This window comes from Petaurus breviceps, unplaced genomic scaffold (assembly GCF_028583685.1).
Source record: "Petaurus breviceps papuanus isolate PSGF00001 unplaced genomic scaffold, PetGlider_PUasm1.0 90556, whole genome shotgun sequence".
Lineage (NCBI taxonomy): Eukaryota > Metazoa > Chordata > Mammalia > Diprotodontia > Petauridae > Petaurus > Petaurus breviceps.
The window spans coordinates 3,892,948-3,965,036 of record NW_027187273.1 but is presented as its reverse complement, the minus strand read 5'-3'; positions in this window follow the sequence as shown (position 1 = coordinate 3,965,036).

Sequence of the window (72,089 nt, the reverse complement as noted above, 5' to 3'; positions counted from 1 at the left end):
GTGTGACCCTGGGCAAGTATTTAACCTCTTTCAGCCTCAGTTTCCTAATCTGTAAAATAAGGATAAGGATAGCACAGGGTTGTTGTGAGGATTATGCTGCACTAAGACTTTTGGGACACCCTATAAATGTAGAATACTTTACAAACCTTAAAGCCTCAGTAGATGTTAGCTATTATTGACTTATTTTTTAATCTCCTAAATCTCTCATCAATTTGGCAGTGTTGTTCAGTTATTTTTCAGTTGTATCTGACCCTTCATGACCTTATTTGGGGTTTTCTCGGCAAAAATACTGGAGTGGGGGTGGCTAGGTGGCATAGTGAATAGAGCACTGGCCCTGGAGTCAGGAGGACCTGAGTTCAAATCCAGCCTCAGACACTTAACACAAAAACTAGCCATGTGACCTTGGGCAAGTCACTTAACCCCACTTGACCTCCAAAAAAGCAAAAAAAAAAATATACTGGAGTGGTCTGCCAGTTCCTTCTCCACTTAATTGGTGTTAAGTGACTTGCCCAGGGTCATACAGCTAGTAAATGTCTGAGGCCAAATTTGAACTCAGGAAAAGGAGTTCCTGGTTACAGGCCTGGCACGCTGCAGCCACTGTGCCACCTAGCTGCCCAGTTTGGCAATGTATATAGGAATTGATCAATAAATATTTATTGAACACTTAATGATGTACAAGACACTCTGTTAGGCAATTTAGGAGACACAAAGAAAGTGTAAGGCAGGGTTTCTGTCTTTAAGGAGTTTATAGTTTGTTAAGGCATAAGTGCATGAAAAGTCAATTAATAATATGTTAACTACATAGAAAAGAAAAAAAAGTCAATCGTAGTACATATTTGTAAAATAAGGTGCCTATTTTAGTTTGTGAAAAAGAGAAGGTAGTCTCAGTCCATGATTTTGTCAGAATTGCTGTGGATGCTAAATTACATAAAAGGAGAATTCAATGTGAATTCAATTAATTTGTGAAGGTTTCACAGGGGAGATAACATGGTACAGTGGGAAGTCCACCTAATCAGGAGAGTCAGAGAAGACAGGGATTAAAATCGATCATTTACTACCAGTGTAACATGGACCTCAGTTTCCTTATCTGTAAAATGAGGCAAGAGGACTAGAATGAGTTGCAAGAGCCTCACTGAATTCTAACATTCTAGGATCAAAGCAGAACCTATGTCATTGGGTCAGACTCATGGTCCTTTCAGCCTCATTTCTTAACCCTGTGTGTAGTACAAAGAGACATTTTGTGCCAAGTGTTTTATATACATTATCTCATTTGATCCTTAGAACAGCCCTTTGGGGGTAGGTAGCATCATCCCAATTTTACTAAAGGGGAAGAAACTGATGTGGAGAAAAGTGAAGTCACTTGCCATTGGTTACACAGATAGTAAACGTCAGGGGCAGGATTAAAACCCAAATCTTCCCAGCTGTAGGTCTGGAGCTCTTTCTTTATGCCATGCTGCAATGCAGATAATTATCTCACCATAGGGAGGCTGAGAATTGACTTTATTAGTCAATGATTTCATCAATCTTTTCCCACTGTTCCTCTTCAGTGTTTCTCCCAAAGTTTTCTGGGTCTCTCAGAGTTTAAATCTTCCTGGTTGTCCCTTGCTACAGCTCACCTCTGGGAGAAATGCCACTTTTTCTTCTGCCCGGGCGGGCAATGGGAATTACAGTCTCTGAAAGTGTGGAAGACACCGACGTTATGAATGCCCTCATTTTCTATGCAATCACAAACCATCATCCTCTGCTTTTGCTGAAGGAAGAGCCCTTGTGGTGCCCCATAAAAATGATTTAAGGGCATTTCAGGTGTATGAAATTATCTACAGTGAAAACAGATAAATTAAATGATGTTTACGTTTGTGCTCATTTAGGCTCCGAAGGCTCCTTGCTTAAAAAGCAGTCACATAAATTGCTGGAGAAGGAAGAGTCAAGATTAATTGAAATATTAAATCAATTTTATGGGTGTGAGGGAGAATGCATTTCCAGTATATTTGTCACCAAGTTCACTAAAACAGCGCAGTTTAGGATGTTGATTTACAAATAGTGGGGGGAAATGACTTGAAAACCAGAATACTTCAATGTGTCACCAAATTAAAGGATTTGTATAAAATGGAGTCATTCTTCCATATTTATCTGAATGTAAAATCAAGTGATTTGTGTCAAAGGAAATAATGAAATTGACTCTCTGTCTTCCCTTCTCCCTTTCATTTTCTTCCTCCTCTACCCAAATGTCCCCCCATCCCCCACCCCCAACCAGCCACTTTTGGAAAAGTAAAGCATTCTGCAAAGCCTTGATTATGTACAGGTCCACTCCCAGAAATAACCCTTCATCCAGGACTTTTGCTGTTTGAAACAAGAGGTCACAAAAACCCCATTTTAATATACTAGGCAGGATTTTGGGAAGAAATTTCAAGCTGAAATTCTTAGCAGCAACATGGTACCTAGTTGGATGTTGTGGTCTCTTGTTACTGCATTCTTTTATATCAGCAGTGCTAATACCCTTTGTTATTGGTGAAACATCAATGGAAAATAAGGTGGATTATTTTTAATATAGCAAATTCTCTGTTATCTTTCCTGGTCTGGGAATAGGATACTCTGGCTCTTAATCAAATATTCTGATGAAAGAGAGTTATGAGATATAGCACATATATATGTATATATGCATACACATAACCAATTTTCAATGACTTAGGATATATAATGTCAGAGGTCTAGATCACTTCTCCCAATGATTTAATAAAATATACATAATTGTAAAATTCTACATATGTGAACACTTTGGTATCTCTTATGATCTCCAAGGTAACTTTATGAATGTCAGTTCTTATTGCTTAGGATAGTAGATGGAGATGGAGAAGTTGCTCCAAATGGGTTCAGTATGTAATAATATGTAATATATAGTAATATGTACTATAAATCCCTTGTTTCCCTGTGATGCTAATCAATGAATGAAGTAATTAGAAAGTGTTTATTAATCCATGTGCTTGTCCCTGAAAGGATAGCAATCCAAGACTTCTCGGTGATTGACATTATAAGTCACAGTAGGATTTGTATATCTCCCAACTGTAAGGGCAAGGGGGACTGAAACTAATCAGAGTCCCTACTTCATAGAATTCCTCAGTCTCACCCTATATCTGCGCAGCAGTAAAATCTTCACATTACTTAGCTCTCAGGTTAATTCCTGAGAATTTACAAAACAGAGGACGTTGAAATGAGCTGCCTTATCTCAACTAGGTTTTTACTGAATATTTCTCATGTACCCATCCCTCTAGGGGATAAAGAATAAATATAATGCACAATCTCTGCTGTCAAGAAGCTTGTAGAGGGCAGTTATACATATATGAAACAATTAAAAGCTATGTATTTTGGTACTTCAATGAATCGATTATCTCATCAATGTAGGTACTGCCTCTGATAGTGCAAGTTGCCATGAATCTAGCTCTTTTCATCCTGTGTATCTCTCATGTGTCCTCCCATGAATACTTTGCATGGGACATACTCCACGTGTTGACAGCCTCTCGTTAGAGCTGTTGACATTGTGTGGCTATAGTTCACATGGGTTGTGCATAGGCTTTATTCCACATGCTCTATAACACACTTATTTTCTTGTCATACATCTCTCTAATGATGCTGTTTATTGTATTTCTCCCATTTAGTTTTTTACTACTAATACATTACTCTTGATTCATACGTACTATGTGTCTTTCCATTGTCCTTTGGGAGACTCACTATTTTAATTCTTTGAAGACAGTGATATTTTATGATTTATAGCCATAGAGAGCCTTTGGAAGAATACCAATGTTAAAATGACGAGCCTTTGACATCTCTTGTTGTAGTGGCAAGCACCCCAGGGTGGCTACCAACACAAGTTCTTAGATCTGCTTTTCTAAAGGAAAGCAACTCAAAATGGGTTAACAATCTTGCTTTAGGCAATCAAATATATCATTTACCTAGTTCAGGGGAAAAAGTCAGCACCCTGAACTTCAGAGTATACAGACAGATTATAGAAAGCAGAAAAACATATCAAGCAGACAGGTCTCCAACTGTCTTGACTATTACATCCATACATAGTCAGTTACCAGAGAGGGAAGCATCAACATCTGGGTTTTCAAAGCTGGGGGGCTCTCAACAGCTGCCTAGAGTCTTGTTGGGTCAAATCACACAACACTCCTCAAAGTGAGCCCCAAAAACGAGTCTCACATCAAGGTTTATATAGCCTTCTCCAGGTTCGGAGAATGTAACAACCCTCTTGACCCACTGCCCAATCACAAAATATCTCCTGAAAAACAAGCCTCCCACCACAGGTTCCAGGTCCATTTAACCTAGGGGCAGGGAAGAGCTTAAAAATTTACATTCCTGGGGGCAGAGTCAAGATGGCTGAGTAGAAGCACTACCTCTGAGCAGCTCCAGCTTCAACCTTCCCCAATCAATGTAAAAAGGGGACTCTGAACAAACTTTGGAGCTGCAGAACCCAAAAAATCACAGAGAAGCTAACCTTCAGCTGAGGACAGCCCAGCAGGAATCGGCCAGCATAGCGCTCTGGGAGCCCAGCCCAGGCCCTGTGTGTGCTGGAGATTTTAGCCCCAGGCCAGGCCTGACTAGCTGCCAGCTGGAGGGACTCCAGATCAGCAGCAGCTGTGGTCATTTCCAGATTTATCAACACATAGTTGTGAAGATGAGAGGTCAGTGCAGTTTGGACTTTGGGACCCAGTAAGTGGGAGTGTGTAGGCTTTTGCCCCTGGGTGAGAAGCTGCTGAGACCCAAATGCTGGGGTTTTCTCAGCTGCTGGAGGTATTAGATGGGTGCCCTCTCTGAGGGCATATATGGGCATATGAATATATATATATATATGTATGTATATATATATATATATATATATATATATGTTTATAGGTATACATAGAGGGCACAGGACCAATTTAACAGGAAGGGATGATACTTAAAAGGTGAAATTAAGAGGTGAGAGAGGAATATAATGAGAGAAGTTGGGGGAGACAGAATGGGGTAAACTATCTCATAAAGAAGAGGCAAGGGAAAATGGTTACAATCGAGTGGAAGAATAGGAAGGCAAAAGGGCATGGTTCAACCTTATTCTCATTGAATTTGGTTTGGGGAGGGAATGAAATACACACTAAATAGGGAATCTCACCCTCCAGGAGAGTAGGGGGGAAGGGGATGAGAGGGGGGATGATGGAAGGGAGGGCAGGCTGGGGAGGGGAGGGAAGTTGGAAGCATCCACTTTTGAAAAGGGATGGGATCAAAGTAGAGAATAGAACAAGTGGGAGGTGGGATAGGAGGGAGGGAAATATAGTCAGTCTTTTACAATATATCTACTATGTTATTGTTTTGCATTAGCTACACATGTACAACCTGTACTGAACTGCTTATCTTCCCAGTAAGGGTGGGTGACAAGGGAGGAAAGGAATGAATCTGGAATTCCAAGTTTTAAAATCAAATGTTTAAATATATATATACACACACACACACACACATATATGCTATTATTAATACTATTTTACATGTAATTGGGAAATAAGATATACAGGCACTGGGGCATAGAGATCCACCATGCCCTACTGGAAAAGTCAAAGGGGTAATGGGAGAAGATATGGGAGAGAGCAGATTGGAGGAGGGGATATACTGTGGGATTGCTATTTTGGGGTGGTGGGTAGGGGAAAAACGGGGAGAAAATTTGTAACTCAAAATCTGGCAGAAATGAATGATGTAAACCTGAAGTTAATAAAGCATTTGAAAAACGGAAAAAAAAAGAAATGAGGAAGAGACAGACTTCATAATAACCTTGAGAGACTTATATAGACTTATGCTTAGTGAGGAGAGCAGAGCCAGGATAACTGTACACAATTACTGACACATTGTATGTTTGATGACTAACTTTGATGGACTGGACTCCTCTCAGCAATGCAATGTTATAAGAGAACTCCAAAAGACATATGATGGACAGGGTTATCCACATCCAGAGAAAGAGCTACAGAGTCTGAATGCACATTGAAGCAAACTATTTGCTCTCTTTCTCTTTTGTTTTGTTTTGTTTCTTCTTTCTCATTGTTCATTTCATTGGTTATAATCCTTCTTTACAACTTGATTAATACTTAATGTAAAGGTATTTGCAGATCCTGTATTTGATTACATGCCACCATGGGGGAAGACAGGAGGAGAAGGAGGGGGAGAAAATTTAAAACCCAAGGAATTGTAGAACTGAATGTTGTAAACTAAAAGTAAATAAATACATTTTGAAAAATAAAATAAAATTTAAAAAAAGACAAAAAAAATAAAAATTTACATTCCTATAACACATGTGCCTCCTAAACAATGTTTTACAACATTTTTTATTTCCTTCCCTATGCTCACTTTTGCATTGAGGTCATAGAATATTAAACTTCATATTGACATAATTTGGGAGGTCTTATCAAGTTCTTCATGAATTTCTCCATATCCTCATTCTTTGCAAAATTCACTAGTGTCTCCCTTCTCAAATTGTCTGTGATATTTGCATATTGCTATATATTTGTATCCGTGTTGTCTCCCTTGATATCTAAACTCCATAAGGACAGAGATTGTTTCATCTTTATCTTTGCATCCCTAACATTATGCCTGGTACATATTAGATGCTTAATAAACTCTTGTCAATTGATTGGTTCATTGACAATGGCATAGAGTCTGATATCTTCATGTTGTTCTTCTTGTAAATAATGCTTATACTCAGCCCTTTATTAAGAGATAATGAAGTGTTCCATGATATGATGTCTTGTTCCTTTTGGAAGCATGAAGAAAATCAACTTTTATAACTTTCTCTCTCTTTATCAAATCAAGGATAACTTGTGAAGCCCTTCCATTTAATCGCAATTTTCTTCTGGTTTCATTTATGGTAACAGTATGAAAAAACATAATTCAGCCTCTGCAGCAAAATGTCCAAAGCAAAATTGATTGTCTTTTCCATCAAACCCTCACCTCTTCCAAACTTCTCTATATCTGTCAAAGGCACCACTGCTTGTTGGCATGACCATTCTTCCAGTCTCCTAGGTTCATAACCTTGACAATATCCTTGACTCCTTATTCTTCATCCTAACATACTTTGCTTTTTCTACCTTCACAATATCTTTCCAATCCAAATTTCTGTCTTTATTCATACCATTACCACTTTAATTTAGGCCCTTATCATTTCTTGTCGAGACTTTTAGTTAGAATAGTGTTCTTTTAAAACAGCATATAATAAATCCTTTACATTACTTTGTTTTTTTTTTGCTTTTTGGAGGAGGGAAGGCAGGGTAATTGGGGTTAAGTGACTTGCCCAAGGTCACACAGCTAGTAAGTGTTAAGTGTCTGATGCCAGATTTGAACTCAGGTCCTCCTGACTCCAGGACAGGTGCTCTATTCACTGTGCCACCTAGTCTTCCCCTTTACATTACTTTCAAAACTGTCCTGTTTTTCTATCCTCCCTTCTTCCTCTTGTGCATTTAAAAAAAGGTTATAATGCCCTCCCCCTCCTTTTTTTTTGGTATCACTATTGCTCATACCCCTCTCCATCAATTTACTGAGAAAAAAAAGTCTTGCAACAAATAAATGTAGTCAAACAAAATGAATCCATACAATGGCCATTCCTAAAAAGGTCTGTGTCCCCCTTTATGCTGATCATCTCTCTGTCAGGAGGTGGGTAGAATGCTTCAACAATGGGCCTCTGGAGAAATGGTTGGTTATTGCATTGGTCAGAGTTCTAAAGTCTTTTAAGATTGTTTTTCTTTACAATGTTGTTGTCTTTGTGTAAGTTATCTTAGTTTTTGCTTCACTCTGAATCAATTCATATTACCTAGGGTTTTCTGAAATAAATCTCTTTCATACTTTCTTACAAAGTAATATTTTTATTACATTTATATACCACAATTTGTTCAGACATTTCCCAATTATCTAAGAGGCAATATTATAGCTTAAATTTCAGTTCTTTTATTCTCTCTTTCACTTTTAATTCACTCTTCAGGATCAGAAAGTTAGTTTTGCTTGTGACTCTTACTTCCCAGATACTATCTTCTTTCTTAACCACCTGCTTTTTCTCCCTGCTTGTTAATTTGATGTATTACTGTCACAGTACAAAATCAATCTAACTCCCAGGACCTCTGTTTTCCTTATTTAACTCCCTCTATCTATACTGTCTGAAGATAGCAAAGTTCTGAAAGTACTTCTTCCCCCCCCCCCCGTTATAATGTTAGCATGACATCATTATACAGTTCCATCCAATTGCCACGATAAATTTAACTTTCTGGATTTCTCTGGAATCTTGTATTTGTATTTTAAGTTCCTACTCAGCTCTAGTCTTTTCATTAGAAATGCTCGAAAGCCTCTAGCCCATTAAAGGATAAATTATTCTTGGTTATAAGCCTGAATCTTTTGCCTTTGGAATATTATATTTCAAGATCTCCTATAATTTTTTTTGTAGAAACTTCCAGGTCTTACATGATGGTGATTGCCATTGATTTGTACTTGAATTGTTTGTTAGAATGTCCAAATTAGGAGCATGATAAGAACTATAAGAAAGCAGAAGACATGGTATGGAGATAGATGGGAAGTTGTGTTGAGGCTTGGTCCCTGAGAAAATAAGATACACTGAATTTGGAGTGAATCCCAGCTCTGCCGTTAAAGAGTCATGTGACCTTTTGTGCACTATTTCCTCCCTCCCTGGGTCTGAATTTCCTTATTGGTAAAATCAGAGAGTTAGACATGGATAGCTAAGGGTCCTTCTCTCCATATCATTTCATGATTCTATGATTCTGTTCCTGCCTACCTGTCTCTGAACTAAAACACTTACAACTAGTATCACACAATTTAGAATTTAATAATTCTCTGCTTGATAAGCACAGCCAGAATGATATAGTGAACCTGACCATGAAACTAAAATGACCTGGGTTCAAGTCCATCCTCTGACATATCCTAGTGATGTGATCTTCTGTCAGTAACCTAAAACTTTCAGTGCTCTAGGACAGGGATGGCCAACTCAGGTAGGAAGAAGGTCACTAAATAATACATAAAGATCCCTGTAGCCCACCATACATTGACTTAGAAAATCACATAATGGGGGTGGCTAGGTGGCGCAGTGAATAGAGCACCAGCACCGGAGTCAGGAAGGACCTGAGTTCAAATTTGGCCTCAGACACTTAACACAAAAACTAGCCGTGTGACCTTGGGCAAATCACTTAAACCCAATCGCCCTCCAAAAAGCAGAAAGAAAAAAAAAAGAAAATCACATATTAATATTATCTATGTTCTATTGAATTTTTATTTATTTTATTAAATATTTCCCTATTACATTTTAATTTGACTCTTCTTAGAGTTTTGCAGCCTTGAGTTTGATACCTGTGCTCTAGGCAAGACCAAAAGTTTCTGAGAAAATGATGACATACATTAGTAGAGGGAGTTTCCTCATGGAGAAGTACCCTATGCCAATGAACCTGTGACTCAGAAAGGTGAAGTGATACAGCAAGGAAAGTCATACAGTAAGTAAATATAAGCTCTTAGAAGGCAAGGACTATTTCCTCCTTCCTTCCTTCCTTCCTTCCTTCCTTCCTTCCTTCCTTCCTTCCTTCCTCAAAGGATACTATTAACCACCCTTATTCTCCCTTGGTCTTCATGCTTGTACTACAGTATTATGAGTCTCCTCCTACCTCTCTGATTACTTTTTCTCTAGCTTCTTTGTTGGCCAATCTCTCTTTGTTCTCTTAATTGTTAATGTGTCATATAGATCTATATATTTTTATTTTCCATTCTTTCCATTGGTGATGTTAAATGAAGCTGCTGACTTTGATTCTAGAGCTATGAATTGCCTGAGGGCAATTGAAACCAGTTAAGAAAGAGATTAGAGAAACCAGTTAAAAAAAAACAACAACAACCCATAACAAGTATGCCTCTCTCAGAATGGCTATCTGACTTTGAGCCAGTTGACCCCATGATTGGATTTTGCCCCTTCTCGCTCTCTTGTCCTCATATATCAATACTAAATTAAAAAACCTTTACTGGTTCTTCATTGTCTTTGGAATCAAGTGTAAACTCTTGATCTAAACAATGAATTTAGATTTAAGGGTTCAAATTCTGATTTATTTACTACTTATCATACCTATATTTTCAGCAAGTCACAACTTCTCTGGATCTTGATTTTTTCCATCTGTAAAATTAGAGTATTAGTTGACCTCTCAGGTCCTTTCTAGTCCTTAATCCTGTGATATATGATCTACAAGGCTCCAATTTCCCTCTTCATCCAAGCTTCTTATTTCTTTCCTTCATATTCTGTGTTCTCTTCCCACACATTTAGCATTTTCTGTTTTCCTTCTATCCTTTTTTGTCTCTGTCTTTGCTTGTGCCCCTCCATTTTCTTGTAATTCAAGCTCCTTATCATGTTTAATGGCTAAAGTCCTATCCTTTTTTTCAGCTTCCAAATTGAGTACCACTTTCTCCATGAAACCTTTTTTTTTCAATGTTAAATTTTATAAGATTTTGAGCTCCAAATTTCTCTCCCTTCCTCCACTCTTTCTTCCCCAAGACAGGAAGCAATCTGATATAGGTTATACATGTACAATCGTGTTAAACATATTTCCTCATTAGTCATGTTGCTAGAGAACAATCAGGACAAAAGGGGAAAACTATAAGAAAGAAAAAAACAAAAAACAAAATAAGTGAAAATGTTATGTATCGATCTGCACTCAGACTCCGTAGTTTTTTCTCTGGATGTGGATAGCCTTTTCCATCATGAGTCTTTTGGAATTGTCTTGGATCATTATATTGCTGAAAAGAGTTAAATCTATCACAGTTGATCATTGCCCAATGTTGCTGTTACTTGTACAATGTTCTCCTGGTTCTGCTCACTTCACTCAGCATCAGTTCATGTTAAGTCTTCATGAAGCCTTTCTTACCTTTCTGCACCCTCACTGTCAACTGAAAGTGATCTTAAAATCTTCTCAAATTCTCATAGCATTTCGTCTGAACTCTTTTGTGTTTTTAACTCTCTTTTTTGTATGATATTATCTGTCTAATTGTCATTTGCCCTATAATATGGTAGAAAGCTCCTTGATAGTGGGCCTTCTGTTTTATTTGTTTGTCACCCCCAGTCCCCTAGCACAGTACCTTACACATAGTAGGTGTTTCTTTAATTGAATTTAATCAATGCATAATATAGCAAAATAAAGTTAGCCTTTTAAAAATCTTCTTTCTTCCTTCTACCTGTAGCTTTTCCAGTCTTGTAGAACTCAAAAACATTTTCAGAAGATAGATAATAAGATGGTTGGCATATGAATAACTACTTAGTCTGTATGTATGGTAGCATCCCTGCTATAGAGGTAGCTATATAAACAAAAACAATATGCAGAGTTTGATCTTCCTTCTCCCTGGGTTTTATATCTTAGGAACATAATTACTTTGGCTTCAGGGGTGTAATGAAATATTACTCACTTTTAATGGAGTTTGCCTTAGCCTGGGTGACCCATGCTTTGATTAAACTTTGTGACATAAAGAAATGGTGGAGAACAGGCTTCCAAGGAACACCCTTATTAACTTTATTCTCTAGATTATATGTAGGCCAAATTTGGTTGCAAAGGAGGATGGACCCAGTTGGAGGCAGAGGGCTGGATTAGATGACCTCTAGGCCTAGGAGTTTGTTGTTTAATTAAGAGATATTCAACACTGGCCATGTATTTGAAGTAGGTTTGGGGGGGAGGAAGGGAGCAGTACAATAAGGGCAGGACTTCTTTGAGATTGGGTACTTGGGGCAGGGGAGAAGGGAGAAGAAGACCAAGTTGGGAGTTAATATAGTGGTTTTTATGCCTTTTGTTCACTTTAGTGTTTTAACCCTTTGAGTTCCTTCCAGTTTAGTGGTGTCAAACTCAAATAGAAAGGAACCCCTACAGCTTCATATTGAATTAGAGAACTCATATTAACATTATCTTTGTAATACTGTAGTTTTATTTATTTTGTCAAACATTTCTCAGTTACTTTTTAACCTAGTTTGACACCTCTGCTCTAGTTGAATAATGGCCTTTAGTACTTGAGTGGTTTTGCAACAGTAAAGATGTCATGTTGAAGCTATCCTTTCGGTTTTCTGTGATACCTAAAGAGGAAAGTGGCAACATTAATGTTGACTCCAAATGAGGCTTCCTAAGGCCAACAGAAAAGAAGGACCAATTGTAGGAAGTATTAGCCCATGGAGACTTCAAGGCCAAGTAGAAAACTAGGAAGAGAGAAAACCAAGCTGGGAAATAAGTTTTCTAACCCTGGGAATGACAGATGTTGAAAACGTTCTGTTAAATCTGAGACTTCAAGATGTACCCTTAGGATAATGGGACAGATGGAGCAGGAGCTATATCATAAAAGGAGCAGATGTCTCTGAAAGGCCTTCTGATTTCAAACAGAACTCTCCCTGGAACATCAACCCATTGACATAGGAGGAAAGTACCAAGGGCTGCCACATGACACCAAAAACTTGAGGGAGGGACACACATACTTTTGAGTTCTTCCTCATTATTTGCTTATTGAAGAACAGACACAGAGAACACGTAGATCAGATAAATTTATCCTTGAGAAATTCAGGCAATGCGAGGCCTGGAAGTTTACTTGGGTCCTACTATTACTCTGTGAACAATCCTAATTTTGTAATAGTGTATGGCACCATTAACTAGGCTAGCCTAGTTAAATTTACTGGTATTGGCAGTAAACTTCCTTCCTTCCTTCCTTTCTGCAGGGGGGAAGGCAGGGCAATTGTGGTTAAGTGACTTGCCCAAGGTCATATGGCCAGGTTTTTTTTTGTGTTAAGTGTCTGAGGCTGGATTTGAACTCAGGTCCTCGTGACTCCAGGGCTGGTGTGCCACCTAACTGCCCCAACACTGTTAATTTCTTCTTAAATCCCTAATACTTTTTTTCTGCATCATCAGAGGAGCAACATAACTCAGCTGTGACAGCTCCCCTTCTTTCTCCCAGTTTCAGTAATAATGATAGGAATTGGGATGTCCAGCTGTGGTACTGATTTCTTCTGTAGCAACAGTGCTAAATAGTGAAGAGTATGTCTTGTAAAATATCGTTCTTGGGCATATCTGGACACTTTAATAACCTACTTTGTCTTGATATGCCACATGCATAGTCTATACTTATGGTGAATATACATCCTAGAGTTTCTAGGATAGTCCTGATTTTAGATATTCTGTCCTGTTGTGCCCATAAACCATTGACATATGTAAGAAATTCTAAGATTTCAGCAAATAGCAATAGAATTAATCAAGTCAGTAAGCATTATGGTAAAAATAAATATAAAGCACCAAAGATTGAGAACCAAAAAAGAGGGAGAATGATAGTCTGAAAAAAAACATAGCTATTACTCACGAAAAGTATATAGTACAACACTGGAGAGTTTACAGGGAGGAGAAATTACCATCAGTTGGTGGTATCAGGGGTCGGGAAAGACTTTATGGGGGAATCTAAAATAAAAGTTGGGCCTTTAAGGATGAGTGGGGGGGGTACAAGCATTTATTAAACACTTACTATGTGCCAGGAAGTGTGCTAAGTGCTTCACAAATATAACCTCATTTGATCTACGTAACAACCCTGTGAGGTAGGTTTAATTTTTAAAGGGTAGGACTTGACAAAGCAGGTGTGGGAAAGGGGAGAGTACTCTAGGTATAAGAAATGATGTGGACAAAGGCAGGACAATATAGGAGATGTTTAGGGAACTGTTTGTTAGTTTATTGCATGGGGTACTTGAAGAGGAGTATATGAGATAGATTGGAAAAAGGTAGCTTGGAGCCAAGTTGTGAAAGGCCTTGAATACTAGGTTAAGGATTTTGAATTTTGTTGCTGGGTAATAGTAACTATTTTTTTTTTTAAAGCAATTGGGGTTAAGTAACTTGCTCAAGGTTACATGGCTAGTTTTTTTGTGTGTGTGGGTGTGAAGTATCTGAAGCCGGAGTCAATCCCAGGTCTCCCGACTCTGGGGCCGGCGCTCTTACTCACTGTGCCACCTGGTTGCCCCGGTAATAGTAACTATTGAAGATTATTAATGAGGGGTAGTAAAATGATAAGAGTATTAGGAAGACTAATATGGTAATAGTGTGTAGAATGTACTGGAATGGAGAGAGACTAGAAGTGAAGAATCTGATTTGAAAACCCTAGCAATTATTTAGAAAAAAGGTGAAGTCATTCAATCAGGATTTATTGAGTACCTACTGTATGCCAGGCAAAAAAGAATGCAGGCAAAAATAAAGTTGTCTTTGCCTTTCGAGAAATTTACATTCTTTTGGTAGATAACAAAATTAGGTGATTGTTGTTACTATCTGGGTTACTGGGAAAATGGTGCTGCCGTTGACAGAAATAGGGAGGTTATGAAAAGGAACAGTTTTTTTGGGGTCCTTGTTGAGTTTAGCTTTCCATGTGTTTGGTCTGAGTTTGATGCGTTGTTGGGAAATGTCTACAGCTGTGGCTTAATTATGGTATTCTCATATCTCCTGTGAGAAGTACCATCTCTGACTAACTGTGATTCAGATAATAGCTTGTAATCCAACCCTCAATATATACTACCACTACCAAGACTGCTTCCTAATGACCACTCACCCTTCCACGAAAATATAGACTAGAATGATTGGGGAATAAAATTCATCTGATCAGAGAATGTGAACAATTATCTAGTGACTGAAAATTCTGACTCTGGACAGGACCAGATCCATAACTAAGAATTCTGACACCTGGCTAAGGAGTGATAAGGGTCTATAATGCAGCTCTTCAGAATGTGCCTGGGGCAAGTAGCATGAAACTGGTCAGTTTTAAAATAAAAGTTCAAAATATTATGAATACAAAGAAGCATGGGAAGGTATATAAAAACTGGATGCAGAGTGAAGTAAGCCAGAACCAGGGAAACAATATACTCAGTGACCACAAAAACATAAATAGAAACAACATTGAGAACAAAAAACTGGCAAATACTTGGTCTCAAGGTCGAGGAAAGGCACCCCTTGTCCCCTTTCTTTAATGAGGTGTGACTGTGAGTGTGAGAATACTGCACACAATGTCAAACTTTTTTTTTTTTTTGGAGGGGGGAAAGTAGGGCTATTGGGGTTAAGTGACTTGCCCAAGATCACAAGGCTAACTTTGTGTTAAGTGTCTGTGGCTGGTTTTGAACTCAGGTCCTCCTGACTCCAGGGCCAGTGCTCTATTCACTATGCCACCTAGCTGCCCCAATGTCAGACTTTTTTAATGGGTTGGTTATTGGAATTGTGGTATAGAGTATAGAGTCTGAACTTAGAGTCAAGAAGTCTCTGGGTTTAAATCCTGTCTCAGACACTTGGGAGCTGTGTGACCCAAAGCAAGTCACATAACCACTCTGGGCCTTAGTTTCTTCTTCTACAAAATGAGAAAGTTGAACTTCATGACCTTTAAGGACACTTCTAGTTCTAAATCTATGATCTTAGTTTTGTTGTTTTTTTTCCTTCTTTTTTATTTGTGTAAGGGATGCCTCTGAAAGAAGGCATATTGAGTAATGTTTGTCACTATTCAGTAGTTTTAGTTGTGTCCTACTCTTTGTGACCCCATTTGGGTTTTTCTTGGCAGATACTGAGTGGTTTGCCATTTCCTTCTCTGGTTCATTTTATAGATGAAGAGATTTAGGCAAATAGGGTTAAGTGACTTGCCCAGGGTCACATAGCTAGTAGTGTCTGAGGTCAGATTAGAACTCAGGTCTTCCTGACTCCTGTCCCAGTGCTTTATCATACACTGTACCACCTAGCTGGAGTGTAGGTGATGTAAAAACAAAAGATATTGATAAATTTATATTAAAAATAAAAGAAGTATAAATTAGTTTTTTTGGGGAAGAGACTTTAGGACACATAAGGAATGTGATAAGGAAACAAAGACTTGACTCTGTAGCACTATTAAAATTCTTGTAGGGGAGCAATCACTACTGGGGGGAAAAGGGAAAAGGCTGGGAATGGGAGATGGAGGAGATCACCTAGAGTATAGCTTTCTGGGTGAATGTGCTGTCACCTGGAAGCTTTTTATTTTAACTCATATTTCTTATTTTAAATTACATTTTGTTTTTAATTAACAAGAATTTATTTGACTTGTTTTCTCTCCTTTCTCATTCTCAGAAAAAAAAAAGAAAACCCATGTAACATATATGCAGAGTCAAACAAACTAAATTCCTGTCTTGGCTATGTCTAAAAATATGTGTCCAATTCTGCATATTTAGTCCATCACTTCTCTGTTAGAAGGTAGGTAACATCATGGGTCCTCTGGATGCATGGTTGATCATTGCATTGATTAGAATTGTTAAAGTCTTTCATAATTGTTAATTTTTACAAAGTTTTTGTTTTGGTATAAACTGTTCTTCTGGACCTGCTCACTTCACTTTGCATCAGTTCTGACAAGTCTTCCCAGATTTCTCTGAAATCATTCCCTTTGTCTTTTCTGGGCTGGGAAGGGGGTAGAGCTGAAACAGGAGCAGGAAGTTTGGAGCTGGAAGTTGAAGAGAGAGAGGCAAGAGCTTCTGAAGTGAGAGGGTAGAGTAGAAGCAGGAACCAGAGGAAGGTAACACTCCCTGTACTGCCACTGTGAATAGGCAGTGTCTGTTTGGGAAAAGTGGCCAGTGTCCCATGGAGGACTAGCTGAAATTCTCATGGTGGAAGAGAAAGGAGAAAGTGTTTTTTGCTTTTACTTTTCACCTTAACTTCTAAACTTTGCCAAATAGTGCTACCTAAGGAATACACTACCTTTATTTGAGACTCTCTGTAAAAAACCTTCCTGGGGTTACAAGAAATAGTGTTTATAATATGGGAATCTATACAGGAGCCTTTAACAAACTTTAATTAGAGCCCTGCAGGTTACCCTTATCTTTCTCCTTAATCCAAAGCTGTATTTTTTGGAAAGGTAGTTTTTGTGGGCAAATAGTTACACATTTTTCTCTAGGTATACAGAAAATATAGATGTAGTGTGTGTGTGTGTGTGTGTGTGTGTGTGTGTGTGTGTGTGTACTTTTGTGCATGTATGTGTATGTGTAGAGGGAGGTAATTGTATTACTTTTAGGCAGGGTGCTAAAAATTATCAACAAGGACAAATACAAAGACCTTTTGGTGATTATAATACATCCTATTTCATACAGATGCTCCCTTTAGCTCTTAATTCTAGTAAGGAAACAATAAGGTTAGACAGAGTAAGAACAACTGGCACTGTCAACTGGGCCAGTGGTTTTTAAACAGATTCTTCAACATAACAAACATACAGCAGAGGGCCACCTGTTAAGGTGAGAGACTATCTAAGGTGAGAGACAATCAATAGTAAGCAATTTTCATTTTACATTAATGATGGTATTTATTTCTGCACAATGTCAACAGCAGGGCCTATTACATGCTCTTTGGAATGGGGGAAGCAGTCATAAGCTTGCTAGTCAAATGACCCCCAACAATAGGGTGGTAATTGGAGATGTCAGAAATGAGGGAAGTAATTTAGAGGTATATATTAGGTAAGATTTTAGTTGCTGAAGGAGTTTATAGGATTTACAAGCTACTAGGTTTCAGTTTGAGTGTTAATAAGGATGAAGGCCTTTCTGAATTGAAGGTTTCAGTGGGCATGGTCGTGGGTACCTGGGGGGGCTGGTCAGGGGTGGATAAAGGCTCTGAAAAACTTTCTTTCTCAGGTATGAGCACAAGGCCTGAGAATTGAATTTAAGAATTAAGATTAAGGAGAATTATGATTAAGAAATTATTGGTGAATTTCTTTTTTTTTTTTTTTTAAGCAATTGGGGTTAAGTAACTTGCTCAAGGTTACATGGCCAGTAATTTCTGGGTGTGGTGCTAAGTATCTGAGCCCAGATTTGATCCCCAGGTCATCCTGACACTGGAGCCGGTGCTCTTACTCTCTGAGCCACCTGGCCTCCCCTTATTGGTGAATTTCTAATGAATATTTTTAGTAGAGTGACTGGGACATAAGCCATTTTGTGGTTGGTTAAAATAGATAAAACATTTCTTATGTGCTTGCTATGTGTCAGACACTGTTATAAGTTCTGGGAACACAAAGAAAAAACACAAGATGGACCGTACTTTGGAGGAGTTGATATTCTAATAGGGGAAGACAACATATAAGGGAGAGGTAGAAAGTGGGGAGTAGGGGGGAGTGGGAGTGGGAGGCAAGGCAGCTAAAGCAGAGTGAATTTGGAGGAAAGTGAGCAGAATGGCTAGTGTTTCTAAAAATATGGTATTCTGGGCAAGGACTCATTAAGTACCCAGTTAGAGTCTGAGTGGAGTTATCTTTAGTCTGGAGAGAGGCAGCTGGGAAGAAGAATGAAGTAGGAGGAAAGTGAGAATCATGGCTTAGACTTCTGATGATGGTGGAGGAGTGATGGAGGGGTGAGAAAGCAGAAAAAGTGATTTTAGATGACATTTTTTTTAAAGGAGGGAAGGCAGGGCAATTGGGGTTAAGCGACTTGCCCAAGGTCACACAGCTAGTAAGTGTCAAGTGTCTGAGGCCAAATTTGAACTCAGATCCTCCTGACTCCAGGGCTGGTGCTCTATTCATTGTGCTACCTTGCTGCCCCCAGAAGACTTTTTCAAGAAGTTTAGAAGTGAAAGGGAAGAGAGAGATAGGATGAAAGCTTGAGAGTGTATCAGGCTGATGGGAAAATCAAAAGAGCTGTTGTATATCTTACTTTCTTCATGTGTTTTAATTCCCATAGTGAGGAGAATCTCCAAATCTCAGTTTCTTGTAGAAATATTAAGTGTTCTTGAACTCAGACTTATGAAGAGAAAAGAGTTCCTGAGTTGGGCACATGTTTTAGAGCAAAAGCATGCCTCCCATATTGAAAGAGCAGCAGAGGAGTAATAACATGAGGAATAAAAGATCACACTTTGCCCCCCACTATTATAATAAATTACTTGGGCAATACAGATCTTAGGTGAATGATGTTACCTTACTAGCAACCCAAAGTTCATTTCCTTTCAGGAGGATCCTAAGACACTTATGGTAGTACCATAAAGATAGATGCCTGTTTGGATCTCTAGAGTGAAAGATATGGGGGTGAGGTAACCTCCCTGCTAAACTCAAGATCATTGTTTTTCCTGTTAAGTGGTGCTATAAGTCTAGATAACTTTAGGATCCTGGGGAAATGTAGGTCTCATTAGAGAGTGAAGAGAGTTGTATCAATTGTTTTTAAGTTACTGTGAGTCTTTTGTGGGTTCTCTGCATTTTCTGTAATGTGGAATAAAGGTTGTCCTATACTCAATATATCCATTATTACCTTGATTGTATTTAGGGTTTTCTTGGCAAAGACACTGGAATGGTTTGCCATTTCCTTCTCCAACTCATTTTACAGATGAGGCAACTGAGGTAAACAGGTTTAAGTGATTTGACCAAGGTCACATAGCTAATAAGCTTAAGCAAGATTTGGACTCAGAAAGATGAGTCTTCCTGACTCCAGGCCAGGTGCTCTCTCCTCTGTGCTACTTAGCTGCCCATTCTACACTATAATTTCTAGAGAAGGGAGGACAGGGATTGCACTTTATTTAAACTTTATAGTTTACTCAGTCCTGTTGTTATGTTTTACGTATAATGGGCAATTCATAAGTGACTTTTGGTTCTAATCTGTGGCATTTGATTTCTAGGGGCCCCATGATATCCCCTCCAACCACCTTGTCAATGATGTCTCAAATTCTTCTAACAGAAAAAACCTTTCATTCCAAACTAGAATGTCCAGCTATCTCTCTGAGAGAAAGAAGCCAGGGACTTCTGTTCACACAAAAGTACAAAGGAATGGGGTCAGATTCTTTCTTGAGGACAAGTTGTGATAGCTGTACAAGGGCACTGGGTGTCAGAGAGAGGATGTGGGAAGGGAAGAGAATGGGACACCACCTCCCTGGAGGGAGGAAGAAAGCAGGTCAGGAGATAACTTTACAGTTGTGCCAAGGGCTGGACCTCTAGATTGTCTCTTCCAATGTGGAAATACAGGCTTGGTGTGGGCACAGCCCAATGCACAGCAAAGCCTTTCTTTCCTTTGGTCTAAACCCAAGACTCTGGAGAGAGGCTGTATTTCATCAGATCATAGGGTTATAAGAGACGGGTGGTTGTGAGGTGCTAAGTGCTAGCAGGCACTGTGAGCTCATTTTTCTAACAGCTGTCTAGTCACCTGTAAAAACTGCTTCAGCCTCAGGGAGCCTGCCAGCACATGGCCATTAGATCATGTGGCCAAGCAGCGAGAACCCAGAGTCCCAATGACCCAATGGTCGTTTATTTTTGGCCAGCTCCTGTGTTTCCAGCTTGTATGGTGTCTTGTGATAAACCCTTTCATCCAGTGGTCATAGTTTAAATTCTGAAATCCCAAGAGTGTGGTATAACCACCCAACCAATCAATCAACCAAGAAACATTTATTAAGCATCTTTCTTGTGCCAGTAAAAATAACAGGAGACTAGGAGTCAGGAGACCTGGGTTTTTCTGTTCTTGGGCTTACCACTAACTAGCTGTGTGGCTTTAGGCAAGTTATAGGATCATAGATCTAGACTGGGAAGGAAACTCAAAGGTCATCCAATTCAACTTCCTAGGGAGGTTAACTGACTTACTCAAAGTCATTCAGGTAGAAATCATCAGAGGAGGTATTTGAATGCAGGTTCTTTGACTCTAGAGCTAATAACTTTTTTTTTCTTACAACCATTTTTTAAAATTAAAAATTTTTTTCTTTGTTATCAGAGCTTTTTCCATATACCACGCTGGTCATCTTAGTTTCCTCATCTATAAAATGGACATACTAATCTTTGCATTATCTTTTATAATATGTGGTAAAGATCAAATAAAATAGTTTATTGAAAGTTTCTTCAAGATGATACAGAGGTATATAAGCATTAGTACTTGCTTGTCAAGTGGGTCTTTTGAACCTTGCTTAACTACAATAAGAAAATGCCTTTTAATTTCCAAAGTATAAACTAAACAGATACAAACCATATATGTATTCTTTTTGCTATTTAAATCATAAATAGTGTGGCATTATTTTTTATATGTAACCAAAAGTGTTATATAGCTATGTTCTTTACAAATGAAAATTTCTATAGGATAGTCCCTCCTTTCCTCTTTGTTATTTTAGTAGACCAGTAGAATCACAGGGCTGTTAGAAGTAGTCTAGCTCAATCCTCTCTTTTTAAAAATATAAAAAAACCAAGGCACAAAGGTTAAGTGATTTATCCCTGGACACACTGGGATGTAATATGTAAAGGATTTAATTTTCAAAAGCAGGTCCTATCACAGATTCACAAATATTATTAGATACTGATGACTTTGACTTTGAAAATATCATTTCTACCATAATCAGTGATCTAGCTAGTATCTAAGTATATGACATCATATGATTGGGTTCTAGGAAAAGCCATCAGGTTTGGAATCAGAGTGCTTCTGTCCCAGTTCTTTCTATGAGACCATGGCCAAGTCACTCAATCTCTCTGGGATAATCTGTAAAAGGAGCCAGGACAGGGTTAGGGAGAGTGAACTAGGTTTCCTCGAACGTCACTTTTGGCTCTAAATCTATGTTTCTAGTATAAGTTCAGAGGAAGGAACCATCACTGTGGGTGGAGGAGGCCATGAAGTCTTCATGGAGGATACTGGATTTGATCTGGGTTAAATTTTCACAGGATCTGGACAGACTAGATGACCTACTAATTGGGTGGTTTTGGAATCGACTAGCCCATCATATTCAAAGAAAGCTATTGATTAATGACCCTATTAGAACCTGAAATGTCATCTCTAATGGGATGTCACAGGATTTATCCTTGGACATGTTCTATTCAATGTTTTTTTTTTTTTAAATCAGAGACTTGAAGATATAGAGGGTATGTTTACCGAATTTTCAGGTTTGGGCAGCTAGGTGGCACAGTGGATAGAGTGCAGAAAGACTAATTTTCTTGAGTTCAAATCCAGCCTCAGATGCTTACTAGCTGTGTGACCATGGGTAAGTCACCTCACTCTTTTTGCCTGAGTTCCTCACCTGTAAAATGAGCTGGAGAAGGAACTGACAAACGTCTCTAGTATCTTTGTCAAAAAAACCCCAAATGGGGTCACAAAGAATCGGACATAAGACTGAATGACAACAAAAGAACTAGGAAGGATTGCTAACACACTGTGGTGGCAAGCACCCCAGCGTCCCCAGGGTGGCTGCTCACACAGGTTCTTGGATATGCTTTGATAAAGGAAAGCAACTCAAAATGGGTTGACAAGCTTACTTTAATCAGTCAAACATGTATCATTTACCTAGTTCAGGGGGAAAAAGGTCAGCACCCCGAACTTCAGAATATACAGACAGAATTATCAAGACAGAAACAGATCAAGTAGACAGATTTCCAAACTGTCCAACCATTACATCCATACCCAATCAACATCTGGGTTTCAACATCTGGGTTTTTCAAAGCCGGGGGGTATTTTTATCAAATCACAGAACACTTCTCAAAGTGAGCCCCAAAACAAAGCTACACATCAGGGCTTATATAGCCTTCTCCTGGCTCAGAGAATGTAACAACCTTATTGACTCACTGGCCAATCAAGAAGTATCTACTGAAAAACAAGCCTCCCACCCCAGGATCCAGGTGCACTTTAGCCTAGGGGCAGGGAAGATCTTCAAATTTACATTCCCATTACACAAACTTCATGACAGAATCAGTATCTGACCACTTTAATAAAATGGCACTTTGATTAAAAAATCAACTACACAAATAGAGGTGAATAGATACATGGGTAGGAAGCAATTTATATAAAAAAGATTTCAAGTTTTAGTGAACTGCAAATTCAATGAGTCAGTCATGTGCCATAGCATTCAAAAGAAATAACTGTGATTTTAGGTTAGATTAGTAGAGGTATATTGTCTGGACCGAGGGAAGTAGTCCTACTGTATTATTCCAGGATCAGGCTACATCTGAAGTGCTATATTTAGTTCTGGGCAATACTTTCCAGGGGAGGATTGTGATAAGATGGAGAGCCACTGGAGATGACCCATTTGGCAAAGGGTCTTGAGATCATGTCATATGAGTTGCTGAAGGAACTGGGGATGTTTACGCTAAGGATATGGTAGCTGTCTTTGAGTATTTGAAAGACCACCTGGAACTAGGAGTAGTTGTAAGTTAAAGAGTCTAAGATTTAGGCTTGCTGTAAGAACATTCCTTTTCTCTTGAGTGTTTCTGATTATGGGACTTTGACCACCAGATGTAGGACACTGAGACTTAGGAGATGCTGGAAGAGGCAGGTGAGAGGCACTGGGAACTCAAGGAGAACTACCGAAAGCAAGAAGAACTGTTGGAAACCACTCCAGTCAGAAACTTCCATGAGAGCAGCAGAGAGTATCATGACCGGGAAAACCTTACTCTGCTTCACCTGTGGGTGTCTACTTTAAATCCTGGGTGACTGGAGATTGTTAATCTTTCATTATATATTTCATTTTTGTTGTTCAATTGTTTAGGTCGTGTCCGATTCTTCTTGACCTCACTGGGGATTCAAAGATAATGGAGTGGTTTACCATTTCCTTTTCCAGCTAATTTTGTAAATGAGGAAACTGAGGCAAGCAGGGTTTAGTGACTTGTCCAGAGTCACATAGCTATTAAGTGTCTGAAGTCGGATTTAAACTCGGGTCTTCTTAGCTCTGGGTCCCACCTTTTAGCCACTGTACCACTTAGCTGCCCTATACACTTCTATAAGGAAAGAGAATGATAATTTCTTTCCAGGAAGCCTGAAGGAATTGGAGGCCCAGGATTTGGTTGGTGACTTAAGTTAGCAATCTTAAATTGTAATCCTGACCTCAAATTTCAGTTGGAGACTATGGCTATGAAATAAAGGAGAAGATTACACTAAACTATGTTAAGAAAAGAATATAGGCATACCAGTATAAGGAACCAGCCCTGACATCTGAAAAAGGCATTGCCAAAATAGCTGTAAATAGAAAGGCCCCTTTCATGAGCTTTTGCTGTTGGGTGTTTTTAATTTCTTCAAGATTTAAAATAATTAGTAAAATTCCACAGAGAGAAGCATAAATAGGGCTACTGGGTCTTCAACATCTCTGCCACCATAGGATTAGAGATCAAAAGGGCACTGGAATGTTTTATAAGGAGATTTTGGAGTCTTCTTCCATGAAAAATAGAATGGTGGTTTGAAAATAAGGTAAACAAGAGTTAGATTACTGGTTGAGGTCCCTCCACACTAGGATTAGAAAATACTTTTTGAGCCTATCATATATATGCAATAATCCAAAAAACCTTTGCTTTTTTCCCTTGATGTCTCTGAGACCCATAGGGCTAATTTGCAGCAGGCTGTCTCTGTTTTAGACATGTCTTTTTTTGACTTGTTCTGTATAATGGGTGACTGGACAAGCCCAACTCTTATTAGCATGAAAGTGCTGTTCTCATAATGCAATACTCATATGGTGTTCAGAGACTGCCCAGTTCTTGTTTTGGTCTTCTTTACTTGTGAAGATAAGCCTTTTGATCTGTGGCTGATCTGGAACTCAGATATCTACAAAAAATACTAACTAGATAATTCAGCACTTCTTTCTGGTATAGCTGGTTTGAGAGAAAAAGACATGTTGTAAGCCTCTAGTTGGGGAGAAACTAGCTGGGTTAAGAATTCCTAGTCTATTAAGGTTATATCTTGAAATTCCCAAGGCTCATTCTTTGATATCAAAGGCTTCTCCTTGCCAATGTCTAGCGTTTCTTTGCCTGTGACATCATCAAGAAAGTCAACTTAGGGGTGGCTAGGTGGAGAAGTGAATAGAATACCAGTCCTGGAGTCAGGAGGATCTGAGTTCAAATCCAGCCTCAGACACTTAACACTTACTAGCCGTGTGACCTTGGGTAAGTCACTTAACCCCAACTGCCCTTCAATAAAAGCAAAAAATAAAAATAAAAAAAGAAAGTCAACTTAATATCCCTGAATGAAAACCTGCATTTTGCTTATCAAACATTATGGAGAGCAAGCCTACCAGCTTCTCTTACCCCTCCATCTACTCAAGTATTTCCGTGCTTAGCTCCAGTCCCACAATCTCCAGGAAACCTTCCCTGATAACTTCAGCCAATACTGAATTCCCTCCTTCCAGACTGCCTCAACTGACAGGGGTAGGGAACCTGTGGCCTCGAGGCCACATGTGGCCCTCTTAGGTCCTCAAATATGACTCTTTCAAAACCTAGAGGGCTGTGAAGTTTGGCTTCAAAGGGCCTCTAAAACTTGTTTTCATTTTGGTTTAGGGCTGATGTAAGGAAAGACTTCCACCAGTTAAAGCTAGAAGTCAAATCAGCTGTCTCTGGAAGTTGTAGGTTCTCTCCCCCAACCTAAGTAGTGTGCTGGTAAATGTTTAACAACTGGCTCTCAAAAAACAATGCAGCAGGGCACACTTGTAAATTTAATCTGCATTACTAATACTTTTCCCACTACTTTTTTTTTTGAGGGGGGAAGGCAAGGCAATTTAGGTTAATTGACTCACCCAAGGTCACATAGCTAGTAAGTGTTAAGTGTCTGAGGTCAGATTTAAACTCAGGTCCTCCTGACTCCAGGGCCAATGCTCTCTTCACTGCACCACCTAGCTGCCCCTTCCACTACTTTCTTAAGATTAGAAATTAACAAAAGAGTAAACCAAGCCCTGATTTATAGCAAACTGCAGATTTTTGAGGTGCAAATTCTTACACTGAAAATTTAAAAATTAGCTCTTAGGGAAGGGCCTGTTAGAGTTGGCTCCACCACACCCCTGGTTCCCTCTTACAGAAAATCTTTAAGCAAAAGTTATATATTGTAGAGGGGATGCATGTTCAATTATAGGTCAGACTAAATAGTCCCTGAGGTTCCTAACAACTCTATGATTTGGTGATATTTGATTATATTCAGTTAATTTAACTTACTATGTTACTTGTCTGAATTTTGAAATATGTAATAATGACTATGGATCAATAACTCAAATTACCCTATTAAGCAATATCTTGGAAGTCCACACATAATTAATATAGTTTTTGAGATATCATAATTGAGATTTTTTTTCAAGAGCATTGAATCCAATGCATCATTTGTCCCATATTATTCGTGGAGGAATGGACCTAAAGTCAGTTATACTTCTCTTCCTGAGTTCAAATCTGGCTTCAGACACTTTAGCAACTGTGTGACCCTAGGCAAGTCACTTAACCCTGTTTGCCTCAGTTTTCTTGTCTGTAAAATGAGCTAGAGAAGGAAATGGCAAACCACTCCATTATCTTTGCCAAGAAAACCTCGTGGTGTTATGAAGAACTGGATACAACTAAAAAGACTGAACAACAACAAAATCAGTATGTGGCAGTTGCTACAATTCAGTGCTGCTCAGCATCACTTCTAGAGTGCAACTTATGGTGAGATCTCTTCTTTGGCCTCTACTACCTCCCCTGGGGCTTCACAGATCTTTCAAAGAATGGTTATTTTTAGGAGTTTATTCAAAGCCTTCCAAAGCTGCATTAGGAAAGAGGAGAGTATAATTCAGATTGTCACTTTCCTGTCTTCCCCCTTTTGCTGTGCTTTGAAGGAGGGCACAACTCCATTGATTCTCCTTTGGCTCACACCGAAATCTTTTTCTTGCAAAAGGAACTTGCCTAGGGAATTACAGTGGAAAGCCTGGAACTCCCTGCTGGCAGGGTACAAATCCCATTATCCAGGGAACTTTTCAATAGCCCTAACTCTTCTTTTTGTATTCTAATCCCTTCTCCTGTAAAGTAAAGGGGTAGGTATAAAAATTAAGTCCCAACATCATCTCTGAGTAGCTCATGGTAATTCCAAAATAAATTCTAAAAATGACTGTGGACTTCACTGGGATAATCTACCTTGTGGATGGCCCATACCCTTCTCTTGTCCTTGGTCTTCTCCCTCTTCTTGAAGTCAGCCTTGTGGCTATTTCATAGTTCATTAGCACTTTCACCAGAGGGTGACCAGGCAAGAGAAAGGAGAAGAAACTCAAATCAGTCAATTTGGCCACATTGTACAAGTTTTGATAGTGAGTGTGGTGGGTGAAATGAAGCTGTGGGGTTTTTTTGGTGAGTTTCATTTTCTAATGTGTTTCTGTCACCCATAATCAGAGCTGGTCCCGGTAAAAAATTGGGAAGCAGGCAAATTCATCACACTTCTCTCCCTCCCCCCTTGGTTCCTATTGCATTCATGTGGTGACTTACAAGGCTCCTTTCACATCGAATATTCTTGACTTCTGTGTTTCCCTGAATACAACTTCAATCTAACTGGCCTACTGTGTTCCTGACTTCCCCACTTAAAATTCATTAGTTTTCTGTTCCACTCCCTTAGGGCTCTGGAGATATGTTCATTACTCAAATAAAGTTCTCTTTGCTAATGTATTCTTTCTTTTAAGCTAACTCATAAGGGATTATAAACTGATTTGTGGAATTCTGTATACTGTAGAGAGATACTTTTGAGGATATTCCAGTAGCAAGTAAACAAGCAACAAGTATTTGCTAAGCACTTACTTTGTGTGAGACATTGTGAGAAGTGTTGGGGATACAAATGTAAACCAAAATAAGGTTGTCTCTGCTTTCAAAGAGTTTACACTTTAAAGGGTGGAGGGAGGAAGACAGGCAGGAGAAAAAAAGGGAGATGAAAAGACCTGAGAGAGGAAAGGAAGAAGGAAAGTATGTCTGAAGGGGCTTGGTGCTGAAGTCAGGAGCTGAGACTTTGTTTAGAAAGGCCAAGGTCACCCTCTGTATCCAAGACCATTGCCAGTGGTCTTGACTTTTGTCTTGTCGCTGGACTTTAGTGATGCTGGAGGAAAGAGTGAGGTGGACAATTCTGCTTCACCTAAAGCCAATCCATGCACAAGTTAAGACATCTCCCTCTTGAAATCATCGGTTTTCTTCCAAAACTAAGGATGAATAATGACAATAACAAAGGTTTCTTCATGAGGTCACTACACAGGGAGAAGGATTTCCAGAGCAGATGTTGGGAGTGAAACCTTTGGCACACATATTTCTTACCTGTGTGCCTCACTACTATTATGGTCTAAGTTTAAGCTGTGTGTGGGAAGGAGTGAACCAGGATTTTTAGGAGAATGTTTTGTATTAACTGTCTTTACCATGTTATCTGAGCTATCTTTACCTTTGGTAAAAACTAATCAAGACTATTGGATGACAGTCAGTGGGGACCACTGCACTTGGCACTCAGGACCTACAGTAGGAGAAGCAGAGTCTCTGAGAATTATCTTTAGAACGCTGCCCTCTGGGGTACCAGCCTACTGATTCAAGCAGAAGTTGGGGAATGCTATTTCTCCTTCTCCTTCTTCTTTTCTCCTTCCTTCTTCCTCCTCCTCCTCCTTCTCTTCTTCTTCTTCTTTCTCTTACCACATGTGGTCCCTCTCTCCAGTTAGGGTACCATATTTTACATGTGGGTGCTCTGTTCATAGGAATATAATTTTTGGTTGCTTTTATTTTGTAAGATATTTTGGGGTTTGGGGTCTAAATCTTTAAAGTTTTAAAATTTATTTATTAAAAGAGTGGGGGCAATTTACTTTTTGTCCTGTGAAGTTTTCATTTGTGATTTCCTGAAATATAGCTTTGGGAAAATAGGCTTTTAAAAAGCCTGCTGTGTTTCAAATGGAGTTACTTGACTATGCCTTTAAAACCAAATCACTCTGGCTTTCATTGAATGGCCAATAAAAGCTCCCAGCCCAAGCCTAGATGACTCATCATTTAGGTTTTAATAGCTTAAATGAGTGTAAGTAACAATTTTTTTTGTTGTTCTGGCCAGAAACTCTGAGGGTCTTCCTCTCCCAGACTGATATTTTTGTGATGGTAAATTAGGACATCTTTTGTCTTAATTCTTACCTAACCCTTAGTCATTGAATGGATGTTGCTTCAGATAAAATGAAAGGGGGTGGGGAAGGTTAATTTAGAAAGGCCAAGGTCATCCACTGCATTCTGGGCCATCACTTATCATCTTGACATTTGTCTCACCGCTGAACTCTGATGATTCTGGAGAAGAGAATGAATTGATAACTTTTCTCAGTTCTCTCTATTTAAATCTAATTCACGAGCAAGTCAAGACATCATCCTTGTGTTCTTTGAGAATGAAGGATGAACAAAATAACCCCAGCAGCAACAGCAAAAGAAGTAGAACCAGGAAGTAAAGAAATGTTGGATTGCCCAAGCCCCTCCCCCAAACGGAGACTTTAGGGAGAATTCATCAGTGGGGGAAGGGAACCAGCTTTCTGGCAATTATAGAGGGCTATTCTAGGGTGGGGGCTGAAGAGGCTGATGAGGGTTTCAGGGTGAGGAAGAAAGTGCCAGAGTGTGATGGTAACTGAGGCATGGAGTTGAAGGCCTGAAAGACATAAACAGAGCCAGGTGCTCTTTCTCAAATTATATCATATAGACAAGTATTTTCTGGTTCACATATAGGAACAATGATCATTAATAAATAAGACAATAATGTACAAAAGCCTCTAGAATTTCTGTACTGATCGGGACTCAGAAATACTTATGGGAAATTAAACAGACATGCCTCTATTACATGTCCAAATATGAAATGTCTTTAATTAAAAACAGTTCCTGATAAATTGGTTCCTGTAACATCTCTGATTGGCCTGATACTGAGAAAATTCAGTCAGTCCTCCTGTGACAAATGTGTATTACTTCTGGAGGAATCTAAGTACATCTTCCCTCCCCTTTCACTCATTCGAAACAAGACAGTGACCTCAGATGGTGGGGTGAGGATGTGAAGTGTTTGCTGCTGCTCTGTAAACATTAGGGCAATTGTCTCACCCTGTGGAACCCTTCTCCTGCAGCTGAAAGTCTCCTTCAGCATCTCAGATGTTATAGAGTGCTAGAGGGGCAATAGCGCCCCTTCAGCTGCTGGAAATCTCCAAGTGGGCAATGACTTCAAGTGTCTCCAGGTTGTTATAGCTCTAATTGACTTTATCATGCCCCCTTAATCCAATAGGTTCCCCTTTTGCCCAGCTTTGTGCAATGGCATTGTGTACATGTGGATGTGCTTTCAGAATTTTCCTTGATGATGATGATGTAAGTTACTGGTGAATTGTTGTCTGATAGAGACAACTTTTACATTCTCCTAAATCTAGTTCAGATTGAATAGCAAATGATTAGTGTTTTTTGGACATTAGATAAAATAAATTTTCTTTTGAGTTCTTTTTGGGATTCTTTGGGGTCCCTCAGGAATAGCTCCTTCTTTAACTGCTCTGATTTCTTTCTTAGAAGCATCTTCTTTAAAATTGGTCAGGATCCACTAGATGGCAAAAATAGCAAAAGAAAGAAAATCATCATTGGCAGTAGCGTAGGGAAATAAACACTCTCATTCATTGCTGGTGGGATTGTAGATTGGTGTAAACATTTTGAACAATATGTCTGTGGTCACAAAACTGACCATATCTTTTGACTTTTGATATCTACTATCAGGATGATCCCTGAATAGTCAATAAACATTTATCAAGCATGTACATGTACTGGGCACTCTGCTAAATATTAAGGATACAAATACAAAAAAAGAAAGACCATCCTTTTTCCAGAGGAGTTTGCAATCTAATGGGGGAAGATATATACAAAAAAGTGGAAAAGTAGACGGTGAAGTGGGGGATGGGAAGGTACATGATGGTGTACAGTTCAAAGAAGTGAAGCTGGGTGGGAAATGAAGAGATGGCTGACCTAGGAGCCGTCTTTAAAAAAGGGAAGCTTTGGGAAGAGTTCTTTGTTCTTCCTACTAGCCTGCTAATTAGAACGGCAGAGGCTTTTGAGGTTACTGATAGAGTTTTGAATACCAAGGCTGATGTAATCTTGAAGGATGGTGAGTTTTCTGATGATGAAGTTCTGGGGGTAAAGATGCAGTTCAGTTCGAGGAGGGCAGTTTCATGGGAAATGACTTTACCTTAAAATATCATTAAAAAAAGAAAAAAAGTACTGATAGTAACTAACATTTGTATGGCTCTTACTATGTACCTGGCACTATGCTAAGTGTTTTACAATTATTATTGCATTTGATCCTCATGACAACCCTCCAAGGTAGGCACTATTATTATCCCCATTTTACAGACAAAGAAACTTAGGCAAACAAAAGTTATGTAATTTGACTAGGTCCACACAGCTATGAAGTGTCTGAGATTATATTTGAATTCAGCTCTTAAAGCCTCTAGGCCTGGGGCTCTATCTAAGGTACCACTTAACTGCCCTTCCTTATATGTTCAAAAATTGAAAAAATAACAGAACACTGTGGAATAGTAAGGTAATGGAATATCGTTAGACCATACAATTAATATATATGAATCATATAAGAAAATATAGAAAGACAGAAATGAAGTTATTCAAAAAGAGAGCAGCAGAACCAGAATTGCACACATTTTTACAATAGCTATATATATTTTTTTGCTTTTTTATTTTTGGAAGACAATTGGGGTTAAGTGACTTGCCCAAGGTCACACGGCTAGTTTTTTGTGTTATGTGTCTGAGATCAGATCTTGAACCCAGGTCCTCCTGACTCCAGGGCCCGTGCTCTATTCACTGCACCACCTAGCTGCCCCTGGCAATAGCTATATTTTTGAAAAGAAAGAAAACAAATTTTCATATAGCCTTGGGAACATAGACCAAAAGCAATGCATTGTTTGTTTGTTATTTTTTTGATTCTTTTGTTTCTAGCTTAATGAATGATGAGTTTTTTTGGTAACATTTTCTTCATTATTTTGTCTGTTTGATTGCTTTGTTAATGATTAAGTTAATTTTTCTGAAGGTGATATTTTTATTAAAAAAATTTATTTTCAGTTCTGAATTCTTTTCCTCCCTACAACCCCTCCTCCACCCATTGAGAAGGCAAGAAATAGGATACCCATCATACATTTGAAGCTATGCAAAGCATATTAATAATTAAGTTAATAATAATAAAAATATAATAAAAGTTGGACCATTCAGGGAAATTTCCTTGACTTAGCTGTCTGAAGACATTTGAATTCAGTATAATAAGACTCAAAAGACAAAAGCAAGTTCAGAACTTTAAAGGATAGCCCAATTACTGGCCCTACAGTCAGCAGAAGTGCCAAATAAGCAGCCAAAGTCTTAACTGGTGAACAGCCACTGTTAGCATCTCATTTCCTCTAAATGCAATGGAAATATCAGCTTAAGAGCAATGAATGGATTTGTCGAGACATACGCAGTGGAGACAAACAATGGAGAGACCTGATAATAGCCAAAACCCTGAGGTGTTTTAAAAGAAATAATAATAGGGTGAGTAATTAGAAAATCCACCAAAAGAATGATGAAGCCTTAAATTTCCTTCAGCACAGTCACTCTTCAGAAACTCCCTGAAAGCAAGATGGGGACATTTGGTTATAATTCTCAAGTTAAAGGGAATGGAACTCTTAAGAAGTCTAATTCAGTTCCATCAATCCATCACTGAGTACTTTCTGAGCTGAGAATGCATTCTTAACCTGTGCTTAATGCAAAAGTGGAAGAAGACACAATGTCTGAACATAAGGAACTCACATCTAGCAAAGGAGGCAAGACGAACACCTGTGAAGCAATTAAGATTATAGGTGCTTTAGGAATTCTGAGGAGAGTTCACTTGGTATCAGAGTAGTAACCAAAAGTTCTAACAAGTTAATGAATTCCATTCCGTTCCAATCTTGATACAATTCCCACAAAAAACTTGTGTGTCTCTGGTCACTGACTGTAAAGTTGGAATGTGGTTAAGGGTTGTTCTCTGTTCCCCTATCATATGGGGCTGGGGAGTGTTGGGGGATGTAGAGCTGGGTGGCTCCAGAATACCTACTCTGTTCAGGTGATCAATAGGGCATCCCTCTTTTCTCGCCATGCCCCTCACATTTAGAGATTTACCCAATAGAAGCACAGCAGGACCAAAGTTATAAGCCTAAACCTCTCCCATGGAACAGAGCATAGGTTTAGAATGGAGTGGTAGGATATTAGTGCAGGGAAGGAGAAAGTGCCCCCTTGTATTGTAACACAAATATACACACCTCCAAGTCTTTGCTCAGTACATTTCCTCCTGCCTATAGGTGTGTATGTATATACACACATATACACACATGTGTATATAATATATATGTATATATTATATCTTTAAAGAGAGTGCACAGGGTGAGTTGAATATGAAGGGATGATATCTAAAAAATAAAATTAAGGGGTGAGAGAGGTATGTACTGGGAGAAGGAAAAAGGGAGAGATAGAATGGGATAAATTATCTCACATGAAGGAGGCAAGAAAAAGCTTTTGCAATGGAGAGGAAGAGGGGGGAGGTAAGAGGGAATGAATGAACCTTACTCTCATTGGATTTGGCTTAAGGAGGGAATAATTACACAGTCATTTGAGTATGGAAATCTATCTTACCCTACAGGAAGGTAGGGGGGAATGGTATAAGAGAGTGAGATATGATAGAAGTGAGGTTGGGGTGATATGATAGATTGGGGGTGGGGGTAGTCAGAAGCAAATACTTTTGAGGAGGAACAGGGTCAAAGGAGAGAATAGAATAAATCAAAGGCAGATAGGATACAGGGAAATAGTCTTTCACAACATGACTGTTATGGCAGTGTTTTGTATAACACATGTATAACACACATGTATAACCTATATCAAATTGCTTGCCTTCTCAATGAGGGTGGGAGGGGAGGGAAGAAGGGAGAGAATGTGGAACTCAAAGTTTAAAAATAAATGTTTAAAATTGTTTTTACATGCAACTGGAAATAAGATATTCAGGCAATGGGGTATAGAAATCTGTCTTGCCCTACAGGAAAATAGAAGGGAATGGGATAATAGAAGGGGAGGGCTGATAGAAGAGAGGGGAAATTAGGGAAAGGGATAATTGTATTGGGGTGGAGGAAGAGGAGACATGGGGAGGAAATTTGGAACTCAAAATCTTGTGGAAGTGAATGTTGAAAAATAAATAAATTAATAAAAATTTTGAAAAAAAAAACATTCCCTCCTGCCCAGTCCCACCATCATATGAAATACCTTTTCTCCTATTCAAATTTTACCCATCCTTTAAGACCTAGCTCAACTGTATTTCTGTTATAACAAAAAAATTAGTACATTAGATGTAAAGGAATTAGCAGATAGGCCATGTCTTATAGTGTATAGCTCATTCATCACCTAGAGGTTACCACCTCCCTCCTATGACACATGATTCACTGTCAGTCCTCTGAATGCACAATTAGTTACTATATTGATTGCTGTTTTGAAATCTTTCAATGTGATTTTCCTTCACATTTTTATGGTCACTGTAAAATTGTTCTTTCAGTTTTGCTTAATTTTTTTAAAATTATGAACTTAAAAAAATTAACATTTTCTGAAGAACAGAAAAGAGGATTTTATATGAAACTAAACATCTGTTATTAAAACTGCTTTGGTTATCTGTGTCTCCTTGTGAACTTCCTTCTGCTTTCTTCAATATATTAAAAAATGTTTTATTGATATTTTTAAAAGTCACCATTCACATCTTAGATTCCCCAGTAGACATTCTCTCTTATAATAAATATAGCAAAGCAAAACAAATCCACTCCTTACCCATGTCTGAAAATGCATGTCTCATTCTGTATCTAAAGGACTTTGCCTCTCTATCAAGAAGGGGGAAGCAAGCTTCATCTTAAGTCTTTGGGAGTCCCAGTGGTCATTGCATTGATCAGAGTTCTAAAATTTTGCAAAGCTGTTTTTCTTTTTGTTGTTATAAACTGTTATTGTTTTACTCATTTCTCTCAGCATCAGCTCGTATGAGTCTTCCATTTTCCTCATCATTTCTTATGTTTCTCTTATATTCACATACCATAATTTGTTCAGCTATTCCCCATTTGATGGACATCTCCTTAGTTTTCAGTCTTTTGCTACTATAACAACGACAAAAAGCTGCCATAAGTATTTCCATACATATGTGTATTTTTTGTCTTTTATCACTTTGTAGCTGGCAACTAGGTGGTACACTGGGTTGAGTGTTGGGTCTGGTGTGAGGAAGAGCTGAGTTGAAATCCAGCCTCAGACACTTAATGGCTGTGTGACCTTGGGCAAGTCACTTAACCCCTGGTTGCCTCACCTGTAAATGGAGATAATAACAGCGTCTATCTCCCAGGTTTGATGTGAGGATCAAATGAGATAACATTTGTAAAAATACTTAGCACAGTGCCTGGCATATAATAGGCACTAGATAAATACTTATTCCTTTCCCTTTTCCTGCCTCTCCTCCACCCCTACTCCCCTCACATGGAATACACAGTTTTGTATCTACTTACTTTTCTTAATTATATTTAACCTGGAGACTTTTCAGTTTGGCAGCATCTGTCAACATTTGCATACACTTTCATGAACCCTGGGTCACCTCTAGTCCATGAAGAGGCATCTGAGTTGGATTTTGGGGATATACTTTAGTACCTACATCTTAAATTCTATAATTAGAGATTAGGCTAAACATTTCGTACCCTTGGATCCCCTTTTACAGTGTCAATACTGTTGGAAGGAGGATTACATTAAATCTCTAAAAGTTGACCTTAGGGCAGCAGGAGGACCCTGGGGACCAGACCTTGGGGGTGGGGGTAGGGGTAGGGAAGGAGCTGAAGATCGAAGGAAAGGACACAGAAAAGGGTAGGAGCAGCAAGGCAAATCTGGGCAACGTTTCAATTTTGCTCGAGGCTGATAATGAAAACTGTCAAGTTCACAGGATTTAGAGCTGGAAGTGACCACAGGATTGGGAAGATGCCCAGTGTTTGTTCCTAGGGTTTCTCCCTGCTCCCCCCACCATAGGCCTGCACAGAAATCATCTCTCAAAGATGAGGAGGGAAGTCCTCCCCTTCGTTTCCAACAAATCCAAGAAGGAAAATCCTCTGACTCCCTTGACAGCCTGCTCATCCCACAGATAAACAGCCCTGACAGTCAGGAAGCTTGGCTGCTGAGCTAACTTACCTTCCCCTGCCACAGTCGAAACTCATCTCAGTGGACGATTAATATTAAACTTGGCATTGAACTTTTCTCCTTAATGGTAAAACAGACTGCTCTTTGGGACTTAATGAAAACCCATTTGTTTCATGCAGGTGAAACTTTTTTTTTTTAAGCTTTGCAAAGCTTTCCTCCTCATCCAGCATCCAACATTACTTGCATTGTTTTCAAATAAGTGGAGATTTGCTGATGATGGCTATGTCACTGCTCTACAGGTATGAGCGTGTTTGCCAAGTCCAGAATAAAACAGCTGGAAAGTGAGCTCCTTCCTTCTACATCCAGAGACATGTAAAGCAAGGTGATGGATGAGGCTGGGAAGGATGATTTGCAGTCTTCTTGCCTTTGGGCACAGGCAGGTCCTAGTATACAAATTAAAATCCCCTTTAAAATGCCTAGATATTTTTCAGGGCAACTTCACCAAGTCTATCCTGCTGTGCCCTTGTGTCAGAAATCACCATGTTCCAAGCTCAGCTTTGTAATAACAACAACAAAATACCTTATATTTGTGTTATGTTTCACAGTTTGTAAAGAACATTTACATACATTTTCTCATTTGATTTTCACAACTGCCAGTGGTGGCCACTACCTTGGAAGAATATTGAATAGGCCAGCTATTTAGGCTTTCCTCAGGTATGAACACTTGGCAGTGTGAGCCTGACCTTGAAGCCTCCCTGCCAGGAGAGTAATACCACAGAGAGAGATGTCAGATTCTGTAAAGTGAAAAGAGCCAGTATCCCAGATTACACTAGTTTGGTGACATCTTTTTGACTTTGACTTTGGAAGCTTCTGGGAAAGAGAAATCTGGAAAAATTCATCCTCCTTCATGTGAGCCCTATAGGAGGGAGGAAGGTGGGTGGAGTCTAGCTGTGAGTATGATCTCTGGATGCTGTTTCCCTTGTTCCTTTCCCTTGGATACTGGCAGGCTGCACCTGTAGGATGGGGCTCCTGGAACTGATGGTATACCTCACATGTAGCAATGTGATGAACAAATGAATTGGTGCAGTGAATAGAGGGCCAGGCTCAAAATCAGGAAGACTCATCTTCCAGAATTAGAATCTGGCCTCAGATACTTGCTAGTTGGGTGACCCTGGACAAGTCACCTAAGTCTTTTTGTCTCAGTTTCCTCATCTGTAAAATGAACTGGAGAAGGAAATGGCAAACAATTCCAGTATTCTTCCCAAAAAGGGTCACAGAGAATCGGACACGATTGAAATGACTGAACACATATGTGCAAAGCACAGTACTAAATCCCAGGGTACAACTGGAAAAGTAATGAAGTCGCCACTCCCAAGGAGCTCACATAATAAAGAAGGTGACGACACATATAGAAGGTCTTAGCTGCAAGTCAGATGGAAAGGTCCCACGCACCTTAGGAGCAACTCATCCATCAGCTTTTCCTTCTCAGAAATGAACTCTATGGGATAAAAGTTGAGTAGTCTTCATTCTAAGTTTGAATCCAATCTACCAAGGGAAAGCATGGGTTTGTATTTGAGTCTTGCTATACCTATTCAGTAAATATCCATTTTTTGAAAAAACAACTAATTGATGTTAAGGAGAGATCAACTTGTCACAATGATATTGGGGCAATAATCATTGATGATTGAGATTAGAGAGAACACATTGGATATGGGCTCGTGAACATATTACCAGAGAAACACCTTAATCTGCCAAAGTTACCTTTAGGATCCTGAGGGGAATAGCTAGTCACATTCTGTGAACTCATTCTACCAGTGAAGTAGGAATGTTTTTCCCATTTTTGGAAAGAGATTAAAATTTCTTTCCAAATATCGATTCATTTCCATCATCGATCTTGTCAGACAAAGATTGGGCGGCCACCTGATCTTTTGGTTTCTAGTTAGAAACAGGTCACACGTACAATTTGAGGTGAAGAGAAAAATCTGAAGGTAAGCACATGAATGAGTACTAGCTGCTTTTGACTGAATCAAGCCCTTTGCCTTTTCTTTCATCTCTTCTCTTAATCAACAGGAAGTTGGATAGTGCGGGTAGTGAGAATCCTTTCAGTTAGAGAAACACAGTCCTCCAGTACTCTAGAGCCAGTATCCAGCCATTAGATTCTTTTCTTGCCACTACTCACTTTTCTTTTTCCCACCTGGTGTGGGAGGCATAACTAGAAGAAGAATAACTCTTCTCTTTGGGCTTTCCTCCCAGAAGCCTCCAAATTCAAGTTAAAAAAAATAGCACTAAATTTTTAACTCTAGGAAAGAGCCTACTCTCCAGTTCTAAAGTCTAGCATCCATAGCAATGTTTCCTGGGTAGGGAGCTTGTGAGACCAGGGTTACAGCAGAATGGATAGCACTCAGCCCTTAGCATATCTTGAATGCATTGTCATTTACCTCTTTATGTGAATGTTCCCCCTCCCAAATTAGACCATAATTTCCATGAGGACAATTGCTAGATGGAGGTGGCTTTTTTCCTTGTTAAAAAGTAAACCTGTAGGGGTGGCCAGGTGGCTCAGCGAGTAAGAGCACTGGCTCCAGTGTCGGGATGACCTGGAGATCAAATCCCGGCTCAGACACTTAGCACCCACCCAGAAACACCTGGCTGTGTAACCTTGAGCAAGTTACTTAACCCCAATTGCTTAGGGGCGGCCAGGTGGCTGAGTGAGTAAGAGGACTGGCTCTAGTGTGTCAGGATGACCTGGATCAAATCCGGGCTCAGATACTCAGCACCACACCCAGAAATAACTGGCCATGTAACCTTGAGCAAGTTACTTAACCCCGATTGCTTTAAAAAAAAATAAAACTGTGCATTTGATCCTGAAGAGTGCTGATCTTTGAGTCAGGAATAGGGGTGCAACCTTCCCTCTGATACCTACTAGCTGTGCAATTTTGGGTGAGTCACAGTCTTTTGAAGATCTGACTTCATCTATGAAACAGGAACACCAATACTTTCACTACTTACCTAATAGGATCATTGTGAGGAAAGTGCTTTGCAAATATTAAAGCACAATCTAAATGTTAGCTGTTCTTATTGTTGCTGTCATTATCATTATTGTTAGAATATATGATATTATGATTATTATCTGTTTTGGGGTTTTGCCTTATTCATTCTTCTCTACTCCTTTCCCTCTATACAAAAACACACTCAGACTTCCCCATCCAAAAACCAAACAAAATTGTCTCAGATATCATCCTATTTCTTCCCTCCCCTTCATTGCTAACCTCTTAGCAAGGACAATCTATGTTTGTTGTCTCCAGGTCCTTATTGCTCTTTTACTCAGCAACTTGCTAAAATCTGGCTTTGATCCCAACCACTTTGAAACTAGGTCACCAATGACCTCCTAATTGACAAATCTAATGGTCTTTTCTTTTCTCAGTCCTCATCCTTTTTGACCTTCCTGCAGCAATTGATACTACTAAGTATTCTTCATTGACTCCTTGGCTTTCTGTTTTCTGCTATGTAAGGGTGTCTCCCAAGTCTCTCATCTCAGCCTCCTTTTCTTCTCATCCTTTGAGACCTTATTCAGTTCCATGGCTTCAACTACCACCTCTAATCATATGATTTCCAGATTTCCAGTTCCAGCCCTTTAAGCTTCAGTTTCACATTTCCAAATACCCCCTGGACATCTCTGCTTGGACATCCCGCTGGTGCTTCAAACAACGTATCCAAAACCACTTCCTTACTTTCCCTCCAAAACACGCCTCTCTTTTTCATTTACTTATTTCTATTGATGGCAGAAACATCTCCCAGTCACCTGGGCTTGACATTTCACTTTCTTTCGGATCTTCTCTCTCTTACCTTTGGCATCCAATCAATTGCTAAGTCCTGTGGATTCTCATTTCATAATATTTCTCAAGTCTGTCTCCCCCTTTCTACTTCTACTGCCACCCTTTAGTCTAGGACTTCATTACTTCTCCTCTAGATGACTGTAATTATTTTCCTCACTGATCTTCCTGTCCCCAGTCTTGTTCTTTTCTAATCCATCTTTCACACTGCTGCCAAAGAAATCTTTCTAGTGCCCCAGTCTGATCATATTAGTCCTCTCCTTTAAAGTCTTCAGTGACTCCTCTTGAATACCAAATAAAATATAAATTCCTTCTCTGGGCATTGAAGACTCTCTACAATAAGGCTTTAAATTACCTTTGTAGCCTTATTTCACAATATTCTCTTTAGCAAACTGAATTCTGGGTAAACTCATGGCTCATTGTGCCCTGACCTCATTCTGCCTTCCTCTGTAAATATGAATGTTCAGTTCCTGTCTGGAATAGAAGCCTCCTAAGTCCTCCCTTCTCTGCCCATTGGAGTACTTTCCTTCCTTAAAGACCTCCCTCTAGGACCACCTCTTTCATTAGACCCTACCCATAAGAAGTAATCCCTGACTCCTCAGATCTTTTATATCACCTTATTTGATTTTGCTGGGGGCATTTCATTATTTTTCAACTTGTATTATAATCATTTGCATACATGTCTCAAACTTCTCACTCAGTGGCATGCTGGTAAATGTTTACAATGGACTCTCCAGGAAAAAAATGAACCTAGTTTTAAACTTTAATCTACTGTTATTAACATGTTCTCCTTCACTCTCTATCACTTGAGTTTATAAAATAAAAAAACACCAAAATTAATCCCTGTTTGCTTTCGCAGATAACCAGGATGTAAATTCTCACACTGAAAATTAGCTATCTTGTTTTTCAACCAGTTCAAGATAATTACAGCACATGCCAGTACTAGACCAGAGGTGCCAAATACAAAAATTGCTGGCCTCTTTGTGACCAGCAACACTAGAGTGAGAGCTGAAGCAGATTAATATATAATTGGGAAATATTTAACAAAATAAATAAGAATATAATAAAACATAGATACTGCTATTGTGTGGTTTTCCAGCTCCATAGGGATCCTTGTGTATAGTTTAGTGACCCTTCATTTCTATCTGAGTTTGACATTTCTGGACTAGAAATTATCAAAACTAATAAATAGAAAGGTAGATCAATGGAACAGAGTAGACATATCATTTACAGCAGCAAATGAATATAGTAACCTTGTATTTGATAAGTGTAAAGACTTAAAATTTTGAGATAAGTATTTATTTTTTGGTAAAAAATTGCTAGGCAAACTGGAAAGCAGTCTGGCAGAAATTGGGCATAGCCCAGTTTCTTATACCATTTACCAAGATAAGGTCAAAATGAATACATGACTTAGATATAAAGAGAGCTATTAGAAGAAAATTTGAAGAATATGGAATATATTACCTACCAGACTTATGGATTTATGAACAATTTATAATAAGCAAGAGACAGAGAGCAGAGTGAGGTGATATTGCAACTGTATTAAATTCAAAAAGTTTTGTACAAACAAAACAAATGGAGCCAAAATCAGAAGGAAAGCAGAAAATTGGGGGAAAATTTATAGACAGTTCCTCAGATAAAGATCTTATATCTCAAATATATAAAGAAATGTGTCAAATCTATAAGTATATAAGTCATTCTCCAATTGATAAACAAAGGATATGAACAGGTAGTTTTCTGATGAAAAAATCAAAACAATTTATAGTCATATGAAAATGCTCTAAATCATTATTGGTTAGAGAAATGCAAATTAGAACATCCTTCAGATATCATTTTACACCTATCAGATTGGCTAAAGTGATTGATAAATGTTGGAGGAGATAAAATTGAGAAACTAATTCACTGTTGGTAGAATTGTAAACTAATTCAACCATTTTGGAGAGCAATCTGGAATTATGCCCAAAGAGTTATTAAACTTCCTATGCCATTTGATGTGGCAATGCCATTATTAGTTCTATTTCCAAAGATGATTAGGGAAAAAGGAAAAGAACCTATATGTTCTGAAATAAATTTAGGAGCCCTCTTTGTGGTGGCAAAGAACTAGAAATTATGGGGATGCCCATCAGTTGGGGAATGGTTGAGCAAATTGTGGTATGTGATCATGATGCTACTGTGCTATAAGAAATGATTAACTCATTGATTTTAGAAAAAACATGGATAGACTTCCATGAAATAATGAAGAGCAAAATGAACAGAACCAAGAGAACATTGTACCTGGTAACAGCAAGAATTTTTAAAGAACTTTGAGCAACTAAGTCATTTTGACTACTATAAATACCCAAATTAACTTCAAAGGACCTATGGACCTATCTGCTTCCAGAGAAAGAACTGATAAATAGCTGTATAGAATGATTTTACACATACACACATATGTATTTATAAATAGACACACACATTTGTGTCTAATAGTAGTCACCTGTAGGATGAGGGAGGGAAGTGGAAAAAAATGTTGCATGATAACTTTATTAAATATTCTTAAAATATTAAGTTTTATGTAATAAATTTGCAGTTTCATGTAAAATAATCTCTTTTTTTTCCAAAAAATTTCTACTGTTATGGAAATGCTTGTTTATTTCATAAATTAAAAAGAAAAAAAGAAAAGTCAGGTAAAAGTTGACATCATAAATGGCAGGGAATAAAAGATGGGCACAATGGATAGGAGGCTGGGACCAGACTCATGAAGTCTCATCTTCTCCAGCTCAATATTGCCTTAGACACTTACTAGCTATGTTGTGTGACCATGAGCAAGTCACTTAACCCTGTTTGCCTCAGTTTCCTCATTTGTAAAATGAGTTGGAGAAGGAAATAGCAAACCACTTCAGGATCTTTGCCAAGAAAAACCCAAAATGGAGTCACAAAGAGTTGGACATGACTGAACTGAAGATGGATTGGTCATGCATGAAGAGTGACAGATAACCAAGACACAGATACATGCTCCGTTGCTATCTAGCACAATATTAAGAGAATTAGAGTAAGGCCCCCAGAATGCTGGGGCACGGAAATCTTCTTTGGTGAGTTTAAGGGAAGACATGGCCAAGAGTCACACAGGATGGACAGGTCTATATGGATTCTGATCTTCATCATTGGAGTTAAGATGTATATTAATGAGACCAGAGATCCATTATACTATGTTTATAGAACATTACATATTTCAAAAAATTTCCATCTGCATTATTTTTTGATCCTCATAATAGCCCAACCCTGAGGTAGGTAAAAAAAATGTTATTGTACATCTTTTATAACTGTGGAGGCTGAAGTTCGATTAATTTGAATATCTTGCCCAAAGGTCACCCAGACAAAAGGGGATGGGGCAGAGCTGGGAATAAAACTAGGGCTTAAGAATTATGAAGGAGAAGGGATGGCAGATTTGGAGTCAGACTTTTTACAAATTGTATTAGAATGCTGGTTCTACTACTTACTACCTATGTGACTTTGAATAAGTCACTTTCCTCTTTTGGTCCTAGTTTCATTTCTAAAATTAAGGGATTAGAATAAATGATCTCTAAGACCCATCAGCAGGGCATCTGGGTGGCACAGTGGATAGAATGACAGGCCCGGAGTCAGGAAGACCTGAGTTCAAATCCGGCCTCAAATGCTTACTAGCTGTGTGACACTGGGCAAGTTACTTAACCCTGTTTGCCTCAGTTTTCCTCATCTGCAAAATGAGCTGGAGAAGGAAATGGCAAACCACTCCAGTATCTCTGCCAAGAAAACCACAAATGGGGTCATGAAGAGTTGGAAGTTTAGTTGGAACAACTGAAATGTCTGAACGACAACAAGATTCCATCAAGCCCTAAATGTTTATGATTCCATATACAGTGCTTTCTCCATTAAACTACAGTTATCCCTTCTACATTACAGGTTAGGGGCATGGCACACCCATGATCTGGAAAATCTGCATAACATTTTTTGGCCCTCCCTTTGTACCACAGAAGAAATCTGATTTTTTTCTTTTATGGGGTATTTACAGAATCTTATTGTAAAATTTGGATTAAGTATTTGGTCATAGGCTCTGTGTCATCTTCTGAACTTAGCATGTCATCTGCAACTTCTGTAAAACTCAACAAAAATTCACATTTAATTTCTTATGCTGACCTGTGATATACTGAAACTATGATATTGTTGTTTGTCTGTCATTCTCAAAAAGAACCATGATATCAGGGAGGTGATGCCATGACATGCAAGTGAATTAGATTTAAGTGAAGGAGGGCTGTGCAAAGTCACCAGCCTCACTTTTTCCTTCAGAGTCATCTCAGTCTAGTGACTAGAGGGGGAAAATTGGATGTGGAAGGGATAACTGTATATTGCTGAGTTGTAACTTTGACTTACTAATTTCAAAAAAATAAAATACATGATATAGAGCAAAATTCAAAGGAAGGTACAATGTAGTGTATTTGTAATTAAATCATAGTTTCATGTATTTTATTTTAAACCTTCCTTTAGTGTGCTAGGTCAAGAAGGACACGTAGGTGCTTTCACTCATCCTTTGACCCATTCAGTAACAAGACAGACCTTTTATTTACCTGCTTTAAGGGCCAAAATACATCATGGCTTTTCCACAACTCATCCTGCTCTATTCGCTAAGGAAATTTCATTCCTATCTTTAACTATTTATCACTCCTATGAGAAAAAGTGATAAGTACTTCCTGAACACTCCAATTAGCTCTCAGGGCACTTCCTTCTTATGCAGCCTTCCCAGCACCTCCTTTTGCACTCTTAAAAATTTCTTTCCTTCTTTCATATAGGTTGCCTAGAAAAAAAAAAGCAGTTACAGAAGCATGAGTGTATAATGCATAAATACCTTCTCCACTCCCCTTCCACCCCCAAACAGGAGGTTATTCTGGCTCCCTGCCTGTAGTTTTCTCTCAATAATACAGCATCCATATTGTGAGCTCTTTAAAGAAACTATAATATCTGGGTAATGCACACAGGCAGAACCCATTTTCATTTCATCCTGCCTGGCACACGTTAAGAAGTTCAGTATGATACTGTTAGTTCAGTGTCTTGTCTTTCTTTGGGAGTTTGTGGAAAACACATAAATAATTTCAGGTTTTGGAGACATTTTCAAGATATGGGGATATGAATCCTGAGTGGAATTGCCAATAGATAGACCTGAATTCTATAGAAACATTTGGAAGCCTTAAGAAGGGAGGTGGAATACATGGAGACACTACGCTGGTCTGTTTAAGAACTACATCTGGACAGTTAAAGCTCAGAATGGGATGAATGAGGCCTGTGAAATGTGAGAACAATAACAAAAAGGGCTGTTGGGAGTAAGAAGAAAAACACGGAAAGGATAATCTTTCTGCTCAGAGAAGATGATGTAAAATTAACAGATGTCAGAAAAATGACTATCCCCCCGTCTAGTAAGGAGAATGATCTTCAAATTGTAAAGGGTAGAACAAATGAAGATAAACGGGAATTGAAATCTCAGCTAGGTGATGAGACAGTCAGTTAGTGCCTAGGCACTTTCACTGAGTCCATATCTGCAGGTCCAGGTGAATTATATCCCAGGGCACTGAAACCATTTATAGATGGGATCATAGAGCTGCTGCTGTGGGTAATCTCTGAGGCATGATTAAACAAGGTCTGCTAGACAGGGGCTGTGTTTAATATATGTGCATTTTTAACCAGTTTGCCTTTCAAGACCCTGAAAAATCATAAATGTTTGTTAATGTTGATGTTAATGATGAATATGGCTGGTATGCATTGTCCATTCCATTCATTTGGTAGCTATGTATTGCCTTTTGTCTTATGTAAACAATTATTTATTGAATGCTATTAAAATTTTCACATGTTTATCTTTTTTCCCCATTGAGGCTGCAAGCTCCTTAAGGGTAAGGACCAAACTTTCTGCCTTGTATCCCTTAGAATACTTGCATGACATCTTCCACGTAATAATCATGTGTTGATTGCACGAGCCTTTGATGTTTAATGAAACTTAGCTTAAGTTCTAAAGGAACTCTCACCCTCTCTACCTTCCTTTATAAAAACCAACCTTAGTGGGCTCTCAGAACTCTCAGTTGATATGATGTATAGATAAATACATAGTTGCATACACAGTGTAATTTAAAGAGTGCTAGATAGGGTCCTCTTCCCCAAAATACATGAAATTTCAGTGCCTGAAATTCTCCTATTGAAAAGTCATTCTTTAAGATTAACAATTTTTTTTCTTTTTGATGCAAAGAATGCTGATACACAACTATGATCCCTGTTACTGGAGAGGCTGAGGTTGGTGGATCTCTTAAGCTTGGGATCTCTAAATTGCGGTAGGGCTAAAGCTGATATGATATCCTGGCTAAAGCTGGCACCAGGATGGTGAGGGCCCAAGAGTGAGGGCACCACCAGACTGCTCAAGGAGTGGTAGAGTGGCCTACTTTAGAAACAGAGCAGGACAAAGCATGATCAGCAGTAGGTTTGGGCCTGTGAGTAACCACTGAGCTTTCCTCTTGGGTGAGATAGAATGAACTAGTCTAAAAAAATTATATCCTTGTAAGATGCAGATGACCCTGGGAGGACTAGCACATTAAATAATTATTAGTCATTAATCCCTTTGTCTGAATTGGGTTAAACTGATGACGATAGATTTTGAGAAAAACAAAGATTTAAGGCTAGGTCCAGAACATAGAACACTCCCCATAAAAGGGGCATGTTGTGGTAGTAATTGAGCATCCTGGGGTCAGCAGAAGGGTATTGGGAGTATGGGGGGAAAGGATGCTGCAGCCGGGATAGGAGGAGACCAAAGATAAGCTTCGTCTACTTAACAGTTTTGCCAAGGGCTGCCCCTGCTTGGGGCACCTTGTTAGGGAATATGTTCTCACCTTCAACAAGCAGCATTGCGGAAAATCAGTCTAACAATCCATTGTTATGAATTTCATACTTTCTCTGGGGACTTAAATGCAATCCTTAGTGTGGGAGAATACTGTAATGGAATCTTGGTAAGAACATTACAGGACAATGTCTTAGGTGTATTTAGGCAGAGGCAGAATCCAAATAAAAAGCAGCAAGCATTTAAAACCTCCTCCTGCCTTTAATGTTCTCGCTAATGATACCAATGAAAATGAATTTGTTTGGTATTGATATGCACGTCATATGCATGCTCTACAGAAACCCTATAATTTGGCATTAGTTAAATGTACCATTAAAATGAAGTGTTCGCTAAAAAGCGGCACTGTCGTTTACCAACCTTGAAGGCACTTGCTGAAACTATATTAAGCTTCTGAAACTATATTAAGCCACCCCCATTCGAGGTTCCTCGGTGTTCTGTGCATTGCCGATTGAAATCCGTTTTGGGGAGGAAAAAGAGCCTAAAGGACTCTAGATTTTCGTGTGCATTGTAACTTTAGGGATCTGGCTGATATTTCTAGGAGAGGATGAAAAAAGTGAGGTCCAAGGAGGGTCTGCCTGTTGTAAATAGCCTGACCTTGGGCAAAATATTGGGTCTGGGAAGTTTATATGCCTGACTCTATCACTTTCTTTCCTCTGCTAGGCACCCAAAGCTTTTGGGCCACCTCAAATTCTCTTCTATCAAGGAGGAAAGGAATCTGAGAAGCAAAAATATGAGACGCAGCAAACTTTGTTTTGGCACCCTCCCACTTCTAACTCCCGCTTCATAGTTCTTTTCCTCTTTGTGCATTACTATTGACCGCTACCTTTTGCCCCATAAGAATTTGGTATTATCGCCCCTTGAACACCCAAGACACCAACTACAGGTCACCATTGAGTTTATATTCCCTGCATGGTGCTGTAGCTCTGGGGTTCTATGGGAAGTGGTGGGGTTGTGTCTGGGATTTCAGGGATTAGTAGATCTCCTGTGATAGGGTGAAGAGTTGGAGGAAGACTCCGAAGAAGGCCATAGGAGAAAATCTGGGCATGTGACTCGGGTACCGAGGGAGCCATGGCACCAGGTAACCAACATGATACAGTGTGGGCAGTAAGGGATATTATGGTAAGCAAGGGGTGAGGGGCACCTGGATAATTGGGTGGAAAGTTGTGGGGAAAATAGAGATCCCACAAGAGAGGGTGGTTTGAATATTAATCAGAGTTTCAGTCCTTGAGAGCTAAGTATGGCCCCAGTCACATAGGAACTGAGGTATGGAGAGTAGTCGTCAGTGAGAGAGAGACTTTGACATGGGGAATGTCAGGTGCCAAGTCATACAAGTTGTAGGGTCTGTTATAATGGATTCCTAAAGCCCATTTGCTAGAACCAGGGTGCAAGGTTAGTCAGAGAGGGATCAGCAAAAAAAAGTGATCTGGGCCTAATTTGTCTGAGTGATGGACCCAGAAGTTCTTTTTTACTTGCCTAAGACCTAATTGGTCTCAGAGCTGGAGAAGGACTGCGACTATAAGTAGGGAATAAGGGGCCTGAGCTGGAAGGCTTCAGGGACAGGGAGCCAGGTCTATCATTAAAATTTTGAGCTCTGGACTTTTCTCCCCACATTTGCTCCTCAAAATTTGCTTGTTCTGCATCCTATTCTTGTAGGACCATGGGATTCATCTCCTATGAAAGCAAAGGGCAAGGTCTCTGAGACAGTGGAACATAATGAGAATAAGCATTTTTGGGAGGGGTGTGTGGGAAGTGAAATAAAAAATCTAGGCACTTTCTGGACAGCCCAGGCTCTGTGTGTGTGTGTGTGTGTGTGTGTGTGTGTGTGTGTGTGTAGGTGGGGTGGGCAGCGGAGGAGCAGCAGGGCATTAGGTACCTGGAACAGTGCTAGAGTGAGTCTATGACAGCTCATAGGCATCAGAATATACACAATAAAAGAATGCTATAACTCAGATACATAAGTTCAGAACTGGAAAAGACCTTATAGATTATTTTGCCCAATCCTTTTGTTTTACAGGTGCAGAAATTGAGATTCAGTGAGAGTGACTTGTCCAAGGCCAAATGCCAGTTGAAGGTTAGAACAGGAAGCCTGACTTCTTGACTTCGTCCCTCCCTCCCTCCCTCCCTCCCTCCCTCCCTCCCTTCCTTCCTTCCTTCCTTCCTTCCTTCCTTCCTTCCTTCCTTCCTTCCTTCCTTCCTTCCTTCCTTCCTTCCTTCCTTCCTTCCTTCCTTCCTGCTTTCCTTTCTTTCTCTTTTCTTCATTTTTTCCTTTCTTATCAAATGAGATAATATTTGTAGAATGTGTCCTGAGATGTAACGTTTTAAAGGTTTGAGGAGACAGGATAGTGTCTACTTTTGACTGAATGGAATGACTTAATCAAGCATTTCTGGTTTCCCATTTTTATGAAGTCCTGGGAGGCCAGAGTAAAGGGAATTCACCTGCTGCTGCATATGCCCTTTATGGAACTGGTATAACTAGATTGACTGAACTCTTTAGGAGATCTGGAGAAAATTAGCTCAGGGTTATACATTAAACATCATCCCTTTCTTCCTGGAATCTCCCCAGACCCAACTAGATATGATTCTGTTTCTCTAGTCTTTTTTATTCATTTGTCTTTGGTTTGAGTGGTGACAAAGAGACAGAGCCTACAACCCTTTAGTTTCCTCTCTTACCACCCCTGGGAACTCCTTCCCCTCTTTTCTGCTCAATGCTATGTCCTCTCTTTCATCTGGGCTATTTTCTGCAAATCTCTCTGAACAATTTCCACACCTCTTCCCAGGTGTCTGATGTAATAGCATTCATCAAGAGTCAGTCTAATCCACTAAAAAGCCTCTCTTGAATGGACATAGGATAAAGGTGGAAAAGAACTTGATAAAAAGAATGAATTTGCAGTGAGCCAAAGGCAGGAAAAATTGACTTGATAAAAGAACAGAGCTGTCAAATACTTAGATTTTCCTTTGTTCCAGAACCCTTTGAAACCCTATTTCATACAACAGAGCCAACTTAAATAAATATCTGCTAAAGGAAGGGGGTGTCACTAAAAGGCTACAATGTCACTGCAACAAGGTTATCCATCTAAGGTTTCAGAGGTGGGAGACGTATATTATGGTGTTTCTGAAGCATTTAATCTTGAGCAATGGAGGCCCAGTTATTTCTAACTTTATAACAGAATGAAATTGCACAAAGAAGTTACATTTCAAAGGACCAGTTGTTAGATAGGAAATTGAATTCACAGAGGGAAAAAAAAATGTGTCCCAGAAACTGTGACGTGATTATCTGGAAAACATAGGATTATAGATAGTATATTTATTCAGAGGCAAAAAGGATTGCCCCCTTTGGGAATGGCTGTTGTCATTGTTGGGGAGGCTTTTTGTCCAACTTTTTAGTAATCTAAGTCTGAGTTGATTTTCTGAGTGAATTTGAGTTTTGTTGAAGAAGTATGTGTATGTGTGCATGCATGTGTGTGTGTGTTATGTGCAGCACTGTCGGAATATTTCTACAACTCTCTTTGAGATACATAAGTCAGTTTGGAATTTATTTCTCTCAAATCCTTTCTCCAATTCAATTTCACATGCCAAAGTTTTTTTTCCCTTCTAGTTTCAGTTAATTTATAAAATAACACAGGTTTAGAGAATCTAGGGGAATATGTTTAATGGTCATAAAAACCATGACTACACCCAGTTATATTTTAAGAATATATGCTTAGGCTGAGCATTATGGCATACATCTGTAACCTTGGCTACTGGGAAGGTTGAAACTGATGGATCTCTTGAGCTCAGTTGTTCTGAGCTACCCTCTGTCACCAGTACTGAGCCCTAGGAGTGGGGTGGGGTCATCAGGTGATCTAAGGAGGGGTGAACAGACATGGGCTCCTTGGGCAGCCTGCTAACTCCCTAATCTTGGGAGCCCACCATATTGTTGTAAAACTTCATGTGGGCATCCATTCTACTTTAGCCCAGTACAACTTAGAACTTTTATGCTCAAGTAATCCACCAACTTTATGCATAATTCATGGAACTATGTCCTTTGTTCAGCGACTAACCCTTATTTTCTTATTTTATAAGTATAATGGTTTTCTGGAGACAGATTTCTGTAGGCAAAGCCAGACTCCAGGGACTAGTTGCAAGGATCCCTGGGAAATGTAGCACGTTATTTCAAAGAGACAACGTAACCTTCCCTAACTGGGAAGAGATTGGATCTTTTTTTGTAGTGGGGAATGGACTGATCAGGGTCCTGCAAACTCTAGAAGTTTTTTTAACTGCTCTAAGAAGGGGATGAAGAGGAGTGGCCTCAGCATTAGCAACAGAAGCAACAATGAAAGACTGTGCATGAGAACTGACCATCAGCTTTAAGTGTATGGAACCTTTGTTCATTTGCTGCTCTGCTCGGTTTGAAAGAAGCCATCTGGGAAATGATCAAACTGTGCTTCCGATGAGATACTACTGGGACATAGTGAATGGATCCACTCAACTTTTTCCCCTCTGTTTTATCAGCACCTGGCTAACACTGTTTGCTTCTAAATGTTTCCTGTTCTATTTAAGATGCTTCCATGCTATTTCAATAGCATTTAAATTTTTTTTTTGCTTTACATAGAAATCATACCTGATCTCAATTGTTTTCTGAATATGCATCTTTGTAAATAAGAAGTGTAAATGTGGGGGAGCCAGTGGATATCTGAATATAGAGAATTACAGGTCTCAGATCCTTGTTTCCTGCCTGATGATCAGAGATCACTCTGATCTCGAGGCTCAGAATGCTTAGAATGTTTTATAAATAAACTATTTTTAAAAGTTAACTTTGGAGAGAAACAGAAACATATGGAGTGGGGCTAACTTGCTTCTGGGCTACTGTCAAGGATCAATAAACAGCTTAAGAAAATGTACTTTCTAAAGATTTTTTAAAAAATTAAAATGTTTAACTAAATTTTTGTGTTAAATGTATAAATATTTTTTGTGTTAAAATGTATAATTTTTCATGTTAAAATGTATAAATGAATTTACTAAAACCCCCCAAAACAAAAATAGTCCTTAAAAAAGGTCATTCTGTCATTGCTTTTACTTGGGTATTTTAAGGGATATTTGTTCTCACTAATAAAGCATTTCTTTTTGCCAGCGAAGGTATTCAATACTTAACCAATAATCTTTTCTCATTCTGTGCTTCTCTTGTCCATGTCCTCTTCTATGAACACAGCTAGACCTGGAGGGCCTTAGAGGTCATCTAGTCCAACTCCCTTATTTCAATATGATGAAGGTAAGACTCAGGGAGGTTAAGTGATTTGCCAAAAGTTATACATGTAAGCTCTCTATAGGAAATCTACATGATTCTTGGGTGAGCTGGGTGCCAATATCTGTATCTTTTGACATTTCACGGATACCAGTGGAATATATGGACTGCCAGTCTTTTGTTTCATACTCCTGCAATGTGGCCACCCCAATTCCCTTTCAATCATATATCTGTCTAATGATATAGTTTATATTTCTTTGTGTGTGTGTGTGTGTGTGTGTGTGTGTGTGTGTGTGTATTTTTTGCTGGTAATATGCTATAACCCATTTTTACTCTCTATATACCTCTCCATTGCTTTTTATATAACCTACAAATTTGATCCTCTATAAATTATTATATTCTGTGATTTGCAACCACATAGTACAGCTGAAGGAATATTTGGAACTTTAAAGAAAATACTGCTTTTTGTTTCTGGGAGAGGCTGAAGACCATTAAAAACACTGCCCGATTTCCCCAAAATAACACAACTCACTCTCTTCCATTTAAATTCTGGAATCAGTTGATTATCCATTTGTAATATTTTCATAGGATGCATGTAGTGCTTTATGAGCTATCCATCTAATTGCATATCAATGTTTGGGCACAAATAGGAACATCTAGAGGACTTTACCATATACAGGAGGTCTCTTTCATTTAAAATCTGTGTTGGGCATCCTTTATGATGGTGTAAAGCCTACATCTCCAATCAGGGGTTTTTAATTCCATTTAACAAAAATTTATTGAGCACTTCAGCATTGAGCTAAGTACTTAGACTATAACAACAAAAATGAGTCATTGGCTTTAGGGAATTTACATTCTAGTGAGTGAAAACAATATGAACACAGATAAGTATTTATAAAATGTATTGTGCAAACAGACAAAGCTCTCCTGTTTCCCTCTCTTAGATATTAAGAAAACATTTAAAAGTCACTACTCTGAAGTCTTTGGATTATTCTGAAAGAGAAAATTTAGCAGTCTTTCTCTGAGTTCTACAACAATATTCTGGTGCTTCCCTTTCTCTCTGATGATCCAGGAAGTATTCCTCTGTTCAGTTAATTAGGGGAGTAACTGGACAAGGGCAGGGGACCCTTAAATGATACACCTAAGATTTGGAGTCCTTTCCCAAAACCCCAAAGGGATTATGATAATGACTGACCTAAGAGAATATAATAACGATTCACCTAAGAGAAGGAAGCAGTCTCCTGGGTAAGGGAGAGCCCCTGTAGGAAGGGGTCATAGAAAAAATATTATTGTTTTCCTACTTCTGCTCACTTCACTCTGTGTCAATTCATAAGTCTTCTCAGTTTGCTCTGATACTGTCTATTTCATAATTTCTTATGGTACAATAATATTCCTCTACATTCATAAAACTCAATTTGTTTAGCAATCTCCCAATAGAAGTATACCTTTTTAGTTCCATTTTTTTTGGCTACCATGAAAAGAGCTGCTATAAAATATTTCTGTCCATATAAATCCTTTCCCTCTTGCTTTGATATCTTTTGGGGGGGATGGGCCAAGGAGTGCTATTGCTGGGTCAAAACTTTGGCAACTTTCTTGACAAAGTTCCAAATTGCTCTCCAGAGAGACTGGACTAAAAGCACAGCTCCATCAACAATGTACCTGTTTTCCCACAAAAGCAACATTTCTCATTTTCTTTTGTTCTCATTGACAGTCTGATGGGTGTGAGGTAGAAACTCAGAATTTAATTTGCATTTCCCTAATTATTAGGATGATAGTATTCTTAATAAATATAGTCAAAATAAAATGGAAACTGATGAAAGCTCCAAAACCTTGTAATCAGTACTATTTACATTTAAACATAATAGATACATATTTTGACTATATAGCAATAAACAGTTTGCTTGCTATGTTTCCTTTTGGTCTACCTGGTAGGGTTTTCTTCCAACATTTGGGAACATTTTATTAGTAGAAGAGGAATCTGAAAAACTAGAATCATAAGAGATGCAAATCTAGAATACAGGATGGATTTCAATCTTTATTTACCTCTGGTTCAACTAAAATGGTGACTTGAAGTACAGACTCATGATGGGTTGTGCTGAAGCATGAGAAAGCATGTGGTTCTGTAGAAGAGACTGTAGCAATTAACTACTATTATTTGGAGGTGGCCTCAAAGTAATTACACATATATTAAGGAAAAATCTATAGATTGATTATTATAGAATTACATATCATAGAGTCTATAGATCTATTATTATACAATTATCCTAAAACACATTTTATTGGGAAACTAAAGGTGAGAATTAGTTAAGCTCTAAGCTCTCCCTCTTACTCAACTTTAACATTAGTTTCTAGGGTTCAGTTTTATATGAACTCTTCTTTGGATCAGGCTATTTTTTTCTCTGCCCCTTGCCCATGCCATGTTCATTATTTTTCACTTATTTTTACTCAGTTCTATTAAAAACTTATTATGCATGTGTATAGAAATGAGTTTTGTAATGCTGGGCAAGCTACTTAAACTTTCACATGACTCAGTTTCCTCATCTGTAAAATGAGGAGGTTGAACTTGATGGCCTCTAATATCATTTTTTTTAGCTCTAAGTTAATGATTCTTCACAATTTTTCTTCCTGAATTGCCAGAGTCTTTATGTTCTCTCTAGGCTTCCAAGATATAATAACTGTGATGCTGTTCTCAAGGGACTCACATTTTCAGAATATATTGTTTCCCATGTGGAATTTTCTCTCTTCCTCTTTCTACCTATCCAAATACCACTCCAACCTTCATGTCTCTATTTCTGTCTTGCCTCCTCCAATAAGCTTTCCTTCATTGCCTTAACCCCTACCCAATTCTACCCTTCTTATACTCTCACTGTATTTATGCTCTGTACTATACATTTTGGCTTTTATATTGAAAAATGTACTCCAAGATAGATATATTATATATGTATGTATATATTGATATCTATCCGAATATTCCCCAAATACACTGTAAACACCCATGAGGACAGAAAATGCATTTTATATTTTGTATCCACTATAGGGATGTCAAATAAAAATGGACCAACTAAACTGTATGCAAGGATCCCTTGGCCTTGTATTGATTTAGAAAACCACATATTATTATTATTATCTATTTCTGTTTTTTTAATTTTAATTTTTTAAAGCAATCAGGGTTAAGTAATATTTCTATTTAAAAAATTTATTTTGTCAAATATTTCCCAATTACATTTTCATCTGGTTCTGCCCCACTTGGTCCCACCAAAATATGGCCAGCTGGCCCACGTTTGTCACCTCTGTGTTATAGCACCTGGCTCAGGGCCTTATACAAAGTAGGTACTTAGTAGCTGTGGAATTAGATTGAAGTCATCTCTGACTTGGATCTTGCCAGTTTTTAGATTACATAGCTCTTAAGACCCTGATGGAGAACAGGGAAGGGAAGTGTTATTCAAAATGTTAGAAATATATTAGAGTTAGGATCCTAAAATAGGCAAATTTGCTGAACAGGAAAATGTTGAGGGACTGTAATGATAGGGCTCTGTGTTGGGAACATTGGTTCTGTGCACTAATTGTATTTTAAAGTATTTAACAAAAGCAATTTAAAATGTTGAAAAGGATAAATTGCTCACCCTATCCTAGAGTCTCCAAATGTATGTTTCTCATTCTCAGATTTAAGATTCTACAGGGAATGCTGACAGAGCTAATTAGTAAAAGGCCAGATTTCTCAGTGGTTGAAAGTTTTGCTTGAGCAGACACTTCTGAATAGAGCCTAAGGAAGGGACCTGGGAAAAGTTAGTTGAGCAAAGAGTTTAAATCAGTTTGAGAATAAACCTGGATCTACCTCTCAGAAAGAAGAAAATTCAACTAACAGAAGAATCTGGGGGAATCCCAAATAAATAATAAGACCATTTGGGGGACAGAGAGAAAAAATACAAGACAACTTTAAGAAGTCTGGGAAGTTAAGGAAATTTATTTTAGGCATTATCAGTCTTTCCATTTCTACGTCCTCTCCTGCCCTTTCTTACTGAAGCAGCCTGGTCTACTGCAGAGGGCACTGGACTTGGAAGCAGGAAGGCATGGGTTCAAATCCCACCTTAGATACTTCCTAGTTTTATAATGCTGTGCAAGCCACTTAAACTTTCACATGCCTCAGTTTCCTCATCTGTAAAACGAGGAGGTTGAACTTGATGGACTCTAATATAATTTTTTAGCTCTAAGTTGATGATTCTATGATTCTTCACAATTTTTCTTCCTGAATTTCCAGAGTCTTTATGTTCTCTCCAGGCTTCCAAGATATAACAGCCGTGATGCTTGACCAGGCCTTTCCTTATCAGATATTACCCAAACTCTGGATCTCTTGCTTTACCCACTTTCCACAAGAAAGGCTTTCCTGATGCTTCTTACTTCTCATGCTTTCCCTCTGTTGATTATGTCCAATTTATCTTGTATAAAGCTTGTTTTAACATGATTTTTTTTTCTAGTATGTGGTCTCCCAAATTAAACTGAGTTTCATGGGAGCAATTTTTGCTTTCTTTATATTCTTAGAACTTAGCATGATGCCTGGAACATACTTGGTGCTTAATACATATTTGCTGACTGACTGCGTTATCCTACTGTGTACTTTATTCTACAGTGAGTTTTTAGTTCAATTCTATTGAAAAGATATTTATTAAGCACCTGAACGGTACCTGATGAAGTATTTAGTGTTTACTTTGTATTGAGCACTTTATGAAGTTCTTGGGATACAAATGCAAATAAGTATCCCCTACTCTCAGGAAGCTTATATTCTAAAGAGAAACGATAACACACAGTAGGGAGCTGGAAACTGGGAAGCTAGAGATGTTGGAGGTACAGATGGGTTGGAGTAAGATGACTGGTGAGAAGAAGAAAAGTCTGGAGCATTGAGTCACAATTGAAGTGTGACTGGGGACCCTCCTGAAAGAGTGGTTTGGGTAGGCAGTCAGTCACCCATCAGGAGAGCAGGGCTTTTCAAGGCAGAGGCTGCTCCAGGGTGAGAAGGCAGTGGTGAAGAGGAGGAGGAGGAGGAGGAGGAGGAGGAGGAGGAGAAAGAGCAGAAGGAAGAGAAGTCTAGATAATTGAGTGGTGTGATATCTGTAAACATACAACAAGAAAATCCTTCTTCAGGGCTTCTGAACCAACAGAAAGGTTCCCAGACCCCTGCAACAACAGCACTGTCCTTCACCAGTGGACAGTATTCATTCTGTCTGCAGGACAGTCTCCAGACCCCTGCAACAACAGCACTGTCCTTCACCAGTGGACAATATTCACTCTCTGTCTGCAGGACAGTCTCAGGGCTTCTTAGTGAACAGCCAGGTTCCAGGACTTCTTCAACAAAAGGACTGTCTTTCACCAGTGGACAAATCTGGCAAAACAGCATCAAAACAGACAGACAAAGTACCAGCAAAACAGCCATGTCTCCTCAGTCCTTGGCAGCTCCGGGGGCAGGTCTCAAAAGTCCAGGGCAATTCAAAGCAGCCACCAGCAATTCTCTTAGTCTCTCTCTCTCCACGAGGTGCTGCTTCCAAAAAAAGTTCTTCTGCCTCTCACTTGTCTCTCCAAATCTACGTCACCAGCTCCTCCCAGTTTGTGTCTCTCTTTTCAAGTCAACAAGTCCATCCCACAGGTGGGATTATCAAGCTCTGGGTTTTAACACAATCAATTTGAAAAACTAAGCCAATACAGGGGAATCTTTAAATGCCATTACTATCACAAGTGGTGAGTGAAATGACCTTTCAGGATGTGAATGTGATGGTGCAGTGGAGTCAGGAAAGTCTCAGCCTGTGACCCTGGGCAAGTCACTCACCCTCTGCTTGCTTCCACTTCCTCAACTATAAAATAAGGATAATAATGCCACCTACTTCCCAGGGCTCTTGAGAGGATCAAATAAGATAATATTTATAAATAACTTAGTACAATGCCATATGGTGTTACATAAATGCTATAATCACTACTATTGTTAATAATAATAACAATAACAATAATAATATACAAAGGAGAACATGATAAAGGCAAGGGAGAGGTCTAGGCAAAATGCTGTGAGAAACATGAGGAGGGAAAGATCCCATTTACCTGGGGTGTTGTGTTGGGGAAAACTTCATGGAGGAGGTGGCATCTGAGGTGGGCTATGTAGGAAGATAATGGGATAGAGATAATTGCGCAGTATGACTAGAAGGCAGAGCGCATAAATATAAGGTTGAAAGGGTGCGCTGTAGACATGTTGATGAGGGTCTTGAATGTCAAGAGGGCAACATACTGAAATACATTCCTGGAGCCCAGGATGTCTTCATCTTTTCGTCTTCTTAGGGGTATGTGCATTTCAAGTAGGACCCTTTAAATCATTAAATTGAAGGCAATTAATCACCAATGGTGGAATATAGGTATCAATAACATTCATTCATTCAAAAACATTTATAGAACACTCCTAGTTGTAAAGACTTGGCCTAGGCATGGTGAAACTTCAATAAGATATAGAAAAATATGAATATATCAAAATAGAAAAACATAAAATATGATATGTTAAGTGCCTAAGCAGGGCAACAAAAGTACTAAGGGAATTCAGAGGAGGAGGTAGAGGATTTGACTTTCGAACTTTGACAGTTGTTGAGTAAGACTTGGACAAATAGACAAAGGTGGGAAAGTGTGGTTTGGAGGATGACAGGCTTAGGAAGTGGTGTGACTAGACTGGAAACATGAGGCAATGGTTTACTTTGGGCAGAGTGTCAAGTATATGACAGGGAGTAGTAGGATAGAAAGGTGGGCTGGAGATATTTAAGGGAAAGAGATTGTCCTAGGTCCTCTACCTTTGCCTCAGACTGGACTTGGTCCATGCTTTGTCCAAGAAGCCCAAAGTGGATTAGCGGTAGGGCCAGAACCACAGCCAGTTATTAGGTCTCAATTTGAACGTATAGATTATAAGATGCAGGGTTATGAGGCTTTGTCTTGGAGGTGGGACTTTAATAATACACACTTTTGGGGTTCTTCTCAATGTTGTTTCTTCTCAACTATTCCTGGGTGTCCAGCACTTTTGCGGTCATAAGATCATACATTATATAGGTAGAGTTGGAGGAGATGTCAGACACCATCTAATCTAGTCTCTTCATTTTAGAAATGAGGAAACAGAGGCCCATGGAGGTTTAGTGTCTTGCTAATATGACCCATGTGGCTCAACATCAGAGATGTTTCCATCCCAGAGGTTGGGAGCATTACAGATGGGGAAGCCGCCTGTTTAGAAGCCCCACTGATAGTTCTTTAGTAGACCAAAACCAAGTGATTCCAAATTCAAGACAAAGGCATTTTGCATTCAAAGCAGAATAACAATGGAATTAAATCAGGTATTAAAGCTCCCAGCACCCATTCCCAAATGGCTGCCATATATTCTGTCAACATGATGTCTCCTGGGGAGCTCTAGCCACATTTCCAATTAAACCCTTGGCCTTCACAACACAGCTGTAGGGGAATACAACAGTTACTTATGGCAGATGCTAGGGATCCTCCCTGCAGGCTAGTGAATGCTGTCAGTTGCAGAACTCTGTCTGTTTCTGGCAGCTGGCTTCTCATCGCCGGCTTCCCATGGCTGCTTCCTATGGCTGGTCTCATCGCTTCTCTCTCTAGCCTCCATTTGAATCACCAAGTTTGATTTGAAGCTCCAAGTTCCTAGCTGCATGTTTCAGCATGGCATAGATTAGTGTTCATTGGATTTAGAATCAGAGGACCTGGGTTTAAATCTCACAGCTGAGAAGTGCCTTAGTTACTTCTTGTGTGACTTTGGACGAAACACTTCACTACTCTGAGCCCCAGTTTTGACTTCAGTAAACTGAGAGGGGAATAGATAGCTTCTAATGCCCCTTACACTTCTAAATCTTTGATCCTGAAGGAGGTTTCTGGATTCTCTCTTAAACACCACTCACACTGGCAAGTCAGGGCTCAGAATTCATGGACCATTTATTTTCTCAGGGTTCCTGGCATAGCCCTGAGGGTTGATAGATTATTTTCTAATTCTATGGCTCACTAGTACCCTTCCTGCCATGATTGTTAATTAATAATCAATTAGACAGCAAGACTCATCTAGCTTTTAGAAAGGAGTATTTACTAAGGTGTTATAGTAAGAACAATTGGTACAGAATTTTCCCTGTAAAGTCTGTGACATACTGTTCCACAAGTAAATACAGAGTGCAGGGGGAAAGTATACTCAAGCTTTGGGAGCCCATGTGGCAGAGGAATAACTCACAGCTCCCAGAGGTCCTTTATGTGGAGTCCTCAAGATAGTCTCCCTAGTTACAGTGTTTGTGTTTTCTGGGATCTTTCTAGGGCCTTGACTGTTTCCAATATTGATTCCTAATGCAGACACTGTCATCAACTATTCTAAGGATGATTCTACTAGTATGCTGATAGGAAGACAGGAACTCTAACAATCTCCTGATCCTTTGAAACTCAAAAGGTCATCTTCCAGACAAAGGAGGAGGGCAGAGATACAGGATAAAGCAAGGGCACTATCCTTTCTTCCAAGTGATTCCTTTTCAGAGATAGCTCTCTCTTAATTCAATACTTCTTCACATCCTTTGGGTTTTGAACTAGTTTATTATTTAGGTCTCACTGGGCATCACCAAATTTCTCATGCAATCCGAAAAGAATTGTTATTGTTCCTTAAGGTATCCAGGACATGCTTGAATTGAGTGAACAAACAAGTTGTGTTGTGATCTGATAAATGTAACAGTTCCGCATCTTATCACTTAAAGTGGGGTGAGGGGACTTGGTTGATTTACTCAATCAACCCTCAACCTTAGAATCCTATGACTTCCTACCATCTCACTCTTTTTTTTTCTTCCTAGAATGAGAACTCACTTTCCAGTGCCTTTTAAATCCTATATTTAGGAGTCTCTGTCACCTAGCCCTTGGGTGACAATCCCACATTTTGGGAGCCCTGCATAGATTTTTGAAGGATATAGCTGAGACTTTGCCCCAATGAATGAAGATCTCAGATGTGTCCTCTACAACTGATAGAATTACATAATATTAGAGATCTTCCAATTCAATCAAACCCTCATTCTATCTCTTCACCCTGTTTCAGATGAAAAAATCGGGACTTAGGGAAACAAAGTGACTTGACAAAGTCATATGACTAATAAGAGTTAATAGCCCTCCTGAGCTGACAAAGTCCACTGTCTTCCCAGGCAGCCTCAGAGCCTTAAAGGCTGCCCTCTGATGGCTTTGAAGATGTCCTACTTAGCATTGCTGTGACAACCTTGCTAGGAGATAATCCACTAATGATTCTCTGCATGAAGAAATGCTTAATGGCATATGCTCAGAATCTGTTTTTCCTTAATTTGTACTTGGGCTCCTTACCCATCATCTGCCACACGTTATATGCAGCAAATTAAGAATTTATATACTCCAGGAACATCCCCTTGTCTGGGAACTCATGGTGGGGGTGGAGAGAGTTGCTTTTAAAATTGAGACCCTCCTTTCCACCCCTTTTTACTTAGAGATTTAGCCATATATTGAAATTTAATTTTGGAAGGAGAAATGATTTCAAAGTAACAAGTTCTGTGAATTGGAGATCTGCAGCATGAGAATATAGTCTTGCATCCCAGCCTAGAGCCCAGAAACTCATGTAACCAGGAAAGCCCGGAGCAGTGTCAGGGTCCCTGCCAGCTTCTATGAGACCCCAGCAGGCAAGCAAAATAATTTGAATTAAAGCAGTGCCCTAGGTACCTGCCATAAAATTGAGGGCAATGCAACAGTGCTGTGCATTTATAATCATGTATTTTCTACCCTGTAGGTGCCAATGTTTTTCTTCCATAGGGCTCTAAGCACTTTATGAACATGATCCCATTAATTCTCACCACTCCCAAGTGACTAGGTTTAGATGACAATTATCATTATTAATTAGCAGAAATATTTACTTAATGTTATGTATAGAACAACTTGCATCATAGGATCCTTTACTCCAACTCTCTCATTCTGCACAGGAAGAAATAGTCCCAGAATGGGAAAGCAACTTGTCTAAAATCTCATAAGTGAATTTTTTCCTTAAGGTCATAGGTCAGAAACATCTGGTAGGTTCTTAGAGCTAGAGCTGGGAAGAAGCTTAAAGGTTATATAGTCTTTGTAGTTTTGCAGAGAAATAAAGTGAGGCCCAGAGAAATAATGTGATTTTTCCCCAAGGTAACACAGGTAATAGGCATCAGAGGTAAGATTTGAACCCAGGTTCTCTGAGTCCAGAGTCAGTTATCTTTTCCTTGTACTATATTATCTCTCTACTGTGCTATAATGCCTCCCTTTATGTAGGTGATTTGTTTCATACGTCTCCTATTTACATTCTATGTGTAGCCCCCTTTCTGGGTTCATTCTCCCAACTTCCACTTACATTAATGGTCCAGGTCTGGCTAGGACAGCTAACAACCCTGGGGTGCCAGGGGTAATCGTAGAGAGTTGGGGATGGTTTTTCTAATATTGTTGCTCAAGAGCTGTAATGGGAATGGGAATTTGAAGATCTTCCCTGCCCCTTAATAGACCTATGGGGCAGTTTGAAGACCTCTTCTGCTTTGAAAGTAAACTCTGCCCCCTGATAGGCTAAATACAATCACATGGAGCTTGTGATGGAGGGAATTTGCTGAAGGGAAGCAGAGCCCACAGGAAGCTAGCATTCAGAGCTGGACAGTGGGGGACAGAGGAGCTCAGGCAAGGAGATAAGAGAGTTTTGTGAGTAAATATTGATCTTGTATTGGTTTGTGGGAATGCTGAAGGATGGCATGGCTCTCAGCATTATTATGGCTTCTGAATATCTTTGGTACTATGATAGAATCAGCTTACTGGTTTTGGAATTTGGTTTTCTGGTGTATAAATAAAACCTTCAGTTTTATCCTCTCTCAGGAGACTTTGGCATATTTTGCGATCAAATATCATGCGATACTTGTAGTCACAGTCTCTATTGTGATTGTGGGTGCTGTAAATATTGCATGGATGCTACAGAAGCCCAACTGCTGTGTTTTCCTTTGATTAGCAACTAGCCAATTAAAGCTAATTAAATTTTAGAAACATGTATTTACCAAAGTAGTAAGAGCAGTTGGTATCCCATTGCCTCTAATCAGGGGCACACTCTCCCACAATTACACCTAAGAGTCCAGGGAAAGTGGGCTCACACTTAGAGAGTACATTTGGCAAAGGCATAACTCACAGTTCCTGACTGCATATGAGGCTTTCTTCCTTCATGGAGTTCTCATGAATTTCTCCCTTTCTTCTGGGCTCTGAGGTTCAGGGTTCTTGTAGAGTCTTTAATGTGCCTCTCTTTAGACTGAGGAGGTCATGCTCCTTGAAAATTCCTTTCCTAAGCATGTCTTGTTTGTGTTCTTTCAGCTTCCTTTGGATACTTTACTATTGGTTGGGTCTCTCTGATAACATTGTCAATGATGGCTCAATGGTGGGTTTGGGGGGGGGGGGAAATATGGCACTCCCTGTGGCTCACTACCTTTCCAACCTGCCCTGTGGTAATTTTTCATGTTTCTCATGGATTTACTGAAGCAAGACTCATGAAACATGCCGGAAATGGTGCAATCTTCTCTTTTGTACTTAGGTCCAGGGAAAAAGTAATTGGGTCTTTGGTGTTGTCATGGTTCAAAACCAGAGATACATGATTTCAAAAAATAAGTTTTATCAATACATTTTTTACATTATCATAATTTCACTCAGTATTCCTCCCTATCACAGCCTTCCCATACATCAAATAATGTTTTTGTAAAGAAAAAAAATCAGCATAACAGATCAGTATATTTAAAAAAAAGTCTAAAAATGTGTATAATGTATAACACTTGTGTACCTCCCACCTCTACAAATGGGTTGGCTGGGGATATCTTCTCATATTTCTTCTTTTGAGCTTTGTTTGTTCTTTGTAATTTTGTGACATTCACTTTTAATTTTTTTGTGTGGTTGTTCCTTCCCTTTACATTGTTGTAGTTTTTATGTATATTATTTTATATTTTATATTATTTTATTGGCTTTGTTTACTTTATTCTGCATCAATTCCTGTAGATCTTTCCATGCTTTTTTTGTATTCACCACACTTATTCTTTTTTTACAGCACAGTAATATTTCATTATGTTTATGTACTATAATTTGTTTAGCCCTTTTCCAATAGAAGTATCTACTTTGTTTCAAAATCTTTCCTCTAAAAATGGTTGCTATAAATATTTTGGCATATATAGGAACTTTCTTCTTATCAATGGCCTTTTTGAGTATAAGTCTAGTAATGGAATCTCTGGGGCAAGAGTATTTTGGTCACTCTTTTGAACATAATTCTAAATTATTTTCCAAAATGTTCGTGCTGATTCATAGCCCCACCAAAAATGCATCAATATCCTCTCACAATCCCTCCAACATCAACTATTCCCATTCTTTATCACCTTTGTAAATTTTCAGGGTGTGAGGTAGATCTTCACGATTGCTTTGGCTTTCAGTTTTCTATTATTAGTCATTTGGAGCATTCTTTCATATGATTGTTAATAGTTTGTAATTCTTTTGAAAAATTCTTGTTCAAAGCCTTTGACTAAATACCTTTGACAATTATGCTTGGTTAAGAATCCCTTGTTTGGTTAACAATTCCTCTCCTAGTAATAGGTATGAAAGGTATAGAGGCATATTACTTATCAATGGAAAGCAATATTATTAAAGAAGTTACATTACTATCTGTGTTTTTTTCTGTACACTAAGGACCCCAGGAACTTTCCATCTGACTTGGTGAAACCTCCTAAGTGTATTGTCATCTTGGACCCCTCACTATCTCTTAATTTCCACATCCAATTAGTTACCAAGACTTGTTGTTTTTACCTTTACAATATCTATTGAATAGACCCCCTTCTCTCCTCTGACATTGACACAGGCTCTCCAACCCCGACTACAGCAATAGCCTGCTGGTATGTCTGCTTGCTTCAGATCTCTTCACTCAATAAATTTCATTGGCTCCCTATTGCCTCGGGGATCAGATACAGAATTCTCTGGCATTCAAAGCCCTGAATAACCTAGGCCACTCCTACCTTTCCTAACTTTTTTGTACCTTATTCCTTTGATCCAGTGACATTGGTCTTCTGTCTTTTCCATGAAGAAGACCTCCATCTCTGGCTCCAGGCATTTTTCTCTGACTGTCTCCTATACATGGAATGCTCTCCGTCTTCCATTTCAGCTATTGATCTTCCTGACTTCCTTTAAACCTTGACTAAAATCCCACCTTTTACTGGAAGCCTTCCCTAACCCCTCTTAATTCTAGTGTCTTCCCTCTGTTTATTATTTTCTATTTATCCTGCATATATCTTACTAGACACACACACACAAAGACATATATTTATTTATTTGCATGTTGTCTCCCCCATTTATTTGTAAACTCTTTGAGGACAGGGGCTATCTTTTGCCCCTTTCTTATCCCCAGTGCATAGCACAGTGCCTGGCTCACAGTAAACATTTAATACATGTTTATTGATTGATTATTGTTGTCTTCTGCAATAGAATGAGAACTCCAGAGTAGGAACTGCCTTATTTTTTAATTTGTATCCTAAGGTCTTAGAACAGTGTTCTGCAAATAGTAAGCACTTAATAAATATCATTTGATTCTTTCATTGTAATAACTAATTTCTGTGGAACATTGCCTCACTAAGGAACAACTTTTATCTGCTGACCTTTATCCATTTACACACACAAGTAAGGCCATTTAAATGTAGAAGTAAGGCTGTTTAAATGTAGAAGGAATATACCCTCTATCCTGGGATCAGCTGTTATACCCTTCTTGCACTGTTGACATGGAACCACCAACAGCCTGCTCTGGATTTTAGTCTCTTAGGAGGCCTAAACTCTGCCGCCCATCTATTTCTGTACAGACTCCTGGGGTCCCCACTCATTACCCATTCCTATGCCTTCCACTCTTTGTCTTTCCTTCCACATTCCACTCTTGCTTTTGCCTTTTCATTCATCTTAGACTTCTGAACATTGGCCCTGGGACTTTACACTCTGATCACATTTCTATTTTTGCTTGACCTTTTGAACTTCTTATTATGGCATATTTGCTTATGTTCTAAATCCCCTTGGTTAAGCAGCTGCTATGTGCCAGGCACTGTACTGGACTTTGGGGAAATAAAGTCAAAAAGGGAAAGTGTTCTTGTTTCAAAAAACTTTTACATTCTGCTAGTGTGTGTGTGCGTGCATATGTGTGTTTATGTGTGTACATGTACATATGTTTATGTGTGTGCATATCATGCACACATGTACGTGTTTGTATGTGTGTGTATGTGGATACCATGTATACAGATAAAGAAATATAAAATATATCCATGTAACTTGCTTTTGGGCTGAGACATTTGAGAGGAAGAACTGACCTTGATTCACAAACAGGAAGAGATTCAAGTTATAAGAGAGTCTATCAGAACATCTGGAATGACCAAATACTAAAATACAGAGGGAGTGCAAATGCTGGTGCCATGGATCTGTGTGGGGTACGGAGACCCTAACCCAAATTGACTATTCGGAGACCTCAAAGTGAAGATAGGAAGTTCTATTAGAATCTCACAAGAAGCGGGCAGTCCAGTCGCTGGAACAATGCCTAGGAGAGGAGGCCGAGGTACAGAAGCAGAAACTGGGTTAAATAAGCAAGGGTTACACGCCTCTCCCAAACATTAACCTAATTATTACTAATGAGGCTCTAATTTTGTTAGATAACATACATAATACATGAGGTCCACTACGCAAGCACAGTAACAACCTCAGAATACTGAACCCCCTTCAGTCCAACCTTGTTATCTGGGCCTGAGTGTCCCAAGGCTGCTGTCTACTTTCTGATTGGTCAAATCCACCTGCTGCTGCCAACATTACTTCATTTTTGGTATTATCTAGGAGTTCTCTGGGAACTCAGACTTCTTCCCAAGGCTACTGTCTGATACTTTTTATCAGTAGTCTGGTTTCAGCAATTCTTGCAGTTCTGTAGAAACTTAACTCTTTGTTACCTCTCACACTACCATTCCTTTCCCCAAACTAGAAACACCTCCAATTTGGTCTCAATAGTTAATCCAATCAATTGTATTAATACTCAATAGCTCTTACATTACCTTGAAATACACAATGACTTACATATACATATATGTGGAAACAATATTGAACTTAGTTACAAAATATAAGGAAGTAATAAGAATGTATATGGGACGTTCAGAATGGGGAGACTTCACTGCAAGGCATCCCTCACAGATCTTTAGCTCTGAAGTGGAGAGAGCTAACCCCAAGGGATGAGATAAATCCAGGGATCTCTTCCATTTCCTAGCAAAGCTGTTCTCCATCTTCTGGTTAGCTGGCTGTGAAATCTTATCTGTTATGAATCTGTTGCTTTTAATTTAGATCTCATTTATCTACCATAAAACCCTACTGGCCTACAGAAATGCTAAACTCTGTACGTATTTTATTTAAAGCTTTACAAATAGGGAGAGAACAAAAAGTAGAGTGATCCTTATTGTAAGGAGACAAAAGCTTTGATCAGCAGGAGTTAAGCTGGAGGACAAACTGGGTGTTTATTAAGGCTATACAAGCCTGGAGTCTCTGAGACATAAATCATACACTTATGGGGGGGGAAGGCTGCTAGGGAGCAATATCTGGGTAAGTTTATTTTCATTTTTGAACCCAAAGCTGCCCTCATTGGTTGACTGGGTTCAAAAGAAAAGCCATCCCCCTGAGAGGAGAAAACTGAAAGAAAGCCAAGCCTATGCAAAGGAAACCTTTCCTTATACACTGCAAATGAAGCCTACTTTGTTTACTAGTACTGTCTGCTGCTGGCATTTATAATGAATACAAAGTAATTTTCTTTAGAGGATCATGAACAGTTGGGGGAAGACCTTTCAAAGAAGTCATGTGAGCTGAACCTTGAAGGGAGTTAGGGCTTCCAATGACAGTGATTAGGAGGGAGGGCCTTCCAGGTATGGAAGAGAGCCTGGGCAAACACGTGGCTATGTGCAGCTGTTGACACTGTCAGTCGCCCTCTCCTGCAGGTATTCTTTCTGCTCTAGGTTTTCGAGACACCACTCTCTCCTGGTTCTCCCTCTACTTGTCTCATAGTTCATTCATGTCACACTCACTAATTGTGGGTGTCCCTAAGTATCTGTCTTGGACTCTCTTTCCTTCTCCCAAAGATATTGTTTATCTTTCTAATGGGTAATTAATATTTTGACCACCGTAACTCATGCAAATAATCTACCAAATTAAAGGGGCCTTGATCTCAATCAAAGGGAGGAACCTTGTCTCAAAGTACTAAAGCAAGTAAAGAATATCCCCAGTATCTTAAGCTTTATTAGCTTTTTTGTTTTTCAGTCATGTCCGAGTCTTTGTGACCCCATTTGGGGTTTTCTTGGCAAAGATACAGATGAGGAAATGAGACAACAGAGTTAAGTGACTTGCTTAGGGTCACACAGCTAGTAAATATCTGAGGTCACATTTGAACTCATGATGAGTCTTCCCGATTCTAAGCCCAGTGCTCTATCCACTGCACCACCTAGCTGCCCTTTTAATAAGCTTACTATACCCTATAAGGTAAGATGCTCATCATGTCCAGTGATTCTCTTCCTCCCTCCCTCCCTCCCTCCCTTCCTTCCTTCCTTCCTTCCTTCCTTCCTTCCTTCCTTCCTTCCTTCCTTCCTTCCTTCCTTCCTTCCTTCCTTCCTTCCTTTCTTTCCTTTCGCTTCTACCTTCCTTCCCAAGAATGAAGACACATAAAAAGCACACACTGATTTAAAATACAGTCTTATTGTTAAGGCTAAGAATCTTGAGGGAAAACAGAGCTCTATGGAGAAGATAAAGCATCCATGTAGCTGAATATAGTAATCAACAATGCTTTTAGATTATCAAGAAATATCAAGACTACTTTTAATGCTGTGCCCCTGTGGAGAACAAGGCTTCATTCAAGTGAAATAAGGTGGCTAGAACTCATTAGATAACAGGATTTCATCCTTTGTGCTTCTGAATCATCTGCTTTGGTCTGCTGAATAAATTAAGCCTTCCTTCCTTCTTTCTTACCCCCTACTCTTCAGACACTTTCCTCTCCTCCCCTAGTTGCCAGGTTCTCTGAAACATCCCAGACCATTGCCATGTAGATTAGCTTAAGTGGATAGTGTTTGATGAGTTTAAATCAGTCTTGCTGGACTCTCCATCACATCTTGAACCCTTACTCCAGGCACAAAGCACATCTTTCTCTTAGCCTTGTGAAGTCTCCCTATAGCCACATCCATACCCCTTCCAGTGAAACACTAACCAATATTATATTTTTCTTTCTTCTGGCAGTAGCAACATGATTCCTTCAATTTGCTGTGCCTCTGACAATTTAGAGTTCTTCTGAGTACGGCATGATGTCTTCATTAGCATTTCCAGTAACACCCTCTATGGGAAGAGCCTCATTACTGTTGCCTAGTTTGGATGGTATTATTTGCCCACCTCTTTCTTTGCTGTGTGACAAGCTTCTGCCTGTCCATTTCTTGACATTGATTTCTCTTTGTTCCCTTGGAAGTTTTTTATTTCTGACTTCTTTCCTGGATTAACTTTTCTACCTTAAAAACATTTTGTCCTTTCTAATAAACTGGTGTTAGACTCCAGGGATACCTGCATTGAAAGTAAACAGCTGTACAGGGAAGGTGTCACGAAGCTCACCCTAGCTATTATTTATGTTTATAGTTTTTGGAGCTTATTTAAGAAATGTCAAAATGTACCTTGGTTGCTGGTGATTGTGTTTGGTGTGGTGATAGGCAACTGACCCCAGGGTGTTTAAGAAGGGGAGTATAAAAGTAAGGAAAAAGGATCCAGTAGGATTGAGTGCTGCAGATAACAGGAGTATGAAGTAGAGGGAGAGAGAGATAATGGAGTGTGATTGAATCAGTGTGGGTGAGCATTTGGGCATTGCAACTCCAGGAGGCTGTGTGCCTGGGAGATGAGGAGCTTTGGAGGGTTGTGCCTGCTCCTGTATGGGTGACAAGCTATGATTTTTGGGGCATATGAAGTGAGGGGGTGCTGGAGCTAAGGACAGGCTGGCTTTAAGACCTGTATATGAGCTTTGGGCTCTAGTGCTGTGCTACACACAGAGAGTAGTATTTAGGGAGCAGTAATGAGAGTCTGATTGGCGCATTTTTAAGCCTTCAAAAATCTTTACATGTGAAACAAGTACCTCAGGGTTGCTGGGAGGGTGAAAGCAGCCTTGAAGGATAGGATGATTAAAATCAATGGGAGTGAGTCCGTAACAGCTGGAGAGCAGAAAGGCATCTTTCAAATGATTTCAGCCTCTCCAGTAAGGGGACTGACTTGCATTTGCAGCAGACGTAATTGGTGATCACATTGGACAGGAAGATGAGCAGAGCAAACACTATATAAGTCATAACAGTTTCCTTGGAGTCTGTATTTATTAGCAATCTGGGTGAGCTAATAGTCTTTAGTTGGCTCTAGAAACTCTCTGTGAAAACTATCATGGAAACTGCTGTTTTCTGCAAATGTATTGTAGGTGCTCCTGGGAAGTTTGTTTCAACTTATCTCTTTTTGTCCTTTAGTGGTTACTCTGTGGACTTATGACTAGTAATTAGGAAGTTGTCAAAATTCCCCTTTGTGAGGGTTGGTATATACAAATTCAACTGAGCAAAATCTTTCCATCCTACTTCTAAGGCACTCAGACCACACAGGAATAAATCAAATGAGCAATTTCATACAATATTACACTATTCTCCTATTTTCAAATATTACTAAATCTCTTTGAGTGGCACCAGGATTGCAGATAATTCTGGGGCTATCTGCATTCTTCTCTCTCTTCTTCAAGTACAGAGAATTTCCTTTAAGACATGACTCAAGGGGCGGCCAGGTGGTGCAGTGAGTAAGAGTGCTGGCCCTGGAGTTGGGAGACCTAGGATCGGTTCCGTCCTCATATACTTAACACCCACACAAAATAACTGGCCGTGTAACCTTGAGCAAGTTATTTAACCCCAATTGCTTTAAAATAAAAAAAAAAAGACATAACTCAAACACCATCTTCTGTCTAAGGCCGTTCTTGGACATCTTCCCTTCCTCAGCTGCTAACACCACCCTCTTTAAGGCTGCCTTTCATCAATGTACAGTTTATATATTTTGTCTTCCTCATTAGAATGTGAGCTCCTTGAGGACAAGAATGTTTTTTGTTTTCTTTCTCGTGGCTCCAGAGCTTAGTACAGTGCACAGCACAGAGTAAGCATTTCACATTTGCTAATTTATTGAGTGATTGACTGATAAAAGTGAGAAACAATTTATTTCAAAATAATGTACAAAAATATTTATAGCCATTCTTTTTGTGGAAGCAAAGACTTGGAAACTGAGGGGATGTCCATCAATTGGGGAATGGCTGAACAGATATGTGATGGAATACTATTGTGCTAATAGGGAGGGAGGGAGAAAAATTTGGAATTCAAAATTTATGAAAGTGAATGTTGAAAGCTATCTTTACATGTAATTGGAAAAAATACTATTAAGTGAAAAAAACACCCAACAAAATTTCTTTTCCTGAGAATCTATGGCAGATCACTGAGTATTGGTGGTTGTGTAATACTTGACTCCTCTATAAACTCTGTGAGAGAATTAGAAGTACTCAAATCTATGTGAAAAGCTTAAAGGCTGATCATCTACATAACTTATGAAAAGAAATAAAATTAAAAAACATTTATGAGTCTACATGGAGTATTTTCAGGACTCCCATAACTTCTTCTATATGCTCACTGCTGCCTTGTATTAAAAGGTGACAAAATCTTTCATATTACACTAGAAATAAGGGCTAAAACTAGAATGCCTGTGGAAGAGGTAATGAATGGATAAATTCATACTGATTGATTGATATCAGATCCTTCCCTAAAATCATGTCTTCACAGGGTTATAGGGGATCAAAGAGAACTAGTCACTTGAAGGAAATGCCTGCTTTAAAATGAGGTCAAGTAGTGGTAAATAAAGACTGCCTTTTCTTTTCTTTTTTTTTTTTTAGTTTTAATTTAATATTTTATTTTTTTTCTCCAGTTACATGTAAAAACAATTTTACCATTGATTTCTAAAATTTTGAGTTCCAAATTCTCTCCTTTTCTCCCCCCACCACTTTCCCCCTCATTGAGAAGGCAAGCAATTTGATATAGGCTATACATGTGTAATCATGCAAAATACTTCTATAATAGTCATGTTGTGAAAGACTAACTTTATTTCCCCCCATCCTATCTTGTCCCCTGTTTATTCTATTCTCTCTCTTCTTTTATCCTGCCCCTCCTCAAAAGCATTTTACTTCTGACTATCCCTTCCC